Source organism: the organism of the source record quoted next, unplaced genomic scaffold, assembly GCF_019419815.1.
Source record: "Pyrus x bretschneideri cultivar Hongxiangsu unplaced genomic scaffold, Pyrus_bretschneideri_v1 Contig3, whole genome shotgun sequence".
In the NCBI taxonomy this organism is placed as follows: Eukaryota; Viridiplantae; Streptophyta; class Magnoliopsida; order Rosales; family Rosaceae; genus Pyrus; species Pyrus x bretschneideri.
The window spans coordinates 4,128,402-4,200,490 of NW_025999612.1; the positions used below are offsets into that span (position 1 = coordinate 4,128,402).

The 72,089-nt window shown below is 36.9% G+C and overlaps 2 protein-coding genes across 4 annotated transcripts; one reads left to right on the top strand and one right to left on the bottom strand.

The window, feature by feature from the left end:
- Positions 1-6,922: 6,922 nt before the first annotated feature.
- On the top strand, positions 6,923-30,571 carry LOC125467861. Of its 3 annotated transcripts, none has more exons than XR_007260158.1 (9): positions 6,923-7,472; positions 7,803-8,117; positions 9,445-9,600; positions 9,736-10,076; positions 10,413-10,935; positions 11,098-11,136; positions 11,678-12,242; positions 13,050-13,129; positions 30,184-30,571. XR_007260158.1 is itself a non-coding variant. In XM_048589326.1 (8 exons), exons 1-7 carry the CDS (start codon positions 7,292-7,294, stop codon positions 12,196-12,198), a joined length of 2,076 nt encoding a protein of 691 aa, XP_048445283.1. In that variant the 5' UTR covers positions 6,923-7,291; the 3' UTR covers positions 12,199-12,242; positions 14,629-15,150. The 3 variants fall into 3 exon arrangements, 1 of the variants encoding a protein (XP_048445283.1); XR_007260159.1 differs by lacking the exon at positions 30,184-30,571 and adding an exon at positions 14,629-15,150; XM_048589326.1 differs by lacking the exons at positions 13,050-13,129; positions 30,184-30,571 and adding an exon at positions 14,629-15,150.
- A 1,646-nt stretch (positions 30,572-32,217) lies between these two features.
- On the bottom strand, positions 32,218-33,591 carry LOC103935778 (protein LURP-one-related 17). Its single transcript, XM_009345585.3, has 2 exons — positions 33,091-33,591; positions 32,218-32,708 (listed from the first exon to the last, which is right to left on the bottom strand). Exons 1-2 carry the CDS (start codon positions 33,370-33,372, stop codon positions 32,313-32,315), a joined length of 678 nt encoding a protein of 225 aa, XP_009343860.2. The 5' UTR covers positions 33,373-33,591; the 3' UTR covers positions 32,218-32,312.
- Positions 33,592-72,089: the final 38,498 nt, after the last annotated feature.

Sequence of the window (72,089 nt, forward strand, 5' to 3'; positions counted from 1 at the left end):
CCAAACTTCAAATTGTGAAAGGCACTTTAAAATTTTCATGGCATACACCTGTGTAGTACGGACATAGATAATATAGAATTTCAATTGCCAGATTTTTCTTATGATTAACATTTTAGTATTTGGAGTAGTGTTTTGGTATGGGTGCAGCTTACAAGATTCCCTTGGATAAGGAAATTACATTTATGTTCCGTAATTCTAGACATTTTGGGTCTTTTCTCACATTGGACTAGCTATAACGAAGGTGAAATCTTGGGTGCTTTAAGACCATTATGTGACAAGTGGCTGAAGAGTGAACCTCTTATCATACAAGCAACTAACATCTTATCCAATGCTATTTTGTGTAATACAAGCAACCAAGTTGAACAATAATCTCACGGGTGCATCCAATAGAAAATTTCAAATTAAGGTTTGTTGAGAAACTGCTGGCAGAAATGAAGGATATAGAATTGGAGCCAATTGTCAAGTTCCACGCATTTCTTATCGATGCATATTGGGAGTAGAGAATGGGATCATGATTTTTCAAGGCTGGGATAAGGTGGATCCGAATACGACACCTCAAAAGACCGGTCATAGACTCAACAACTTCCATCACAGAGCTGCATAGACATATCAAGGATGTCACCATCATCTTATTCCAGAGTAATAGGAAGTATGTCAACTTCGCTAGATTGACCATGGTTGTTCCACAAGATATGGAAACTTGATTTAGTAGGAATTGGTGTGCCTCACAATTAGTCACACTTACATCTAGGATCAATGTGTGAAGATAAGGTGCAAGGGATGTGAGGAAATTCAAAACAAGAAACACTAACTAAAATTCTGAAATACAAGTATAATGGTGGGGTCTATGTCAAAATATACAGTTGTACAAGAAAACACAACCAACTCTCACTAGGGTGACACGCCCGTAGGCTCCCAAAAAAGTCTAAAATAAGTACAAGGAAAGATATAGGGGTAACCATACCACTCTAAGCTCTCTGACCTTTGTCTACTACACTAAGAGCTTATCGTATCAACTAAGCTCTGGCACTTGCACAATATCCCCTACATTGTGGGAATGGTGTACCGCGCAAGCAACAACCCAAATAAACAACGAAGCTCGTGTAAGTGACAATAATCCTACGTATGTGATAATCATAAAACAAATCCATTGATCACAATTTATAAACATCAATTATAATTTACTTTATAAAATCATAATCAAAACCACTAAAAACCCTAAAGAAGTCACATAGATATCCATTTACCTTTCTAAATCAACCACAAAGGTTCTCAAGTATATTGTTCATAAATGCACGGAAAACTAGGGCTAGAGTGACTCAGTTTGGCTAAAGCCTACATCTCCTAAGCTTTCACATTCTAGACCAATTTGAAGGAATCAACAAACCAATAAAGAGAAGGGATGAGATTTCGGATCACTCAACGAAATCCAATGGAAAATTGGTTTCTGATTACTCAGCAAAACCGAACAAGATACGTTTTTAGACCACTCAACAGAATCACAGAGTATGATGGATTTCAAACCACACAATGAAATCCGAACGGGATACGATTCTGGATCACTCAACAGAATTGCAGAGTATAAGGGATTATGGATTACTCAACGAAATCTGAATGAATAGAAAAAGGATTTCAGACCACTCAACGAAATTCATACGGAGCAGGGAACATACCATTTAACAGAACCCCAGCGGAACTCGGTTTCGAGACGAAATCGAGCAGAATTCAAAGAACTGAGTTACAATGGCTCAACAAAACAAGACATGAACCAAATTCAATGTGACAACTCCCCATGACAATGGATTAACGATCCTCTACTAGTCCTAATATTTCTTAAACATTTAAATTATGCATTTCAAGTTATATTTCATAGATAGATCGGAATATGCAAGTCAAATCACAATTTATAAAAGTAGATCAATGGTTAAATATAAATGCAATATCTAGTAGAAAACAAATTTATAAAGCCATATCATACCCAATAAGTATACTAGCATAGGTATTTCATGGGTAATCACCATATCATATATATTAAAGTCACTTACCTCGAGTTCGTGCTACTAGTCCTAGCATAAAGAACGAGGCGTTCACGTATAATAGTTGCCTAGAACAAAGAACAAGCCGTGTCTCAAAATTCTATTATAAAACACATAACTTTAGGTTGTACACGTCTTCTAGGACATTCTATAAGGATTCAAAAAACGTTGACCAAAAGTCAACCCTCAATCAATCATCAATGATAGGGTCAACAACCCTACATAACTCAATCCAGAAGATCCGCAAGTTGGATTTTTGATCCCTAACTTCCTAAAGGCCTCATTATACTTCACAACAACATCCTAAAATTTCAAAACGATTCGACGGTCTAATCTTTTCCAATCACAAGAGTAAGTGGCGGTCAACCACAAAACTACATTTAAATAGTGGAATTATGTTAAACAGATGCCAAAAATGGATTTAGGGCATCGAAATTAGCTAAGAAAGACATTTTGGATTTTCGGTCCTGGCCGCCACCACACGTCGTTGTCTATGACCTTGAACCTAATACACATCACCACACGCACCATTCGCGGGCTTGGGCTTGGTGGGAATATTACGTCTTAGGACGAAGTATTTCGTTAAGTTAAATGGAATATACCAGAATATACCTAACGTTGTTTAAGAAATATTTTGAATTGTAACGGAATATTCATTATCCTCCTTCTTTCCTTAAGTCGCGGCATTGGCACTGTTAATTGCCGGAATCTGGGGAATTCTTGTTGAAAAATTGGAAAAATTTTAAATCATCATATCTTCTTCATTTTTTAACCAAATTCGACTATCCAAATACCAAAATGAAGCTAGAGAAGAATAGAATATTCTCATATCTACTAGAATTTGAAAAGATGGTCAGAGATGGCTTGAATCTTGTCAGAAAAGTCTCATCTTTGTTTTAGGTTCTAGGATGTCAGTTTGTTGTCATTTTTTCACGATCTAAAGCTCATCCTTGAGCTCATGAAGAAAGAAGGCTTGTTGTGATGTTTGTTTGGTGATCGATTCGACAAGTTTTAGAGGTGGTGTTGTATGGTTTTCATGGGAAAGAAGAGAGCGTTCAAGAGTGATATCAGAGAGATAAGAGGCATGAGAGAAAAAAGGAAAAAGAGAGAGTTCCAGATTTTTTGGAAGGGGGCCTCATGTGGCTCACAAATTAAGGCCACACGTGTTCCAAATAATTATCAATTTACCAAAATACTATCGAAGTTTCAAGCTTCGTAGAATTTTCGTTTTAACTCCAAATTACGTTCTATTTGTACCTATGCGTTCGTATCGACATGTACTATCCAAATATGCCGAGAAATATAGCGAAACATAAAAGATTTAATACATTAATATAAAACTTTACGTAGGCCAACATGGGCATTTTCGTCCTTTAAAATGTTAAAAAAAAATAATCTACACAAAAAATATAAACACGTCGTAACACTACATCATACGAAATACGCTATTTTAAATAATGAAATTCTATCCTGGAATTTCATATAATTTCTACTCGTAAATATTATTCTGGGATTCTCATAGTTTAATACGAATCATATATCCTAAAATGACTCTTTCTCGACTGGAGGGTTCATCTCTGGTAACCAATCATTGTACATTTATTCTCTTGTCTATTTCTTGAGTCTCAATTATAGCTTACTAATTTAACCGTTGGAGAGCCTTCGGTCGGCACACCACCGATCCTTAGATTACTCGGTTATTTACAGATAAACGCGTTTGTGCATCTTAACCCTTCATGGCGGTACGTGAATCTGGTTACAATAATTGATGTTTTCATTGAGAGTGAACTCATATTCCTCCCAACCAAATTGCTGTACCACATACATGTCTGCAGGAGAAAGCTTAGTTAGTGCTTACATTAACACTAAGACGAGAAACAACCCATCTCCCAACACCTCTGTCATCTTTGATAGGAACAGCCCATTTTCTGATGTCTTTACTACTTTAGGTGTGAGCAATTAAGTCTTTGATGCTACAACCGTCCCAGAGAATGATGAAGCTCTCACTATTGGAACTTTTCTGTTAGCAGATTATAGAGGACCTACACAACTTCTCGGGTTGAGAACCACGCAAACTTTGTAGTCATCGAGAAGCAGACAAAGGCCTTGCAAAACTCTAGCGGACCTCTCCACGAACCCATATTGTTGCCTTCAAATATGGAAATCTAAGTACCATAACTGTGGAAGGGCAACCGATCGTGCCAACCTCTGTTCCAACCCCAACATAAGTTGTTATAGATTCAAATAAAGTTATTGAAAAAGGAACTGGAAAGCAAAAGTTTCAGATGAAAAGAAGACATGAGCTTTGGAAAATTGCTTGGCTAAAGTTTAAGGGTTGGAGACTTTGAAAAGTGAAGAAGACATAAAAGAAATATGAAGATATTGATATATTGATAGAAGATATTTCAGAATCATCTTACCATTGAATTCAGATTGTCTTGCCTCAAGATCAACGAATCTGATGGTCGGAATCAATTGGGAAAGTAAGGGATAGTTCCTTGTCCCCTGTGCACACGCAATTAAGACATTATCATATTTGCGACATTTATGGCATGACTTTCAAATCTACACGTCTAAATCTGGAACATCTTAACTACTTTGCGACGGTTACAAGGCTAGATTTCCACATGTCAGAAGAACTTGAAATCGTATGTATGATGATTTACTTCGAAACACATGGTTGTTGGATAACTATTTGTTCTCAAGGGAATAACTTTTTCAGATACATTGTTAAGGGCAATTGTGGGACCATGATTTTCCAGGCCGAAGTAAGACATATTAGAATACGAGTACCTTAGAAGTCCAGTCATGAACTCAATAACTTCCATCACATAGCTGCACAGATAGATCAACGATGCCACCATCATCTTATTCTAATTCAGTGGATGAAGTCCGTTGACTTTGTTAAGATTGACCATGCTTGTTTCACAAGATTTGAAAACCTAATATAGTATGGAATCAACTAGGTTTTCTATATTCTTGGAATTCCTACAATGTAGGGTTTTGTGTATGCTGCAAGTACTCACACTCCTAAGAGGATGCAATATCTACTCTTAAATATCCTTTGAGATTCTCATGGTTTAATATGGATTTCATATCCTAATAGGACTTTTTCTCGAAAATATAGCGTTGTAAGGTTCATCTCTAGTAACACAATTATCGTACACTAATCTCTTGCCTATTGATTGAGTCTCAAATATGGCTTAACAACTTGACCATGGAAAGCCTTTGGCTAGCACTGCACTGATGCTTAGGTTACTTATGGTTGTTTGTTGTTGGTTGTTTTACGGGTAAACGAGTTTGTGCATCTTCACCCTTCATGGCGTTTGGTGAAGCTTAGCCCACTCCCCTACCTCCTTAGTGTAGATAATATCGCATGTTCAAAAAACACTTGTTTGCTTTCACCCAAAAAAAAAAAAAACAAAAAAAAAAACAACTAATAAATAGGAATGATACATGGTTGTTCATGAATCATATTATTACTAGTTTATTTTGAACATGCAAGCATACCACTATAGTTGGTCATGTATTACAACGGTCCACATTATAACTTTCTTTTGGTTTATTATTATTATTATTATTATTATTTTAGTCAAGAGGTAAAATTCAATAAAAAAGTACAGGAGATACGAAAAAACTAAAAGAAGGATTTGGCACAGGCGCCCAAACCCGAGCCCAAAGCCTAAAGCATCGAGCAAGAAAACTATACCGTGGCAGATATAACTGACCCCATGTTAATATCATTAAATATTTTTTTTTGGATATAATTAATATTTGAAATTATTAAAAAAAAAAAAAGGAAAATAGAATGAAAAAAAAAAAACATAATACAAAGGAAAATATCAAACTATCCACGCACCCAACCTCCTTCTTCTCTCGACCAAATATATCAAGGGTGTTGCTGGTGTAGAAGCCAGATTTGTGGTCGGAGAAGGCTGAAATGCCTATGTGAGTCTTCCAGACCCCCAAAAGATGTGGATAATCGTGACTTGCTACTAGTTATCAAGAGTGTTGCTCTTTCCATGAAGAAGAAAGAGGTAGAAGAAGATGAAAAGTGAGTTTCGCGGGAGTGTTGGGTCACATTGGAGAGAAGCTGCCGAGAGTGATGGTTGGAATGATATTGAGCTTTTTTGTTCCTTCTATGTTAGTGAGGGAGGGACGGTTTCTGCGTGTAGCAGCCGTATCAGCAGTTAAAGTAGATTCGGCAATATAAGAATATTGAACATATTTAATGATGGAGATAATGAAAAAGAAAAATAAAAATTGAGTTTCAGGAGATAAAGTGACACAACTTAAAGGGAACGGATTCATGTCACCATTTTTTTTACACAACTTTTAATACAAACTTTTGTAGGGTTGACTCTACAATGTATTTTAATGATTCGAACCGTATATTTTTTAGAACATTATTCATAGATCATCCTTACAAAAAATTAGACAAATCTAAAATCATTAAAATATTTATTTATAGTGAAGAAAATAGATAAAAACAGTTCTACAAATAAACTTAACCCTTAATACAACCATTGTTTTTGGTACACATGATCTATAAATTATGTTCTAAAAGATAAACGATTCAGATCGTTAAAATACATTACAACGTGAATCCCATAAAAACTTGTAATATGACGCATCCGTTCCTAATTTAAGTATCATAGAAGAAAATGAGATTAAAATAGAATGTCAGGAAGCAGAGAAGAAAACAAGCCCTTCGCTTTTCTATTTTCACTGCACTTGACTTGACTTAATACCAACAGTACACATGCTTCTCTATCATTGGTGCTCCTTTAGAGAAGCCACCGCAAGCAATCCCCAATTTTGTCGTGTAAATTGGTGATTGGATAATGCCACGTCATAAAACAGGTATTTTGGATCCCCGTCGACGCTAACCCCACCGGAATATTCCCCTCTCACTGCCCGTTACCAAACACACCTCGCCCTTTCCCGAAAACTATAAATACTTCGCTTCTTCGCTTTCCTGTCCTTGCCCTAGAAACCCCATTTCGCCGCAACATGCTTTTCCCAGCAAAATCCCCAATTTTCTCACTCTTTCCCTCACTTTCTCGCACCAAATCCACGATTTCCCGCACATTTTCCCGAGAAAATTCGCCCAAATGGTCATCGCTAGCTCGCCTTTAGCTGATTCCGCCCCGTTATGGATCGAAAGGCGGTGTTCGGCGGCTACTGCTGTGAATTTATCGGCTGAGTATAGTAAATTTATCGGTTGAGTATTGTGTATTTATTGTGTTTTGGTGATGGAAGCGGTGGACGTGAGTTTTCCGGTGGATGTTGCCGCGGTGCCAAAGTTTCTGGGGGTGGAGGCGCTTGTGAGAGCTGGGGTTACAGTCAAGGAACTTGAGCCTTGTGATTCGGACCGCGTTTCCGTTCGTGTTAGCGCTTACGCTGAGGCTTGCAGCTCATCTTTGAGGGATAAAGGTGGTTTCTTGGCCTTTTTTTAGTGTTATTTGGCATTTGAATTGGGGTTTCTGTTTTTCTCCATGCTTAGATTTGTATTTTCATAAATTTTGAGGTTTTCTATGACTGTTAGTTTATGGTACTCGAAAGAATTGATTTTCCTCATTTATTAAGTACTTTTTGATGTAGTTTTACCTTTATTCTAGTTTCTTACCAGGATTTCTTCATTTGGTTGTGTATGTGGATACCTTCTTAATTTTCTAGTTTATGATATACTTGGTTGAAGTGCCTTGTTATGTTTCTGAAAAGATTCATACTTTTATGTACTGGGGAATTCGGTTATGTTCTCAGAGGTAACGAATGCGGTTAGTACTTCAGAGTATGAATCAACTAAGATCAGTGATCTGATGAGCCAGTGCAAGAATCAGGGTGAAGAATCGTCCAGGCACCTACATGGCAGGGGCAAAAGTGGTTTTTTGTTGGATACTGGTGTTGAAAGCATACAGTTAGAAAAACCAGGGAAGGTGTCAAAATTGGTTAGTTTGTCATCTAAGAGACCACGTGTTGATCGATTGGAAGATCCAACGAGCGTTGCTGCTGATGTTGATGGGATAAAGGATATGTCATTTAAGCTTGGACCGGTACTTACAAAGTGTGGTTCTTCAGGTAATATATGCTTGTTCTGGAACTTAGAATTAGTTTTGAACATAAATGCTTGTTTATTATCATCAGGATTCCAAATTCAACAAATTGACCCGGGGAAGTCTTTTAATGATGGTAGATGCCATCCGTGGTCTCTTCACATGTGAAATTTTAATTGGTCTGTATTTATTAGTCAGTTAAACGTTTGATTAGTAATTTTGTCTATTTTTCTCTGGAGTTGTTTAATGCAGCTAATGTAAAATTTTCTTCGCTGGAAAGTCCACTTTGTTGACACAGTTCTTGATGTTGGGGAAAATTAAGATTTCCCAAACAGCTCTTACTGCTGTTGGCCACATCAACATGCATCTAGCTATTGTCAGTCTGTTGCTTAACATCAGAGTAATATGGATTAGTTGCAGTTGATTGGAGTTAAATATTTTTCTTACTGAAGCATATGTGACGGAGAATCCAGAATAAAAACATTGCATGAGGATAAATATTCCAATACTGAAAACTCTGTCCACGTATGGAAACTCAAATTACTTACAGTCAACTATATATATGTTAAAACCAAACCCTTTGTCATTTTCCCATGCAAGCTTGCAGGTGTGTGATATTTTGATAACCAATTATATATAATCTCTATGGGCTTATAAGCAATTTTTTTCGTATTTAAAATTATTGTTAAACATTAGTGGTTATAGCACATGGATCATTTTGACGTTTGTTCAATAGCTGAACTGGAACATTTTTTATTTTATGGACCCCTCTGGAATGGAACTTTAATAGGTAATCAAAGGAGTTTCCCTCCAATGACTGAGGCGTCTTTCTGCAAATTCTTTTATTCCTTAAAGCTCAGTTTGATCTACTAGTTCTCATTCTTTGAAAATTGAAAAATTTATGCCCCGCTAGTTTCTTTAGGCCTCGGTTGGTCACTAGCAGTGGATTGCAATGGACAACCCACTATATTCATGGTATGTTGAAGGAACAAATGAAATAAGTGTCTTTACTGTCATATCTCCTTCTAATCCAAAAATCAGTCATCTATTCCTCCAATCCTTTAGACCCAAACGAGGCCTTCATGTGCTAGTTTCTATGTGTCCATCGTATCATGCAGGATTTTCTTCTTTTATAGCATTAGCAAGTTGAACCGTTAATTTTATTTGGTGGTTGGAAATTGGAAATATTAACCTGCAAGTGCTGTCTCCAAAATGTATGCTTTGACTTTCTAAGGCCATAACACGATACATAGCCCCACTGTCTGTCCCTTTAAATCTCTTGGATTTTGCTTTTCATGGATTTTAAGAGTTTGTGGTGAGAACTTTTCTGTGCCTTTCATTATACATTCCAGATAAGACTCAATTGGTGAAACCAAAGAATAACTTTACAAGCAAGCGAGGTGAAAAGAGAAATCTCAAACTTCCTGCAAAGACAAAACAAGATTCCTTCTCTATAAAGCCAGGTTTGGCAAGCTTCAGTTCAGCTGCTGGTGGAAACAACTTTTATGGTATGACATCTTACTGAAGCCAAATTCCTTTGATGTATCGTTGACCTCCTTAAAGGAGGATATTTGTTCCGTTATTACCAGACTTTCAATGTGCATACTGTGCAAAAATTAAATTGTAATTTAAATGAATGTCAGGAGTACATGGCCTTAAGTCAGATAATCATGATGTTACAAAGCTGGTAGATGATGTGCGACTAAATGAACTCCTTGATGGGACATACAAGTGTCCTAGTTTAAGCAGGGGAAAAGGGAAGAAACCAGCGAATGTAAACGATAGTTTTCTGCATGCAGTTAAAAAGGCTTGTTCTACCCTTCAGCAGGCGAGGTCTGTCCAGCCCCAACTTATTGCTGAGGTAGAAGGCAATTCTGACAAGGTAATGTCACCGTGGCCGTTAAGCACGACTTCTGTTGCAGCTTCTGGTGTCGGTGGTGATAAAGGAGAACCATTCATCACAGATTTGTCTTCATGTAATGAGGTCAGTGTTCAGTGGTAATATAAGATATATTAGCCCTGAAGAAAACTTTCAGTTTTTCATTTGACCTGTTTGATTAAACTGTAAGTTTGAGGCTTACATGGCAAATCATGCAAAAGGTATTCTTCAGAGTAATAATCCAGCATAGGCATGCTGCTGGACCAAACTAAAGTTTGGATTCCTTTTGTGAACATTTGCATATTTTAGTTATTAGTCTTAGGCTCCACTGACAAGGATTTTAGTTTTGTTGTCCAACTACTGGTGTCTTATTCATTTTTTTAATGATGAAATTTACTAATGATTGATGATGTATGTTTCTCTTTTGTCGTATATGTACAGGATTCTCATAGAAAGCCCGTAGCTCCTGTTAATCCCCTTGATTTGCCATTGTGTGAACCTAAGTATGTTTTGGAACGCTTGGCCCTTCCTCCACACAAGGATTTGGAATCTGTGCTTTTGGATGCTGCAAAACCTGCTTCATCTTCCAAAAATACTCCTGATCCATGTTCAGGCAAGCAAATATCTCGCCGAGCAAGCTTGCCTTCTTTTCCATGGTCACATACTTCTAATGGACACTGTAGATCCAGTTCCGATGCAGCCAAACAGTCCATAAGCAGGGGCACATGCCAAGGCCGATGGCTAAGAGTTGACAAAAATATTCTTAGTTCATTGGGGAATGCCACTGATAATTTGACAGACTTGGAGTCACTAACCTATGATCAGAGTCTAGTTCCTTCCGCAAGACTAAAAGTTTCTGGTTCCCAAAATAAAGTTTCCCCATCCATATCTGTTAGTTTTTCTCGATGTCAGCGAGATTCATTATCTAATACGACACCTTCGAATGATTCCTACATTCCACAAGGTAATTCATATATTTCTTGTTTCTTTGGGAATGCCATCGTGAGTTTGATTTACATACTAAAACTTGAATATGTTACATTTGTTGCTGGAAATATATACTTTTCCTGTCAGTCCCCCCACTTGGGACATCGCCTTTTATAATTTTGATTTTTTGGAAATGCAGAATCTGGAGGCAAGCTGAATCATTCAGGAGATTGTAATGGTACGGTTTGTACCTGTTGCTAGCCTCTCTTTATGCTTTTGTTTGTACGTGTAATGCATGTGTTTGTGGTTGGGGCTTGGGGCTTGGGGCTTGGGGAGTGGTGGGTGATGTATAAAGAAGGTATTGAGGAAGATGACAAAGAATGCCGATTCCATTTTGGCACTAAAACTTATTTCCAAGAGGCCTACTTTGTTATACCAAGTCACAGGATTGAACTAAATAGACATCTTGTCCTTATTACATGATCTAGCTGTAGCCAAGATTAGCTCTTTGACTGGTAGTTTCCCAATTGATCGGATCATGGGATGCACCAAAGAATGCATGATATCTGCTTTAGATGGAAAAGTAAATAGTTTTGATAGGTTATAGCCTTGTTAGGAAATAGGAAATGAATGTCGCTCATCAGTTGCACAATAATTTATTTTCTTGTTCTTGGCTTAAAAAGATTTTAGCCGTTACCCTGGATGCACTTGATTTCTATTTTCTGCCTCTCCAGCTGTGGTTTTGTGCGTTTCGTAATGAGATTTTTTTGCTTGTTCAGATGAGAATTGTCCAAAAGTATTAAGTGCTGCTCAAACACTCTGTGACATGGCAACTCTTACCTCTAGTAAAAATCCAGATGGAATCATAAGATGGCCAAAGAAGCCTTCACAAAAAGCCATGAAAGCTCGGAAGTTGAAATCAATTGAGAAACCTGAAGAAGCATATGGGACATCAGTTGCGGTATCTGGGTCCGACAATCCCAGGAGAAGCGTGGATCAGATGCTGCCCCCAAAGAAGCCCAAGCTCTCTTTGATTGATGATAAAAGGGATTTCACTAATTTTAGTTCTGTAAGGCAAGGAACAATAACTTGGTCTACGCCCAGATCAAGTAGGTCATCGCCTGGCAGGTCTGTTAAGGAGTCAGTTGCGGATATTAAACATTCAACTGCAGATGTCGTGAAGCATTCTTATATGATGCCACCACCAGCTTGGGTTCCGGAAAAGACATCAAACAAACGAGAGAAGCAAAGGAAGTTGTTGACAACGGAATGGAACAAAGGAAGGGATCGGCTAGATTGATGAATACTGTCTCAATATTGTTAAAGATATATCCTACCGACAAGGTTCGTCATTTTATCTGACATCTCTGGGGTCTATTGGAAATAATTGCTTTGTACATAGGGTTTAGTTTTAGGAGGAAGGATGAATAGGAATTTTATGTTATAACAAAGGGATAAACTACAGCAGCGATGGAATTTATCGCATTGGTAGATAATTCGATGTCTCTCACCTTCTGCTCCGACTCTCTTGTACATGTGCATATCGGCATATCAAAACTGCGTCCACAAGGTTTCAATTCGTTGATAGATGTGAGAATTAAAAGTCCTTTTGGTCAGGGGACCCCGTGAAACTAGAATCCTGCATGGTAGCATTTTGAGTTCCTTATCTGATGTGCAAAATTTCTCCAACAATGAACCAGTTGCTGTTCTAGAAGAATAGCAAGACTGAAAAACATAATGCCCAACACGAAAATTGTATTTCTCAAGCTACATTTGCATTTTGATTTAAAATTTATATTTTATCTTTGACAACGCCTATGATCAAGGATGACATGAAAAAGAAAAAAAAGACATTTTTGTTGTAGTCATATTTGGAATAGGAATGTGATTGTGTAAATCCTAGTGTATTTAGAGATGTCTTTTATATTCCCCTTAGTAGTCTGATTCCTTTTAAGAGTTGTAATCCTAAAGGGGTAAAGATTTTACCTATCCTACTACTATAAATAAAGGCACAATGGGGTGATACAACACATATCTCATAATTAAATCTCTCTTTTTCTCTTTTGTTGCCGCTGGCCTCCCTTCTCTCTATTCCCTTAGAATAGCTCAACTAAATAGGCCTATAACACGTTATCAGCACGCTTTTTCCAGAAGCTAAGGAACTAACGGATCGTAGGAGGATGCTCTCTCCCACAAAATTCAAAGGCTTTTATTTGTTTTCTGCCAATCAGGTACATCTAAAATAAAGGAAGATATTTGAAATGACCATGAAGCATGAAAACATTCTCCATGATGCATGAACCTTTTATGTTTATATTTTCCATCTGATATATATTGTATATGTTTCATATATTTGTCATATATATATATATATGTTTCATGCATTATGCAATTATATTGCTATGTGGAATTTGTGAGTCAAAGCATATAAATAAACTAGAACCATGTTAGGGTTTTTCAAACCCTAGAGAAGTCAAAAAAAAAAAAAAAAAAATTTGGGAATCGTGCGGCACAACGACTGCACCATCGCCGTGGCACTGCCGCTGTCCTCTGCGCTGGCCTATAGCCTAGCCACATCAAGCACACCACCAGGATGACATCGTTTCGACGTTAGGACCATAGTAGCAGCCCTCTGGGCTTTGCTGCGGCTACACAGACACACTAGGCCTTCGGCCTGGTTGACTTACACTGGCCCGAAGCCTAACCTATCTTCACAGAAAGCCTGCAACCTTTCTTGGACCTGTCCATGTATTCCTGGCCTAAGCTACCAGCAACCTTGAACTGCTAGGCTTTGTCTTGAGCCTTAGGCTCGCCTGCATTAAGCCCATGCCGCTTGTTGGACTTTGACCTCGCCTAGGCCTACTTGCCAGCAGCCTTTATGTTGCTGGGCTTGGCTTGCCCCAACCCGAACCCAGCTTCGGTTGGGGTTCCTAGACCAACACACGGTTAGCTTTTTGCTGGATTGCACCCGTGTCTAATTTAGCCCAATGCCAACAGCTATTGTTGTTGGGCTCACCCAGACTGGTCGGCCAGAGGCCTGCAGCCTTCATCGAGGCCCAATCAGACTGCATCCGTACTTGCAGGGCCCACCCTCGTGTCTTTTTTTTCAACCTGATGCCAATTTTTGGCATCCCTACGTTATAAATCATGCCCAAAATATTTTTGGGGTGCTTTGGTTTACACTAATTAATTCTAATTTAATTATCAAATGGTTTATCACTAACCGAAGCTAATATGACCCGTTTGTCATTTTTCTACTTCCACGATCTACCTCGTTTGCTCTCGATCTGTTGAATTAATTAAAAGTGACTTGCAGTCCATTAATCTGATAATTAATCCAAAATTATTGACCTGAAGATCACTTTGGGACATTAACGATTCAATAATTTATTTTTATACTTTGAACCATGCTTTCGAAGTCCCGAAGCACTCACACTTGAGTTCCCAAAGCAACTTAAATCCACTACACTTAAATCAACATATTGCATTCTTTGTTCTTCCAGGAACCTCTTCTTTATGAACTAATCGTTCATAAAACTAAATTGAACCTATAGTTTCATATTTAATGCCTTTAAAACTCGAAGTTTTCATTCAAAACTTACCACATGAAACCTATAGCTTTCATGCATAAATTAAACCAATACATGTCTATAGAACCTGAATGTTCTACAATGTATGTCTATGGATCATCATATGACTAACCATGTTTTTGTTGCACCTTCCGTTTTAGGGACATGTCGAACTTGAACAAGCTCGATTTCACCGCTCTGGAAGTATCTGGAAGAAACTACTTGAAGTGGATTCAAGATGTGAAGCTCCATCTTACTGCAAAGGGTATTAGTGCCACCATCGAGGTACCTACCGACAACAAACCTGTTGACGAATCTTAGAAAGCTAATGCAATGATCTTGATTTGAAGACACATCTATGATGCACTTCAGATTGAGCACGTCGCTAAGGAGGACCCACGCACCCTCTGGTTTGCTTTGGCCGATCATTTTGATCACCAGAAAGACATCTACTTGCCTGAAGCAAGACACAACTGGCAGCATCTTCACTTCTAAGACTTTAAGTCCGTGAATGAATACAACTCTGAAGTTTGTAGAATCCGATCACTACTGAAGTTCTGTAAAGTGGAATTAACCAAATTAGATCTCCTGGAGAAGATCTATTTAACCTTCCATACCACCAATATTGTCCTGCAACAACAATATAGGGCATAGAAGTTCACCAAAATTTCGGTTTTGATCTCTATTTTACTTCTCGTTGAAAAAACAAAACCAGCTTTTGATGAAGAATCATCAAGCTCGATCGGTTGGCTTGAACGCCGCACCTAAAGCGTATACAACAAATTCTAGCAGCCACAAACGACGCAAGAATCGTTGTGGCCGTGTCAATGGGCGGCAAGCCCAACCATAAGCCCAAGGTCAACAGAGTCAGGGCCCACCAAAGAGAGGAAATGTGTCCCAGAAGCGCCAACCCCTTGCCCCGAAGGCCCCAAACTTCAAGAACAAGGGAAAAGCTACCATTCAATCGGCTTCCATTAAAATGGAAATGTGCTACTACTGTGGATCAAGGGATCATTGGTCACGCGTATGCTGAGCCATCCCTGAGGCCATTGCCAAGTATCATTCCTGTCGTGAGTCTAACTTTGCACATGTGGATCATCCCGAAGATGCTACTACATCTATGGAGATAATAGATTTTCATGAGGCATCAGCTTCTATGGACGAATACATTTTAGACATAGTTTTAGGATGTTTTACCCTTAGTGGCCGAGCCTACTAGGTTTATGGTTTAATTTTGGACAATTTTTCTAAGTATTTGCAATAATTTGTTAGGTTTTGGTTTGTTTTAAATTATGGATTGTTATTTTATGGATATTATTTCTCCTCGAATTGATTAATTGAATGAATGGAATTATATTTAAGGAAAACTAATGAAAATGGCTTAAAAACTTTGAGTTTTAACAATAAGGACAAAATAAAGGGTAAAGTGAATAGTATTAGAATTGACTTTTTAATGTAAAAATGTGATTTTTCGTTAAGGTGAACAGTATTGGGAGCTTTTCTTTAAAGTTCCTTATATTTATGCATGTGATCAATTCAATTAATTTATTTCTAGGTATATGTCTAGTGGGGAAGTTAGTTGTCTGACTGATAGTGTTACCATGCACACCATATTGCATGAGCGACACTATTTTACTAACTTTGTACCTAAGAAAGCACCTCTGACAACTCTCTTAAGCCCATCCAACCTTATTGAAGGATATGGAAAGGCCCGTATCATGTTGTCCAATAGTACTGTCTTAACCATTAAAGAGGCCCTCTATTCTCCACGTTTCGGAAGAACATTTAAGTTTTAGAGATATTCGAGATAATCAATATCATATTGAAACCATTGAAGATAATGGTTCTGAATTTCTTTGTATCACTTCATATGAATATGGCCATAAATGTATTCATAAGAAGTTGGAACGTCTCCCGAGAAATTTGTACATAACAACCATTCACGACATAGAAGCCCACTATGTGGCCAGCCCTATGCCTGAGTTCCAGAGCACTTTGCTGCTTTGGCATGATCGTATGGGACATCCCAGACGTGACATGATGTGTCGTATCCTCAAATCATCACATAGGCATCAGTTACCTCCCTACGTTGGATTTCCACCATGCAAAGCGTGTTCTTTGGGGAAGTTTCTTCAGAGAATTCAAGGGGATATTTGTAAACCTATCTAACCAACATGCGGACCATTTAGATATTTTATGGTGTTGGTTGATGCATCGACACATAGTCACATGTTTGTTTGTTGTCCAAATGCAACGTTACATTTGCGAAACTCTTAATACAGATTATTAAGCAAAGGGCTCACCACCCTGATTATCCGATTAAGTCGATTCGACTGGATAATGTTGAAGAGTTTACGTCATAGAATTTTGACGATTATTGCATGTCAGTAGGGATTGAAGTGGAACATCTTGCACCCCATGTTCACACCCAAAATGGCCTGGCAAAAGTTTTAATAAAGCGCATTTAATTGATAACTTGGACTATGATTATGCGAACCAAACTGCCGGTATCTGCCTAGGGCTATGCAATATTGCATGCAGCTATGCTGGTCCGCCTGAGGCCCATCGCTACCCAACCTCATTCACTGTTATAGTTGGTTACTAGATATGAGCCTGATGTCTCACATTTACGTGTGTTTGGGTGCGCAGTCTATGTGCCAACCCCGCCACTACGAACCAAAATAGGTCCTCAGAGAAAAATGGGAATTTATGTTGGTTATGATTCACCATCAATTGTTCGTTATTTAGAACCCTTGACAGGAGATCTCTTTACCACACGTTTCGCGGATTATAACTTTGATGAGACAATCTTCCCGTCATTAGGGGGAGATAAGTATGCTAACGTTCTTGGAGAACACTGCGAATTGTCGTGGTATGCTTCCATTATGTCTCATCTAGATCCCCGCACTGCTTAGTCTGAAACTGAGGTGCAACGAATTATAGATGTTCAGAGTATTGCTTAGAGCATGCCAGATGCTTTTACTGATTTAGCAAAGGTGACAAGATCACATATACCAGTTGCAAATGCACCTGTAAGGATAAACGTAACCCATGTACGATGTAACACCACCTGGGAATGTTGGACCGTCCCCGAAGGTGGGGAGGCCATAACTTCCATGTGGCATGGTACATTGGCAGCTAGCCAATCATCAGCTTCGACCCTGAAACGTGGCAGACCCTTTGGTTTAAAGGATTCACAACCTCGGAAGAGGAAATCGACACCAACTAGTGACCTTAGTTTGAATCCGACCATGGCTCACTCATATGTTCCAACGCATGAGGTTATTCTAGATTACGGTGATGTCTTAGATAAGACAAACCGACCTCCCGAGAATCGCAAGATTTTGGTCCACTACGCAGTATTGAATATGGTTTGAAATCAGAATGAGATGATCGTTGACAATGTATTTACAAATACAGTAGCTACTGACATCGTGCTTAGCAATGACATTGAACCACGTTCCGTTGATGAATGCCGACGTAGAACAGATTGATCAAACTAGAAACAAGCCATCCAGGTCGAACTCGATTTGTTTGCGAAACGTACGGTGTTTAGGCCCATAACTCTTACTCCACCACATGTGAAACTCGTTGGCTATAAGTGGGTTTTTGTGAGGAAGCGTAATAAGAAGAATGAAATAGTGCTATACAAAGCACGCCTCGTAGCGCAAGACTTCTCTCAGCGCCCTGGGATTGATTATGAGGAAACGTATTCCCCCTAATGGATGTCATACCGTTCCGCTACCTAATCAGTTTGGTAGTTTACGAAAAACTGAATATGTAGCTTATGGACGTGGTAACCACGTATCTCTATGAGGATCTAGATATGGAAATATATATGAAAGTTCTAGAAGGACTTCAATTGACTGGTTCAAATAGTTCTAGACCACATAACACTTTCTCGGTTAGATTGAGAAGGTCACGTTACGGATTGAAATAATTTGGGCGGATGTGGTATAACCGTCTAAGTGAATATTTGACAACAAACCCACAAGAACAACGTGTGGTTTCACTCCGGTACCGTTGACCACATTCTTTGCATTCTCCGATGCCGACTGGGCTAGCTGCCTAGATAGCAGACGGTCTACTACGGGCTTCTGCGTCAGGGTTATGTGAACAACGAATTATGCCCATGCGTGATCATAAAGAAGTCACATTCTGGATTTGCGATCGTTGCAGTTTATGTCGATGATATGAACCTCATTGGAACTCCTGCAGAGCTTAAGGAAATTGCCGCATACCTGAAATCGAAATTTTAGATGAAAGATCTTGGGAAAACTTGATATTATCTCGGTCTGGAGATCGAGCATTGTTCGGATGAAATTCTAGTACATTAATCGAACTACATCCAAAAGGTGTTGCGACGTTTTAATAAGGATAAAGCGAAGCCTTTGAGTACACCTATGGTCATTCGGACTCTAGATGCTAAATAAGATCCCTTCCGTCTAAAAGGGGATGAGGAAGAGATTTTGGAACCCGAAGTTCCATACCTAAGTGCAATTGGAGCTTTATTGTACTTGGCTCAATGCATTAGACCTGCCATCTCATTCGCTATTAATTTATTGGCTAGATATAGCAATAAGCCCACACGCAGACACTGGAATGGTGTTAAAGATATTTTTCGCTACCTCAAGGGTACAACGGATTTGGGCTTGTTCTATACTTGTGAATCTTCGAAAGTTGCCGCCCCTCTCAGTTCTTGGATTGATTCTCGCCTTGTTGGTTACGCAGATGCTAGATATCTGTCTGACCCACATAAGACACGTTCTCAAACGGGCTATGTCTTTACCATTGGAGACACCACTATATCTTGGAGGTGTACTAAGCAAACGCTAGTTGAAACTTCTTTGAACCATGCTGAGATTCTCGCCCTGCATGAAGTATCGTGTGAGTGCTTTTGGTTGAGAGCAGTCATGGAACATGTTCGAAGCACAAACGGTCTAACTTCCGTTGTTGACCTTCCTATGACGATCTTTGAAGACAATGCAACATGTATTGAGCAGTTAAAGAAGGGATACATCAAGAAAGACAACACCAAGCACATGGCATTGAAGTTCTTTTATTCTCACCAGCAACAACAGCATCAAAACATTGAAGTTAAGCAAATCCATTCACAGGACAACCTGGCCGATCTCTTCACTAAGTCATTGCCCAAGTTTACTTTTCAGAAGCTTGTCCAAGGAATTGGTATGAGTAAATAATCTGAGTTGAATTGCTTGTAGTTCTTTTATTTAGAAGTTATGTCTAACTCAGGAGAAGTATCCTGAAGCATACTCACTTGATCTTAATGTACTCTTTTTCCTATGATTAGGAACATTTTTCCCACTGGGTTTTTGTTACCTAACGAGGTTTTAACGAGGCACCCATCCTGGGATGATCATACTCCGTTGAGTTCACTACTTTCGTCCTATTTGACGTTGGTTTTAGACATTATGCATACTTCTCACTTTTCTCCTTAGTTTATGGGTTTTCCTCGTGCCTTGGGTTTTACCATAGCGAGGTTTTGTGAGCTTTACTACCAATGCATACTTTCTTTTAAATTTCAGACTCACATTCACCTGTTGTGCTGCCGACTTCATCAACTGTCTACCTTATCTGCTGAAGATCTGATGTGATGTTTTGTTGAGTATTTACACACTCAAGGGGGAGTGTTGCAGTCATATTTGGAATATGAATGTGATTTTGTAAATCCTAGTGTATCTAGGGATATCTTTTATATTCCCTTTAGTAGTCTAATTCCTATTAAGAGTTGTAATCCTAAAAGGGTAAGGATTTTACCTATCCTACTACTATAAATAAAGACACAATAGGGTGATACAACACACTCCTCATAATTAAATCTCTCTCTTTCTCTCTTGTTGTCGCCGGCCTCCCTTCTCTCTATTCCCTTAGAATAACTTAGTTAAATAGGCCTACAACAATTTTGTTTTTTTGAACTAGTCTTTGAATTGGAGATTTTAGCTTTGTTTTTGTTAACTAGTTGTGGGCCCAATCAAACATTCTTCAATGATGAACTGTCTAATTTTTAAGTTTCCATTCATGGATCAATTTTGCAAAATATTAGCCAACTTGAAAATGATATAACTGTGATGAAAAAATTTGACAAACCTACTGTTCAAAGAAACATTAATGAAAAGTAAATGGGTGAATAGTTTGAATTGAAATGAGTTTTTGCAAGGATGAAATATTTAAAAATCATATTGTTCTGGTCATCGTAAAAGCTTATGGAGTGAGTTCCACAATTAATTCTTATTTTGTGTATAAAATGAGGACCCCTCTCCTTAAACAACCTAAATCTATATATTCGTGAGTAATTCTAGGTAGACCAAATTTTTAGACCACATTTACAAATCATGTGTTGTGTCACTAATAGAAAATAAGCGCATTATCGATAGTTAAGTAATAATTCAATTATCAACAACCACGTCGTATGATTTAAATTGATGGTTTCTCTAGCAGTACCCTATATTCTTCTATGCTAAAATTCAGTTGATGAGTCACTTAGTACTATGGTCTAGTGGTCTTTCCTCTTCACTTGTAAGTGAGAGGTCTTAAATTCGATTCTTGCCAAATGTGGATTTGAACCATATTATTGCTAACCCATTAATTGTGAGGCTTAACCCATTTCCCCACATCCTTAGTTTAGATTATATCGTTTATTGAACACTGTTCATTAACAGTGATTTGACCAAATTGCCCTTCATATGTTGTCCGTATCCCTCTTTTTTATTGTAGCACAGTAAATTTACAAGTTTGCCTTTATTGTGCACATCTCGGTCATCATAGAAAGGAAAGGGGGATGAAAAAGCTCTTCGTTTTTCACTTGCTTCTTAGAAATCTCTCGACTTCACTCTTCGTTTACCATCAACCACTTTTTTCCCTGCACCCATTTCCCTCTTTGCCTCATCTTCCAACCCCTCCTCAACCGCCTTTCCAACTCCACCCACACGTTCACTAAATTGCACTTTCCGACCTTGCCACTCTTCTCCGTAGCAGCCGTGCTAGAGGGATCTTTTCCTCTCCTTCCTCCATACGTAATACCTGATAATTTTTCTTTTTTACTCAAGTCAGAGCTTTCTTCCGCAAAATCATCGATTGGTAGCAATTTGCAAATTCCCTAATCGTTTGACGTAATTTTGTTTCCAGTTTTTTAGTTTTTCCTGTAATTTTTTAAAAGAGAAAAAGGGTTATTTTGTCACAAAAAGCACGACTATACTGCATTATATTTAAGTCTTGAAAATTTCTCTATTCGCAAGCTTTATATTCGAATTAAGGTATTTTATTATTGATTTGATTGTGTTGTATTTCTTGATCTATATGAAATGGATGCACAGGATCCTGCAATTAAACATAAATTCTATGGAGTCTCATAAACATAATCATAATTGAGAATTCTGGTTAATTTTTAAAGTTTTGATTGGTCAGGATTATTTCAATAATAGACCTATTGAAGGTGCTCTTGTTGCCTGATGTGATGTGGTTGAATGCTACTACAATGACTACAACAAAACACTCGAGTAATATTTTCAAATATGGACTTTGAAATACCCTAAAAAATTGTAGGTATATGAATAAGATATTCATATTATGAATATGTGGGCAAAACAAGGAAATGAATCACTAAATGGTTAAGAATATTTCAGTGGGGAAATGTGAAATCCCAATCCTAGGATTTGATTATTAAATTAAATATTTTGTAGTCGTATTAGTAGTTACGATGTATTTATATCTACGGTGATTGTACTTGGTAAATAGTACTCAGAATTGTTGAACTTGTTGGTAACTAATTGTGTGAATGGTTGAAAGGTTTGGTACTGGAAATTTCTAGGATGAAATTTTTTTAGGGGGGAAGAATGTGAAATCCCGTTCCTAGATTTCACTGTTATAATCTACGTATTTGTATTATTGAGATTTTTTATTATTTTTCCAGAATTTATATTAATTCATTTGAATTTAGATTTTAATTAAGCTAGTTACAAAGTTTGAAGTTTGGAAATTAATTATCTAAAATCCATAAACCTTTCAAGGTCACAATTTAGATTTTTGAATAGAGCTCAATCACACGAACATGTAGGTGCAAACCATTCATGAAATGGAGTTATAGCGAAAGAGTTATTAATGTTTAAAGTTAGGGACATTTGTGTAATTTTGGCTTTCAATTTTAGAAGGCTCCAGTTTTTCTGGAACAAGAATGGCTATGATGAAGCCATGTGTATGGCTGTGATGGGAAGCAAAGAAGAGAAATGAGAGATGGGAAAGGGATTGGACCAATTAGGAAAGGGGAAAAGGAGGGAAATGAGGGAACAGAGAAGGAGGGGAAAACCGGATCCCATTTTGACCTGTGACTCCACCCGACGGGTTCTATGCCTTCCGACAGTTTTCGGTCGGTTTTTTCAGCAAATCATGTCAAACAAATAGTTGGGAAACACTCCATACCTTCCCTCTACCAATTCCACCCCCAAATTCATAGATTTTTGGCCTTGAATTCGGGAAAAACCACACCGGTGGATGCGGGGCTCTTGTTGTCGGTCCTCCAAATTCTGAAGCAATTTCCTTTAACCACCACCACCAATGGACTCCCATCAACCTCAGGAACAAAGCCCATGCATTGGTTGGGAGCGTCAGAGCTGTTTTGGAGTTAAATCAAGAACACCCATTATCAAGGGTTTCTTATGATTCAAGGGCTTTTCCAGCCACTTTCTGGACAAATTAGGTTTTGGTCCAGTTATGAAAATTGTTCCTCTCATTGAACTCTACTTGCCTATAAAATTTGATAATTTTTAGAGTTAGTCGAAAAATTGGGTTTCTGTTCGCCGGAAGCCGCCAACTGCGACGGCGTGTGGCCAGTAGGCCAATGCTGCAATTTTATGCAAATTTTTATATTCTAAATATGAATTTGGTACCCATTTGGTGTGATTTAATTGTGAAAACTAATGTTAAATATTTCCGTTATTAGAGTATTTTTTCATTCAAGATACCAACCTAACACCCAAAATCAAGGAGAACAAACCTCTCCAACAGAATCTGATTTCGAAGCAAGTCAAGTCAATCCCCAATTACTATTCCTAAATAAACCATTCAAAATTCGATGGAAGAAACTCAATGCTGACATTGAAGCAATAGAAAACATTCCTAGAAGAAACATCTTTAGAGAAAATATACAAAAGAACAAAAATTGGACATTTACAATAAATGGACCAATTTAACGAAAAAATACATATTTGAAATATTTTTCTTCGATTTCGTTGAAAAACATTACGAGTCTGAAAAGAAATTAGAAGTCATCACCAAAGAAAATTGGGTTAAAGAAGAAAAAACCATAGTCTCTTCTAGTCACCCTCCACAAGAATTTTTTTTAATCACAACAGCAAACGCACAGGTACCAGCCACCTTTTCCAAACTCCACAAAGAAGATGCAGGAGTCTAGCCAATCAATGAACAAAACAATTGCACAAACCAGAGTCTACACACCATAGGAAAACAATTGAATAAAATAGAAATCAAAATAGATAGACTTTTACATTCCAAACCAAAAATTAAGGAAAAACCCTTAGTCAACTTCCTAGAAGCCTCATCTAGCACGACAGCCTTGAAAACAATCTCCACAAGTAAAAAAATAGATCAAATGTTACAAAAGTTAAAACAAGAAAAAACAGTCAATGTTTTACAACACCCAGATGAATCTCAACTAGAAATAACTTCTGCAATATGGGATTCAGAATGCGAGAGTGAAACAATTTCCATAGAAAAGTAGAAGAAGCTTTTCACAATCTTGAACTAAAACGAATCACAAACAAAAGAGTCAACCCAACAACTCTTACTGAAAATTGGTATCCAAGGCCAACACATCTGAATATTCAATTTGAGGAAAGAAACATCCAAAACCAATTCTCAGTCTCGGCTGATAAACTCTATGAATGGATATAGATGGATTATCAGAACAATAACTTTTGAACATATTACAACACATCTCCATGGTTTCTAATAGTTATATTACCAATCATAACCTTAGTCAAACTCAAGTTGTCGACCTTTTGGTCACTGGATTTACAGGAATGCTCCATTGTTGGTGGGAAAAAAATCTTACTGAACAATCCAGAAATGAAATAAAAAATGCAGTTAAAATAGATGAAGAATGAACACCTATTTTCGATGAACGTATCAGAAGAGGAGTCCCAGATACGGTCAACACATTACTTTTCACTACCATAGAACATTTCATAGGGACACCTAGTAATGTCACCTCCAAGATTCATGAACAACTCAATAACTTAAGATGTCCAACCCTAAGCGATTTTAAGTGGTACAAAGATGTTTTCATGTCCAGAGTCATGCTTAGGGAAGATAGTAATCAACCATTTTGGAAAGAAAAAATCATTAATGGATTACTAAATTTATTTGCCCATAAAATCAAAACATTTTAGTTAATGAAGAAGGTATCATACCATATCATACTCATACTCATGGAAATATTAGTAATATTATCCAGATAGAAGGATTGAAATGTGTATTGATATGAAAAATACAAAACAAGTCAACAAGGACAAGTCAATAGCCAAATACGAATTAGGAACATTTTATGAACAATACGGATTACCTCCTATTGCTTCATCCAACAAAAAGAAAAAAAATCAGAAGCCTACAATAGATACCTATACCCAAATAGGTACTTCAGTAGGAGACACCCCAAACATAACAAATTCAAAAATAAGAATTTTTAAACAAATAAATTTTACAAGAAACCCAAGTCTAGCAAGTGGAAGAGGAAACCCTCAGGAAAACTCCACTCCAAAAATCAAGAACAAAAAGGGAATTGCTAAAGTGTGGCAAATTTGGTCATTATGCAAATAAATGTAGAGTCAAGGAAACAATAAACCAGTTGAAAATCTCTAAAGAAGAGACCCAGTTAATCCAAGTCTTAGAACTCAAAGACACAAACCATAGTCAATCCGAAGATGATTTAGGTTCATCTTCTTCCAATCAATCCTCAAGTAGTCTCTCATCGCCTGACATGAAGATAGGATGCATAGATGCTTGTTGTAACAAAACTTCAATCCTCAATAAACAAGAAGATCTTCTTATCGAGTTAATCAGCAAAGTAGATGACCCTGAATTAAAATCATTTTATCTCAAGAAATTAAAGAAGCTAGTCTCTCAAGAAGAAGCCAGTACTAGTCAACCCCAAGTAACCTCAAAAATCAGTCTTAGTACAACTCTGGAAAGGTTTAGTAAAACTAAGAAGGAAATTACAGTCAAGGATTTACAAAGAGAAGTCAATAAAATAAAAGAAGAAATTAAGTTTCTAAAATCAGAAAACTCAGAAATTCGTTCACAGCTTAGTAGCATTCAAACACATGAGTTTCTTAGGAAAAATGACATCCAATCCCCATTAGATGAAGAACAAAATAATTCTTCATCCGATCAACAATCAGAACCAGAAGAAAATTCAACACATAACTTAGTGTTAGGATTATTACAAAAAATTAGGATCTAGAAATGGTATTCTAAAGTAAAAATAATAATTGAAGACTTTCGGTTAGAAACCATTGCTTTGATTGATTCAGGTGCGGACTTGAATTGTATTCAGGAAGGACTAATCCCCACAAAATATTTTTATAAATCAATAGAAATCCTTAGTGCGGCAAACCAGTCCCCAATGCAATTAAAATATGAAATCCCAAAAGCACATGTTTGCCAAGATAATGTTTGTTTTAAAACACCATTTGTTTTGATAAAAACAAAGACATTTTAGACCCAGTCATTTTAGGGCTCCCCTTCATAGCTCTCCGATATCCTTTTAGGGTTTATCATAACCGCATAACCACAACAATGTTAGGTCAAAAAATCACATTTGAATTCTGCATAGAAACAGATCTCAAAAAATTAAGACAATTACAAAAACATAGCATCTCAAAAACCATCAATCTAGTCACCAAAAAATCACAACAAATTAATTTCTTAAAAGAAGAAATTAATTACAAAAGAATTGAAGAACAATTAACAAACAAATCTTTGTTACAAAAACATTGACAACTTTCAAAAGAAACTTGTTAATGAAATTTGTTCTGACATTCCTAATGCTTTCTGGCACAGAAAGAAACATATTGTTAAACTTCCTTATAATAAGGAATTTGATGAAATGAAATACCAACAAAAGCCAGACTAATTCAAATGAGCCAATAATTCATGGAATTTTGCAAAACAGAAATTCAAGAACTTCGCAATAAAGGAATAATCATGAAAAGTAAATCACCCTGGTCTTGTCTTGCTTTTTATGTCCAAAAAAACGCTGAATTAGAAAGAGAAACTCCTCGATTAGTCATTAATTACAAACATCTTAATAAAGTCTTGGAATGGATATGGTATCCAATTCCTAAAAAAAGAGATTTAATTAAGAGAATTAGTCAAGCTGTAATCTTCTCAAAATTCGACATGAAGTCTGGATTTTGGAAGATTCAAATTCATGATGATGATAAAGACAAACTGCATTTGTCACTCATTTCGGTCATTATGAATGGAATCATGAACGAAATATTTAATCAAAATACAATCATTTCTCAATTGTTTTTATTGACGATGTTTTCATTTATTCCAAATCGATAGATGAGCATTGAAAACACTTAAATATGTTTGTTAGGATAATTAAGTCAAATGGATTAGTTGTCTCAACAACCAAAATTAAGTTATTCCAGACCAAAATTAGGTTTTTAGGATACAATATTCACTAGTCAACCATTCAGCTAATATATAGAGTAATTCAATTTGCAGATAAATTACCAGATGAAATTACTGACAAAACCCAATTACAGAGATTTCTAGGATCTTTAAATTATGTTGCAAAATTTTATCCACATCTTAAGCAACAATGCAAACCTTTGTTTGATCATCTAAAAGAAAATCCCTTGTCATGGTCTAATACTTATACTTCCATAGTCAAACAGATCAAGTCACATGTTAAGACCTTGTCCTGTCTTGGCATTCCATCTCCTAATTCATTCAAAATCATTGAAACTGATGCCTCTAAAATTGGTTACGGGGGTATTCTCAAACAGTCAATTTCTTCTTGATCTCCTGAACAAATTGTTTGTTTCCATTCAGGAGTATGAAATCCAGCACAAAGTAATTATAGTACTATTAAGAAATAAATGTCATTTGTAGTATTATGTATTAGTAAATTTCAAGATGATTTATTAAATCAAAAGTTTTTAGTCAGAGTCGATTGCAAATATGCAAAACATGTTTTTACAAAAACATGTTCAAAACATTGCATCAAAACAGATTTTTGCATGATGGCAAGGTATATTAAATATTTTTTTTTTATTTTGAAATCGAATACATCAAAGGAAGTCAAAATTGCATCCATGATTTCCTAATCAGAGAATTTCTGCAAGGGAAGAATGACAGTGAGAAGACCTGACCAGATGAGTCTTCCAGCCACTTTACCACCACCACCAGTAAAACAAGAATCAAGCCCAAATTCTTCGTCGGCCTTAGCCATTACCAACTGTTTCACTCCCTTATGTTCCACAATAGGAAACCTTAGGCCAAATTACCAGTCACCACGTCCCAATTACTAAATGACATTAGTCAGTCAATATGATCTTTATTCAACCCCTACATTCCAATCATCATCATCCCAACCAGTCAGTTATACTAAAACATCACCGTATATCAAGAAAAATCCCAGTGAATACCTTTTTAGCATCCTTTTCAATCTCAATCAGGAACAAGCACCAGAAAAATTAGCAAAAACCATCTTTCCACCTAATTTCCATTATCACCCTACAGCACCACACAAAACACTGAAATATTTTCAAGCCATTCTCAGCGAAACATAGTCCATCTCTATCAAACAACTTTACAGTAAAACCCATGAAAACAAAATTCTTTACCATTCTCTTTATATTTGCTAGTTTTTAACTGAAACAGATTGGGGAATCCCCCTTTACAAAAGCAAACCTCTTCATACTCAATATGTCTAAATACCCAATAACCATTATAATTATTTTGATTACATCGATGCTTGGACTAACATCTTTCTTCATCAGACAGAAGATTTAAGTCATTCATGGTTCATTAATTTTGACAAAAGTTTCAACTTAAATTTTATAGCATGGTTCCGAAAATGGTGGTCAATTCATAGGTCAACAGCCAAACAAGCTTATGCAGGTTCTCTTTACCAGTTTTCAACAAAAATTTGACAGAAGCAGGTTCAATTATAGAATTACACTTCTCCCATTATTCATGGCCAAATACAAAGTCCCGTGGATCTTGAAGTGGAATTATGAAGTTGAAACCGGTTAAATCAAAAGAGTTAGATCAGTCAAGTGATGGGATACATTCAACCATCAGAGGGTCATTAGTCTGGTTCTCTCTAAATTTCCCATCACGCATTCTCTAGTCATCCCAGCGCAGCCAATAGTGCCAGCCATTCCAGCTCAATCATTATCGAATGTTAGTGCATCCTCATCCCTTAAAGGAACAGTCAAGTCTCCCAAATGGTCAGGCTCAAAGAAGAATAATGCCACTCAGCTCCAAGATTTAGCCCAACAATTACTTGTAGAAGCAGCGATGCTTCACACTAAAGAAGAAGAAGCTTCAGACTACGAATCTCCAGATGTGTCCTTACAGCAACCAGCCAATTCGATAAGTCAACAAACACAATTAGTCAAGTGGGTCGACTGCCAGAATTCGCAAAACCCTTTTGTGTAAAACCATGTGAACACACTTAATTACCATGTGAAAACTCAATCATCATGTGAACATTATGACAATTGCCATGTGAATATTCAATCATCTTTCCAAAACACCATATGAAGCGTTTAGACAATATTTGCATCAATAATTCCAACAAAGCATGAAATCATTCAATCATCAGCACATTCCACAGCAAAAGCAACAATAATTCCAACAAGTTCACTATTCATCAACAGTAAAAGCAATCAATCATCTAAGTCTCTTTTCCAAGTTTATAAGAAGAGGACTCAGAGGAAGGAGACATCAAGTTAATTTCTACATCTTTTCTTATTCAAAATTTCTTTGGGTTCACACTGTATTCAAGAAAACCAAATTGTAAACAATTTAAATTCTCAAATGTCAAGGATGCCTGCGTGCACCAATATCTTTTTCACCAATCAATTTTTTATTTGCTGACTCAATCGTTAGTAAATTAATTGTAAGTCCCAGTGTATGTTTTGCAATAAAAACTTATTTTCAAATTATAATTGCATCATTATTTGAATTCATTATTTTCATAACTACTAATTTTGAATGGCATAAAATTCTTACTCACAGTCAATTCATAGAATATCTCAAATTCATGGTAAACACAGATGAATTCTTCATTCGGTTTTTCTTATTCATTTATAATAGTTGATTTCATGATTTATTTAATCCTGGCTATCCACCACATCAAATATCTAGTTCATCCAATTCACATGATTTGCATCATTATTGCCCTCATCATTACCATTAGTTCCACTTAGTTCCGCCTCATCATTTGGTGTGTGTGTGTGTGTGTGTAGATGTCTCACATGCATCTTTAATTGTATAACTATTTCACATTTACGATGAAATTTATGAATGTAACATCACTAAGTACGCATGAGAGGCTTTCAGCATTCTATAGTCTTTGTTCATGTTATCGCAGGGAATCACTTGAAGAACCCAACAATGCTGGCTTTTTTACATAGTTAAAATCAATTTTGTTCATGTAGCATTGAAGGCCAGCATTAATTGTATCTATGTTCTACACACGAAGAAACGGTCACTCGCACATAAACACATGCAAGCTATTGGGAACAAAAGTGTAATAAATAGTATAATTTATTACCAAAATTATTAATCATAAGCCCTAAAAGAGATGGTTGGGCAAAGTGTACTTCTTTGTCATATCTCTGATTGTGACCTGTCCTTCTTATTTATCACTTTATTTTTTATGATTTTCAATTCCTAAATGAAGTTTGAGATGTATGGTTTGGCCAAAGCTTCATAACGCACATGAGCACCTATTTTATTCCTTATTGTAAATAGGGTTGTAAAATAGATTTGCATTTGTATGTAAATTGTATTGCCTATGCTATATATTTAGAAACTTTCTACAAATTTTATACGGTTTTGAAACCCGCAACATCACACAAGCACCCTTACTAGTAAAGACTAATGAGTAGTAGATTTTTTCTAGGGTTTTTATCACAAATGGTCCCTCAATTTGACCCAACCAATCAAGATGGTTCTTAAAATTGAAAATCGATCAATGTTGTCCCTAAAAATGGGTAGTGTAAATCAATGTTGTCCTTCCATTTGAATGCCGTTAAAAATCTGTTAGTGTGCTAATGTGGCACTTCATTAGATGATGACAGTGCAGAAACATGGCATTGAGACCTACATATTTGATGATGTGGGAAATAAAAATAGTTAAATATTAAATATCAATTTAAAAAAAAAAAATTCGACTCCGCCCACCTTCTCCAGGGACCTAAACACGAAGTTAGGCAACGGCTGTTTCTGGGGTTAGGGTTCAGAGAACGACAATTTTTGGGTTTGGGGTCTCTTCCACTTTCCCAAATTTTTCTGGATTTTAAATTTTGGGTTTCCAAATTTTTATCGGGGGTTTCTTGTTTCCTTTGAAGAATGGAATCGGATATCATTGAAAGTCTTGTGTCTTTGGATTTGATTGATGATGATGAGATCCATGGTTGTCCGATTCACCAGTTTGTTTCATTTCCCTCGGAGGCTATGACGAAATTGTTAAAGACCCAAACGTTTAAAGCATCCCCAATCTTAAAATCATCATTTTTTAATGGATTTATGTGTTTTTCCAAGCCTTATACTCTTCCACCACTCACAGATTAGGAAGCAGGAAGGAAAGGGGTGAGATGGACGGAGTGGGAAAGAAGGGTAAGGATCGATGGGTTAGTAAGGGTGGGGCTCACAATATATATATATATTTTTTTTTTACCAACAAAACATTTAAATTTTTAAATATTTGGTAAGGATGGGATCCTAATGTCCCACGTCAGCATACTAATAGATTTTTAATGGAATTCAAACAGAATGATGATATTGATTTGCATCATCCATTTTCAGCGATGACATTGATTGATTTTCAATTTTAGGGACTATCTTGATTGAGTGGATCAATTTCAGGAATAATTTGTGATAAAACCTTTTTTTTATAATACTAGTGATATTACTATTTTAATCTACCCTAGAGAAATGAGATGTTTTGAACTCAAAACTTAATGAGCTAAAAAAGAAAATCCTAACCAATAGGAAAAAAAAAACACTTACCTAATGAGTAATAGATTCAGTTTAATTCTATGTTTACATATATAAAGATTCTAGTAATATATTCTAAGAACTTTAATGAAAAGCTCTCGGTACTGTTTACTTTAACGAAAAACTATATTTTTACACTAAAAAGTCAATCCTGTTACTATTCATTTTACCCTTTATTTTGTTGTTATCGTTAAAACTCAAAAAATTTTTAGTCATTTTCATTAGTTTTCCTTATATTCTATACGTAATTTGATATATTGCGTAACTACATATATTCAGACTTGAGTTGACGAACAACCATTACAACAATACCAATATTCGTAATTTGACAACATAAAACTTTAAGTATGCATGGGATATGGATAATAGGCATCCACATAATGTTTATCATGCCAAATAGTAGTATTGTCGGTCGTTGATTCTTTTTCAATGGTTGGTCTCATTTGACAACATATATACCAGCTCAGATGTAAGAGATAATTCTGTGATTAAACTATAATTTGTTGAGATTTGCTGACATATAACTCATCAGTAGTAATTACACGGAGCCTGTATGAAAATTAACCTAAGAAAACAACTGATCTAATACTAATACAAGAGCCATTGCAAATCCAGAATCAAAGCCATGATGCACAATCAAATGAAAAACATCTACCCCATAAGAAACACCTCCAATATTTGCTTCTTTTTTCTTGATCTCAGCTACCACATTCCTCGACTCATCTGATACCTTGCATGATCTGTGCGTGTAAGAACCTTCAATCACATATGCATGTCTTTTGTGACCACATGTCTCGCGATACACATAGGCAAGTAGACTACTGGGATTGGTATTTAGCATGTTCATGTTCTTCCTCACGTAAAACGTTGGCCTACTTTTTGATGCTGCAGTTGCTCTTTTTGTGCAACAATCGCCAGTTTCCCCTTCGTGCACAAACCAACCATCAACGAGACTCAGCTTCTGACAAACAAAAGTTATTAAACAGTCAAGATAAAACAAAGTTGGTTTTTATTTTTTATTTTTTTATTTTTTTCTTTTATTATAAACTACATATTTGTTACTTTATGAGTTTATATAAGCTTGAAAAATATTCTCTGTTTTTTTGCCAGACAGTCTAGCAACATAAAATTCTGCATCTTATGTTGCAAGGCTCAATCTGAGTAATTGATCAAGTTGATTTAAGACTTAGATTTAATATATACACACTCATCATTAGATTTGATATCAAAGGTGAAAAATAACCAAAATGTGTTTTTAATGTTTTAATCTTAACTCTTGATGTCAAAACGCATTGTAAGTGTATACATATGATTATGATATACAAAATTGGTAACATATTTACCTTTCGGCGACGCATTGTGAGGACAGATTTTCCAGAGCCATCCATCAGAATGACTTCCTCAGGATGTCCGACGTAGTTGTCCACCCGATAAACGAGATCTCCATTGGAATCGATGACCGTGAACCCTTTACAGCTAATTAGAAGGGATTTTCTCCACACTGTTAATGATGCGCAGGCCCCGGAAGTACAACTATCAGTGGCCTTGTATTCTTGGTGATCATGTTTTTCTTGATGATTATGGACGGACCTAGACAAAGATTTCAACAAAGGAACAATCTTCATGATTTCTCTCTCTCTCTCTCTCTCTCTCAGAGCTAATGGTAAACCTTTAGCAGGTTAAGGAAGCAGATATTTATATATAGCCTGAGAATGTTTGAGATATCGGTCTTACTAGTATTACAAAAATTCTTTGTTTCGTATAGAAGAGCTGTGTGTATATATGGTTAATCACGCAATATTATATTATACATTTTGGGGCGGGGAATTTTAAATGTATAATTGTATTGTATACATCTATTGCATGAAACTTAAAACTTTGTCATATCATATTGGTCGTCATAAGCATGACACGAGTGAGAATCTGGGTATTCCAATGTATAAAATATATTGTGAAAGAGACAACTTGCCAGAAAAGTCATTGCTGGTTTCCTAGAGACACTTTGATGGGATTAAATCATATACTAATTGGTAATCAGCATAAACGATGTGTCTTGATTAGCATAAAAAAGGTAACACGTATATGTTTTCTTAAGTGGTCTCCGATCTTCCAACTTTTCTCTTCTTTTGATTGAAGAATTAGGTTTGTGTTTATTTAATCGGACAATCATAAACACGAGACAAGTAGGGGAACCACAAAAGTTATGGAGGAAGCAGCAGCATGCAGGGAGGGGTGAAATCGTGAAACCCAAGAACATTGCTCAAGTTATCTCCGTGACCATTCATTCAAATTAGGTATGTTGTCTACACACATTTTATTTTTATTTTTTACGCACCTTTAGTTGTCAGATCAAATAATTTCAAGAAAATCAAATGATATAAATTAAAAAAGAACGTGTGGAAGATAAAAAGGAAAGTATATGGATAGCATCACCCTCAAAAACTATATACCCAACAACATGAAAATAATTTTCACAAACTCTTTTTTTCCTCAACACAATTCTATATATTTTTTACTTTTAGGTTGAGGAAATCAAATGAGAGAAATACATGACAAAAATAAACAGAGCATGTAAAGGAAAATATAAGCGTCCAAAAATCTTTTCATTGTATTAAAATTTCATTTCAGCGTATCCACCACTCGATGTGTCAAGTATATCACTTAGGTAGCCTTTTTTTTTCAAAGTAAATTTTGTAGAAAAAAATTAAGTGAGATTAGCTTTTTATCAACAGTGTCATAATAACAATACTTCCAAGTGCTCGTATTCAAAATGCATTGTAGAAATAACCATAGTTTACTGCTTATCTGATGAATTTTGATCCAATTTACATTTTACTAATTGGGCCATGATAAGTTTTTTTATTTTTTTATTTTTTATTTTTATTTTTTGGGGCACACTTGATAAGAAAAATGTATTGTAGAAATATTGTAGTTTATTGTTTAAGGCTCGTTTGATAATCATTTGTTTTGGTTTTTGGTTTTTGACTTTAACATTTTGTGTTAGTGACAAAGCAGAAATACATTGGTCAAAAAAGGGATGAAGAAGAATGGATGAATGTGGTGGGATAGATGCAGAAGAAATGTACAAAGAAAAGAAACACAAAATAAAAACTAGAAACCAAAAACTATTTTAAGTTATTTTCACTTTCAAAATTTTATTTTCATTTATTCTTCTTTATTTTCTCCCTTAACCCTTCCTCAACGTTCATTTCCCCATATATACTTTCCTTCTATCTCAACTCTCAAGCACATAAACTAACAACCAAAACCTAAAAACAAAAAGGTTATCATACGGGTCCTTAGTGCATTACAAGTTTTGCCATGTTTTTTTTATTATTGACTTATATTGACCAAGTATCTATATCATGAATCACATGGAAAAGTCACAACATATGTATGTAAGAATTGCGTACACTCAGTTCCACAGCAATTTTTTAATTTTTTTTAAAGATTTGAAAACCAAATAATTTGCACATGCCATTAACGAACAAAATCTGTTCATTTTGTGCATGAGTAATGTGGTTCACTGTTTATTTAACTCACAAAAAGTTAGAATAAGGTGCAGAAAGTTCATGCTATAACCTCTTATAAGAAAAGTAATTCAGAATGGATAATGCTATTCTCACGTCCATTTCTATCTCTCACATTTTTGTTAATTTTTGTTCATTGATTTTCTTGAATTCATTTACTACGACGATCGAAAATTAAGAAGGGTGTGTTAAACGTAAAATGGGTATGTGAATAGCACTATCCCTTAGCATATACTAGCCGGTACCAATTCGTAGATTATATATATGTAAAAGAGCATCTTCAATGGTGTAGACAATTGAGCAAAGTAAACCCATTTCAGTTAGTCACATAGGCAAAAACTAGCTCTAATGGTATAGGCAATTGAGTTTGCAAATTTTGCCTACTCTCACAAAGTAGGCAATGTTGCCTACAATACTATGAGTAAGCAAATGAAGTTCACACATCTTTTTATAATAAAATATTCTATGTAAAGGAAGATGACAAAACTAAAAAGTAAAAATAGATGTTGCAGATGAAATAAAATAATAAATATAATTTTGTCTACATGGTTTGCCGAATCTATTGGAGTGACAAATTTTTTCATGAGAAAATTAGATGTGCAACATATTATATCAGTGTTTATAATACAATTTTTTCCTATTCTAATTGCTTGTGCCATTAGATATGCACTAATTTATAGCAAGAACAAAAAGAGAGCTGGAAGGTTGGAAACAGTTAAGAGCAAGGATCTTCTCTGTTCAGCTTTAGGTGAGAAACCGTGTTAAAGTGAAAAGAACGTGATTCAAAGTACAAAGTTATGGGGTGAAAAGTGGATCAATAATTCACCACCCCATCTCATAAAACAAATTAAAAGAAACAATAAGCGTAGTGCGCTTTGCCAGTCAGTCTGTTGAGTTTCATCAGAATCTGTAAAATATTGTAATATCGTATAATGTGTTTGAATAAGGAAGAGGATCCTCTCCGGATCCTTCCCCTCTAACATATTACAATATTGTAATATTGTAATATCGTAGACTGTGTTTGAATAATGATTTTGGTGATCATCACGCCTATAACTACTGCAGCTGTACCATCGGTCATGTCAAAGTCAAACACGTCCTCATGGAAGTTATATACAAAGACAGAAAAGGAAAGACGGACAGAAAGTTTTTTTATTTTTTTTATACGGAAACGATAGTTGTTATAAATAGGAAAATCGTTTTTTTTATTTTTTTTAATACAGAAACGATAGTTGTTATAAATAGGAAAATCGTTACATAGGTTGCTCAAGGGAAAGAGGACATCCAATTAAATCCCCGGGCCGCGCGGGGACGGGGGAGGGAGGGGGTGGGTGGATGGGGTTTACCAAATCAAGCAAGCATATGCGCAGATTGATTTGCGTGAAGGCGAGTATGGGTAAAGCAGGCTTCAGTGATTTAGGAACAGAGGGCCTTGATGTCTTTAATTATCTGTCCAACAAGAGAAAGATTAACTGAAGGGTCCCTAATAGCTTTTACAATTTGAAGCGAATCAGTCTCGAAGATAATATTTTGAAGTCCCCTAGATATTGCCCAAATCACCGCCAATCAAGCCGTTAGAGATTCAGCCATAAGAGGGGATGACGTGTCCTTGAAATTTGCAGCCTTGGTAGCTAGGAAAGCACCATTGTCATTCCTAACAATGAGCCCGACACCATCTAACCAACTTGAAGAGGTCCAAGCACCATCAATGTTCATTTTTAGGAAACCTAGTGGGGGTGGAGACCATTTAGAAGAGTCAGAGTGTTGTGGGGCTCTGCAGTGCCATGTCGGTCTTGCATTTGCAAACTCCATCAACCAAGCAAGACATTGAGCCACCACCACGTTTGGAAGGTTACATTCTCTTGTCCATAACTTCTAGTTCGTGCCCCCCCCCCCCCCCCCATAGACCCTAAAGAATCATCATAACCATCTCAAAGCAGTCAAGAAGGCCTCTTGATTTGATCGCCACGAACTAATCGGTTAAGGAAGGCGGATAGGTGTTCCTTAGTGGCAAGCCCATAAAAGATGACATCCAGGAGCATTTTGCAAAGGGGAAGAAGCGCATTAGATGTATTACCGACTCCTCTGTTTCGTTGCATAGTACGCAAGTTGAGTCCAAGGATATGTGGTGACGAGCCAAGTTAGCTTTGGTCGGAGATAAGTCAGAATAGAGGTGCCATGCACACACTTTGACCTTAGGGGGAACTTGAGCCTTCCTGAGATTATCCCAAAATTTGGCCATACCCGTGGGAGTTGAGGACAAAGCCCCTCTCCCCCCCCCCCCCCCCCCCAAATCGCCAGTTGAATGGCAGTTCTAGCGAGGTGGTAGGCGCTATGAATCGAGAAAATATTATTTTTCTCGTAATGCCAAGCTAGGACTTCAGGCGGTCTGCGAACACTGATGGGTATGGATAAGATTGATTTCACCTCTTCTGGAGAGAAGAGTGAGTGGGGGAGTTCTTTTTTCCAACAGGATTTTCTGGTGTTGATAAGCTCACTGACCAAGTTCGGGTAAGGGTCTCCGGTGTTGATGGAAAAGGGATCCATGACTCCTAATGGTTGAGCCCAAACCCACCTGCCAACGAAGCCCCGATGCAATTACGCTACGGGTTGGACATATGCTTTTCTAGCAGTACGAAGCATGAGTACTAGCATGTGCCTTCATAAAGGAAGAATTAGGATGATGTTTCGCCTTCAGGATAGTGGCCACCAGAGAGTTCGGTTTATGTTTAATTAGCAAATTAATTGAATAATTAATCAATTAATTAGCTAATTAATATAATAAAAAAGGAATGATTTAGGGGTTACCTTGTGGAGAAGATATGATAAGGGATGGATGAAATAGGTTATAAATAAATACCTATTTGGGCATTTTTGACTTGATTGAGGGATAATTGTCCATTGCTCGCGCATAGGAATTCCGGTGTGCCTCGAGGATAATTTTATCCTTTTTACCCAAAAATCCACGTGTCGCCTCTTGATTATTTTGACTCCACAAATGCCCCTACACCTGTTGGGCTACTTGTAGAAAAGGGCAACATGTGTAAAGATTTTCTTGCTTTGGGAAACATTGGATTGTTTCTTATTTTGATGCAGATTCCCTTTTTAATAAGAAATTAGATCCTTCTAGGAAAGGAAATAAATTTCTCTCAAAGCCTATTTAAGTCCACCTTATGTGAGTTGTTAAATCAACTTTGTAGAGCAATTTATTCTACCATACAAGAGAGAGAAAGCTTAGAGGATATTTGTTCCCCCTCCTCTAGCAATCTTTTTCATCTTGCCTGTGCAAATGATCGTCTTCCGTTGATTTCTTTGTCTTCTTCGTGCTATATCGATGTAAGAAAAACTTAATTTTCCTTGTCTTCTTCTTGGGTGGTGCTGCCACGAGGTAGTCGTCGGGGTGGTGCGGCACGTTGGTAGGCAAGGGCCGAAGTTGGCTTGGCATGGGCTAAGGAGGTGGTGTGGCAGAGGCCATTGCTTGTGCTACTCGACTTGACTGAAGCCAATGATTGGCTCGGCATGGGCCGAAGAGGTGGCGTGGTATAGGCCACGGTTTGGTCTACTTGCCAAAAATGAGGAAATTGCTTGAGTTTGATTTCTTAGCTGTTGTAGATGGAGCAGTTAAGGATGAAGCTACCAAGATCGGAGCTACTGAAGATGAAGTGTTAAATGAGCAAACTATTGAGTGCAAAGTGGCTGCTGCCCCTTGACCATTCTCTGCCTAGTTAGTCTTCAAGCATTTAATCTTTTGAGCTATGTGGCCTTCCCACACTGGAGAGCTTTCATAGATGGGTGTCGAGGAATTAATTTACCCTCTCACACTGGAGAACAATTAGTTTACCCTCTCGCACTGGAGAGCAATTAGTTTACCCTCTTACACTAGAGAGCAATTAGTTTACCCTCTCGTACTGGAAAGCTATTAGTTTACCCTCTCGCATTGGAGAGCTTACCCATATGGGTGTCGGGGAATTGGTTTACCCTATTGCACTACAGAGTAATTAATTTAACCTCTCACACTAGAGAGTAAACCCATATGGGTGTTGGGAAATTGGTTTACCCTCTCGCACTGGAGAGCAATTAGTTTATCCTCTCGCACTGGAGAGCTTACCTAGATGGGTGTCGGGGGATTGGTTTATCGTCTCACACTGAAGAGTAATTAGTTTACCCTTTTGCACTGGAGAACAGACCTGGATGAGGGTTTGAGCAGTTGTTGTAGACAGCAGTTGAGCCTAGCTTATGAATAACTTCTTGAATCTTTATTGAGAATATAGAAACGGATCAACTGTGTTGGAAGATAAAAAGTGCATAGTAAACTAAATAATCCTTAACTTGCAAGGTCTTGTTCGTCGAGTTGTTTGAGACTTCGAACTTATTTAGAAATGCCTTGATATGGTTTAGGGGGTGATGGAGATTTCCCCTACTTGTGTAGGCCATGTCGTTGACCTGTCAACATACTCATCACATCGGCCTTTATTTGTCAGCTTCTTAAGGTACTACTTCCACTTCTGGCAACCATTGGTAGTGTGGCCTGGTCCTTCATAGAATGTGCAATACTTTGTCTGATCCAGCCTGGTAAGATCACCCTTCATGGGTGGCGGTAGCTCGAACCAAGGTTCCTTCTTGAGCTTACAAAGAATTTGGCTGATTAGAATTAAGAACTTGGTGAATGTTTCAGATGTTGAGTCTTCTCTGGTCGGGGAACATTCCATGCGCTTCTTTTCCGACACATTTTTGTTCGACTGCTTGGCCTCGTCCCATAGTGCCTACTTTTCCGCCAAAGTATACGAAGCTGCTAGGGTCAATTCTTCTCTCATGATCAATTTTTCGAATAAAGATTGTTCGGTGGGAAGCCCATTTCTGAATGCTGCCATTGTTATATCTTCGTTTCAGCCAACAATCTTAGCCTTCCCTGCTTTTAACCTCTTGACATAGTCACGAATTGTCTCCTAATGGTCTTTTACGATGTTGAAGAAATGGTCAGATGTCCTTTTGATTGAGCGGTTAGACGAATACTCCTTAGTGAAAACTAAGGAAAGTTCGTTCAAACTTCGGATTGACTACGGCGATAGGGTGTGAAACCAATCTTACACCTCGCCTTGTAGAGTTGTGGCAAAAATTTTGCACATAAACGCGTCATCGTTCCTAAAAAGGATTATGGTACTGCGGTAATGCTTGAGATGTCGATCCAGATCTTCGTGTCCCTTGTACGGAGTAAAGTGAGGCATAATGAACCCACGAGGGGGATTTGTCTGCTCGATCTCATTCATGAATAGTGACATGCTTATGTTGGTTATGTCTCATCGAAACGCATCGTCAGTAGTCTCGTTAGGTTGGAAATTACGTACTCGTTCAATCAGGAGCCTGTCAACTTCTTCTTGAATTTGCATCTACTAGGGCAATGAAACTTTTAGTTGCCTCCGATTGTGACATATTGGTCTAGGCCACTCTTTCTTATGCTCGACTCATCTGTATCGTGGCTGCATGCATGTGGCACGTTTTTGGAAAGCGAAAGGGCTGTTTGCAGGCTTCCGGTTGAACTTGAGTCGGATTAAGTGACTGCTTCCCTCTATCCGCCGTGTTGCCTACACTGATATGAGGTAAAGAATGCTCCTTGCGAGCCTGGTTATGAATGAACACTTCACCAGGAAGGTTGTCCATATTGATAATCAAACTGTGGCCTCAACCGTGAACGTATGCTCGTCCGTGGGCTTGATCAGGAGTGCACGTTTCTCTGCGCATTAAGATGAGAGTATACGCTATCCCGAGGACCCAAGCGGGAGCGTAAGCTACTAGAATGCTCGAATCGTGGTTGGTTGATGGGCTATTTGCCAGGATGTTGTTGGAGAGGTTATTTGTTTGCCCTTGTCCTACTTCGGGGCACCTCGTCAAGGGCACGTTGCATCTTAGTGCGCTGCAAGAGCTGATTCACCAAGGTCGTCTGTTTTGCAAAGGCGTTTGTTAACTCTTTAACTTGTCGAGACAAGTGTTGCTCTCCATTTGGTATAGAAGAGATTAGTCGGAATGTGTTTCCTTGAGTAGTGGAAGTGTAGTGGACTCCGAGTACGAGATTTGAGTTAGTATATGTTAAATCTGCAGAGAAATAGGGTGAAAATGCCCCCGATTCAATCATCGGCCCATATATTTGAAGCCGGGAGGGTTGAACTAATCTTGAAATGACCTGGGCTGCTTGGAAGACCACAGGAATAGGCTGTGCCATAGGAGTAGGCTGGGCCGCAAGAGCAGACTGGACCGCCGGAATAGGTTGGGCCGCGGGAGCAGGCTGGGCCAAGGGAACAAGCTGGGCCATGAGAGCAAACTGAGTCGCAAGAACAGACTGAGCCACGAGAGCAGGCTGGGCCGTGAGAGCAGGTTGGGCCACTAGAGCAGACTTGGCAACAAGAGCAGGTTGGATCGAGGGAGCAGGCTGGGCCGCAAGAGTAGGCTAGGCCATGAAAGTGGGTTGCTCGATGTGTGGCGCACTTAGGTACGAGGCTAGGGCTCGGCTTGGCAATGCGTTAGGTTCGCGTCGGGCTTGAGTGGCTCAGGCCATCTCACATTGGGCTTGGGCCTGTGTGGGATTGAGTGGCACGCCTTGGGCCGTGGTTATAGCGCAGTGGGCCTTGCCGAGGGTGGCCGCCGTAGTGGTTGCCACGATGGTGCCCCTTAGGGGTGGTGCTGCTCCACTCATCGTTGTGTTAAGCCTTGTAGATCGTCGCAGTCCTAATCCTTAAACGTGGGAATTTCCGTTCGTCAAGGTTTCCGAATCTATTGCCATTGTACTTTTCTTTTACATTGTATCAAAGAATTTTTAGAAATAAAAATTCTTAGAATAAGAACGTACAAAAAATCTACAAAGAAGCAAGGAAACAAAAAACCTTAGATGTGAGAGTCTTCTATGAACGTGTGACTCAACTCTCAATGAAAGCACCAATTTGTGGATGCAAATTTCTTCCTCCTTGTTCTTGGACAAAATTGCACCTACAAAACAAATAACACCTTAGGTCAAGGCCAAGAGCCCCACACGCCTACGATGAATTTGTGGGGGGTGGGGGGGGCTTTCGGCAAAGAACCTCCGATGCCAAAGTTAGAATTTTAAGAAAAAAATGTTTGGAGAATTTTGAGAATTTAGCAAGAGAATTGGACTTGAGTTTTGGAAAGAATGAAGGGGTTTATATAAGGGTGTGGCCGACCACCTTGGTAAGAGATGGACAGGCCACTTGGGTGGTTTTTTGGGTGAAGTTCATGATTTGTGTTTAATTAGCAAATTAATTGAATAATTAATCAATTAATTAGCTAATTAATATAATAAAAAACGAATGATTTAGGGGTTACCTTGTGGAGAAGATATGATGAGGGATGGATGAAATAAGTTATAAATAAATACCTATTTGGGCTTTTTTGACTTTATTGAGGGATGATTGTCCACTGTTCGCGCGTAGGAATTCCGGTATGCCTCGAGGATAATTTTATCCTTTTAACCCAAAAATCCACGTGTCGCCTCTTGATTATTTTTGGCTCCACATCTCCAACCCTATTTAGCCAGTAATGCTAGGTTAAAGGCATATAAATTGGGAAACCCAAGGCCACCATCCGACTTGGCTATGCACAACTTTTCCCAGGAACACCAGTGGATCTGTTTTTCCCCTCATCGCCATTCCACCAATAGGATGCAATAGTTTGTTCAAATCATCACATAAAAACTTTGGGAGAAGAAAACATTCCATGGTATAGATGGGAATTGCATGAGCAATGGTTTTCACTAGGATGACTTCTTTACCCGCATCACTTAGTAGCTTTCCTTTCCAACTTTGGAGATGTTTCCAAAGCCGTTCCTTGATGAATCTGAAACATCTGCTACGACTTTGACTTGTAATGGTGGGCATCCCAAGGTATTTCTCATGGCGACTAACACTGTTAACACTCAGCAGCTGCGTAAGTGAAAACCAAGTTGAAGCACCCACATTTCTGCTAAAACACACCTCACTTTTAATAAGGTTGACTTTTTGACCAGACGCTAGTTCGTAAGACCTGAGGGAGTTGAGAACATGCTGGCACTCTTCAAATTTGGCATGGAAAAAGATGAGACCATCACCAGGGAAAAATAGATGGCTTACTGATAATGCACCATTGCATAGGGAAATGCCCCGGATTAACACCTCCCGCTCTAGGGAAGCTATTTGGGAAGACAGGCCTTCAGCGCATAGTAGAAAGAAATAAGGTGTTGAGTGCATAAAGTTATACTTATATGCCATCTTTTACTTAGGTTTTTGACTTAAAATCTCTATGTATCACAAGGTATTTTGTTGTTTGTATTGTATTTCAGGATGAAAATAAGGGCATGAAGAAATCATCTTATTTTGAATATTGTAAAAAGTGGCCCAAGATCCGCCAGAAAGGCCTTTGCAGAATAGCCAACTTGTGAGCTTTGCCCCGAAATGCTCAAAACGAATTTGAAAATGGGCCATATATGGTTGGAAAGCCCTGGAAGTCTTCTTTCTGATGGTCTTTACAACCTATGATTTGGAGGTTTTGACAAGAAGTTATGACAAAATAAAGAGGAGTTGTTCAGTTACAAATTCTGATAACAGCTAGTTTTCAGTTACTCCAATACTAAAAGCTAGTTGTTATGAGTTATAAATGAGAGTCAATTCAAGGATGTAAATGTGTCAGATGTTAGAAAACTCCAAAGCCTTTTAATAGGAGAAAAATACACAGAATCAGAGGAAAAATAAAAGGAGGAGAATCTGGAGAGAGAACATGGGTCTTCGGGCTTGAGCAGTTTCTAGGTTCTAGCTTTCGTAACTTTTTATGTATTTTGTTTTTATGGATACTTAGGGCTGCTTTGAAGCCCTAGACATGATTGAATTAATGTTATGATGCAATTTTAGTTTATCAATTTCATTTGCAAGCTAAAATTAGTTTTCTGTCTCAATTATTTCAAGCACATATTTTCAAGCTTACCTACCTTGTTTATGTTTGCTTTTTGTTGAGAATGATAAGGATGACTGCCATATCTTCTTTCATTCATTAGCAACATGTGGATAGGTTCAGAACTAATCATGTAAATTGATTCCATGAAGTTTTGGGATAAATGCCATGTTCTAGGGTTCATGTGATGTTCATAATCCTCTTCATTCTTAATAAGTTTCTAGGTGCTAAATCTGAGTATATGCCATGCTAGGTTGCACTTGTAAATATAAGTTTTATGTATATGTCATGCATCTAACATGCAAAGTAAGACAGGATTCATACAATCTAGTTATATGTCATGCTAGATATGTGAACATCTTAGTTGTGCATTTGAAAGGGATAAGTTAAAAGATCATATCATTAATTCAAGAACGTTTAGGGGAAGGCTTTTGTTTATTTGAAGTCAAATTTATGTCCTAAAAACGTTTCTAACCTATTCCATGTCTTATGTTTGTTTTTAGATAGTTCTAATTTTTTTCCTTTTCTTTTTGTTTTTATTTCTTTTCCAAAATTACTCAAACCCCCCATTTTAAGTCATAAGAGTCTTCAACTAATGCTAATTTTGTAAGAGTCAAAGGTTTTGCTAAGTTGTTTCTCAGTCCCTGTGGTTCGACACCCTTACTTGTGCTGCTATACTATCCTTATCTTTGCACTCGAAAGGAACTTCAACATAAAGGGATAGGGGTCCCCTTGGCCAAGTCCCCGTGAAGGGTGAAGATAACCCCGAGCTCATCCGTTAACAATGAATGAATATGATAGGGTTGAGACACAGGTCATAATTAGTTTCGTTTATTTGTTGGATGAAGCGCAATTTCGATAAGACTCCCCTCAGATAGGGTTATTCAATTCAATCATAAGCTTTGCTGATATCCAACTTGAGAGACAGAAGACCGTTTGAACCTCATCATTGCTTGAATATTAAGTTAGATAGTTTGGAAGCCAGGATAACATTGTCCGTGATGTTCCTAACAGGCACGAAGGTGTTTTGGGCTGGTGAGATTATCTCTGGTAGGATGACGATAATTTGAAACCCAGACACTAGCCTCATTGGTCACCAGGCACGAATGCGCTTTTGGAATGGATGACAATAGTCCGACACCCAGGCAACAGGAATCAGTCTCATTAGTGACCAATGACATGGGGTTCTATGGTGTTAAGAATCTGATCGCATAGGTTTTTAAAGTAACCCAAAACCATGGATTCAATTCCAATATCATCTGACACCCAAACACCAGCCTCATTGGTCAGGCCCTTAATTTTATTTTTTGTTCTCCTGTCAGACGCCCTTCGGTGAAAGAACTTTATGTTGTGGTCACCCTTTCAAACCCACAGCACACGAGACTTAAGTCACCAGTGAGATTCTTCTAAGCCAAGCAGTTCATCGAGCCGTGACATGAGGTTGTTTTGTTCGTCGATAGCCTCTAGTGTGAGAGGTTGAGCTATTATGCACCCCAACTTGGCTCTGACTTTAACCATTTCCTTATGACGTCCCCTGAAAAAGGTTTAGCTCCATTTGAGGATGGCAAACTGTATGACTTTGATTTTTTGGAAAACGCTAAACATAGGAACCCCTATAAATTGGTTCGACCAAGCCTCGTAGATCACTGATTCACACTCATCATAGTTAGCCCAAAATTCCTCAAACATAAAGGTATTCCTCCATCTCTGTTGCTGGGGCCAAGCCCTAGGCAATTGTAAAGGGAGCGGAATGTGATCTAACTTGGATAGGTCAAGATGAGACACCACGGCACCCCCGAATAAATCATTCCAAGTGGCAGAAGCCGAGAAGCGGTCCAATTTCTCTTTGATTCCTCCTGATCTTATTGTAATCCAAGTGAAAGGTTGCCCGAAGAAGCCAAGGTCGTGCAGGTTGCAGTCATTAATAACCTCTATGAATTTGAGGATTTGGTTAGTCGACTTTGGTGGACCTCCCTCATTTTTGTCAGGGTGTAAGAGTTTGTTGAAGTCACCACTAATAACCTATGGCAGTGAGCTTGACTGAGCCAGAGAACTGAGTGTGCTCTAGGAGAGGTGGCGCTCCCCAGTGGTTGGGTGGTCGTAGAATCCAGTGAATCGCCAATGGTTTGGCTCGCCAATAGCCCTAATTTCCAAATCAATGAAGTGATCAAAAGATCCAATAACTCGAGCATTTAGAGCCGATGACCAAAAGATGCAAAGCCTTCCTGATTAGCCCTGGGAGGGTACACCGAAACATCTATCGAATCCCAATTTTAGTTTTAGACAAAGAATAGAAGCTATATTTGCCTTAGTTTCACAGAGAAAAACCAAGGTGGGATCTTGTTGTTGGATAAGATCCTGTAAGGCTTGAACTTTCTAGAGGTTCCCAAGCCCCCAGTAGGTTCAAGCTAAAAGATTCATAGCTGGCGGTAGGGCTGAGATCATTCAACTGCCGCTGATCCTAAGTATCTTGCACCTCGCTTTCTGCCTAGCATCCTCTGTCTTTCAACCTTAACCAGCTCCTTAGAAGGGCTGATGACCACATCACATAAACTCGACTCCTCACCGATGTCCTGAGGAACCAGATTGGAGTTGAGAGCGCTTCTTGGTCACCTACCGTCGTCGTGACCGCCTGGCCAAGATTTGGAGCCCTTCATTTTTATTTTGGGAAGATAGAGAGGCAGACCACACTGGGAATTGAGGGTAACTCAAGCCCTTTTTGTAAGAGGTGACGGAAGAGAGTTGTTGAGGGACTTACCACCATTGGATTCCCTAACCCACTACATCGCTGTGTTGTAGGCCTCCTCATCTAAGTCTTAGACCTTGGCCCTTGGTGGGAAGCAATCCAAAATCTTAAAGTTAGTTGGGATGAGCCAAGTTTCTGTTGAGGCCTTGAGGAGGTCCTTGATGTTCTGAAGGGCTTATAGGGGAAGTTGGGCCAGGGCATACCAGTCTTTTTCAAGGGAAAGATCGTTAATCGTAATTGTTAGGGTACCATTGGAAAATTGGGTACCAAAATTATCTGGGTGCCATATGTGGCCCAAATTAGGAGTGGGTTTGGCTCGCACGATAGAGGATTGGCCTAGTTGGTTGGTACAAGAGCTAGGCGACTTTGCCACAAGGGAGGAAACTAATGTGTCAGATGGTACAACACACTCAGAAGGAGCAGCAGGATGTTTGTCGTGGTTAGTACCTCTGGTAACACAATCGGCTAATTCCTTGTCCTTTTGCATCCATAGGAAACGGTTCGCTAGAATATCCGAGTCGTCGTCCGGAAGCCCGTAAAATCCACCTTCCCAGCATTCCCATTTTCTCCTTCAGTGGCCTTTGTCAGCGCTGCTTCTTGGGGCAGGTTGTCGTTTGAAGAGAAGCGAGTTCGTTCTGGAGGATGGGTTCGCTATGAGGGATTTAGAGTGTCTACTTTTGCCGAAGGGCAGCAGCGGTGACGGACTAGGGCAGCCACTGGAATGGCCTAATCGGCCGCACTGGTAGTAGAAGATTCGGAGGCCTTCGTATTTCAACCTAATGGTGTAAGATCCTTGAGCAGGGCATGGTATTGAGAAGCTGGTAAGTAAGGGTTTCCTAGCGTCGAAATCGACAAGAAGGTGGAGGAAGCCATGAAAATTTGAGTCCAGAGGGTCTTCAACTTCCAGAACATACCCAATCTTGGAGCCCAGGTTCCTAGCATTTTTACCGGTGCAATACTAACGTGGGATTCCATGCGCTTGGATCCAATATATCTCCCTATCGGCCTCAATATCGTTAAGGGAGTGAAAGGATGGCCAGAATTTCACTGTAAATGTGTGGTCTTTGATGAACCCGGGGTTACCCTCCATGAGTCTTTTGGCCATCGCTTCCTTATCCACCGTGATGGCATAGACGTTCTCCTTTGCCCTAATAATCCGGATCCCCCTATCTTGTTCTAGGTCGAGCAGAGGATTTCTTTAACGACGCTTTGGGAGGGTTCATGGTCGGCGATAAGTCATCCCGCAAGGTGGATGGAGTTATCTAACCGTTCATCCAAATAGAGGCTATTTCCTAAAGTGATGTTGAGCCCATCGATGATTTCATCTTCAGGACCCATGGTTATAAAACCCAACAAAACTGGACAATAATCCACTGAGGATACAAGAGGAACCTCACATGGGAGGAAGGCAAGGCAACACTTTGTGTAGATCAGACAAGGCCCGCTGATTGGCCCTAAGCAGCTACCAGCAAGTAGTGGAATCTTGACAATGGCAAGACGGACATAAAGTTTAAAGAAAGATAAGGTTTAATTGGAAAACTATTTGATAATTTAGAGCTAGTTCAATTACATATACTTTTAAGACACCATCTCATGTGTGGCAAATTTTTAAGCCTAACACGTTCATAACACAAATTGGGTGACATAAAACACGTGTGGCAATTATGCCTCACACATGGAACAACTTGTTTTGATGCTATGGAAAAATTTGAAATTCCACCATAAAATCAATTAACAATATAAAAATAACTTAACTAATTATTTATAAGCACATGCACAATTTGTTGGATTCATCTCTCAACACTCTTAGTCTTACAGTCGACTATTTGTAATGCCTGATCACAACAAATGTGTGGGACGAAATGCAGAACCCATCAATTGTCCAATTCCATATTTACATCCTTGCACATCTATTGACAACAAAAGCGCCCCCTATTTTGTTCCAAGCAATGAGCTTGAAACCTAGTCATTCGTTTGATAGTAATCAATATTAAAATTAATTGGATATGCCGTAGTCTTGAAAAGAAGATTAATATAAGAAAATTTTATTACTGCAATTAGAGATATATTTTATTGTGTCTACAACGTGAATATATCTTTGGTCACAAATTTTTTGACCAGTTGGGCTCAATCTTATTACTATATATGTGCTTATAATTGATGCGGTGACAACCATAACCATGCACATACATTTTCGCAAGAGTAAATTTTGTTCGGAGTTACACTGTAATTAGCGTAATTTATATCTTCAGTAATCTTTTTGTAGTCGTATTGTAAGTAGATTTCTTATTCTTTTTCGTATTACTTTTATAGCACTACATATAATTTCCAATATATATTTTCCCTCCACCATGGAGAAGAATACATGATAGTTCATTACTACATTTTCTTCTTCACCAATTAACAAATTAATGACCCCATAGACATGCAAAAATTCACATTGGAGCAACTCCACACGCTATAGATTAAAAGTATTGTTACTTAGATCACACTTAATTACCTTATTGTACTAGCTAGAGATGAAATATGCATAATGCTACCACTTCTACAAGAAAGTGATAAGTGAAAAGGTTTATACATGCCATACAAATATATAGCATGGAACTACTATTGCCACTCCAAAAATTTAATTGCTCATATGAGTATTTTTCTTTCTAAATATAGAAAGTTTGAAGTTCACGATGTGTTTTTTTTTTTTTTTTTTTTGAGAGAGAGAGAGAAGTTCAAAATGTTAGATATAATTAATAATCAATGATAAATATATCTATATAGAAATAAATTCGAATATGTTAATAAACAATAAAATACAATTGAGAATATTGATAGAGTACGAATAAACAAAAATAATTAAACAAATAAACTCAAGATTGAGACTTAAATACCGCAATGTCCTTGAAACAGAAATTCACCCCTACTCTGCGCTTGTAGTTATGTAGGCGTTTACTTCACCAGGATTGAACGATCTAAACTAAGATTTCAGCACTAGAAAACTTAGTTTCAGGCGAATTCTTTGTGGTTCTCTCAATATGTTTTGTATTGAAAGGAAGAATGATTTTATCGATTTAATTGATATGCTGATGCATATATTTATAATAGTCATATACTTGTTTGCAACAAGTTTGAGTTTAGGAGACGACTATTCAACAAAAAAGATGTGTGGCTTCATCTTTTCCTCAGACCTTCTTAGACTTTGACAGAAAGAAAAGACGTATTTTCAACATAAAAATTATGCATGTTGAATTAAAAAAATAAAAATTAAATCCGAAATTAAAATATTACTTAATGGATATCACACCCCAAAGTCGAATCCTAAGATCTAAGGGCGTGTTTACATATAGGGAATGGATATGGCGGAATTGGAGTCATTCCCTATTCCTGATTATTCCTCCGTTTACCAACTTAAGCGGAATGAACAGTTCTGTGGGCCCCACGTAAAATCAGGAATTCAATTCCTGATATTGTCAGAATTGGATTACCTAGTATTTGGATTCCAGAGAAAAGGCTCCATCCAGAATCAAATTTTCCTTCCCAAAATACCCTGCATCTTCAGTATTCATTTCCCTCTTCTCATTGTCCTCCGCCATTCGATCTCTAGCAGCTCTTTGCTCCTCCGCCACCTCCTCTCGCTCCACCACCTCAAAATCCTCCACACATTTCGTTCTTCCCACATTTTCTCAGCAACCAAACAGCAGAAATCTAAACCAATTCATGAAATGCCAACAGCCAATTCAAACACCGAATAGTTTCACGATTCAGAGCTCGGATTACTACCCAAACTACATTATTCAGTAATCCAAACAGAGCCTAAGAAGAAAATCCAGAAGCAATTAAAGTTATAGATTGCAGATTACCTCTCCTTCCATTCTGAATGTTATTCATCTGAGCTCTGTAGTGGTTCTCTATGAACTGATTGGTCTCCGCCACCTTCTCCATCGTCAACCTCAACCCCAGCACCTGCTCCTCCTAATCCTCCATTCTTTCTCTCTCTTCACTCTCATGGTATCGTCTCCTTCAATTTGGGGCTCGGCTGCTATTCAACCTAACAAACCCATCGCTCCCTACGCTTCACCTTCATCTTTGCGCCACACCTTCCACCTCCCTGTGTTGCCATGCCTTACTCCCCTGCCACTGCCTCACAAAACCCAACCATATATCCCCCAAATCGGAGGTCAAGAATTTATCAACCAAACCCCAGATAATAAACCCACATATCCGTTGAAGAAATCACTCAAAACCCATAAAAGCTTGAAATTGAAATACTTGGCAGGGAGGAGGGGTGGTGATTATGGGGTAGGGTGAGTGGGAAAGATGAAAGCGAGGGGGAAAAAGGGAGGGAGGAGTTCTTATTTTCTGCTGGGCGAGTCTGACACATGAAGGTTTACAATAATGACATTTTGTGAAAATGTTATTAAAAGAATATGGGAAAGAAATAAAACAAAAAGAATAAGAGCATTTTAGTAATCATATTGATTTCTATTCCGATTCAGATGAATTAGTAAACAACTTATATGAATTTCGTTTCATTTTTTCTCTGATTCCAAACGGTTACGTAAATGAGCCCTAAGCTCAATTTTGCTCTCCATGGTTCATCTCTCGAATCATTTTGTAAGAGGGATTTGATGTTATAAGGTGTGAAAATGATATTATAGAAAATTTCCTCTCAAAACTCCAACGCACAGTTAGCTGTTATGTTGGAGTAAATATGTTTTTATTTAAATATTTTAAATGCTATGTTTTTTGTCCGTTGTGGATTTTATATTTGGGTTTATTACAATCATTAAATTTATATATATATATATATAACCTAAATTGTCTTTAATCTTACTTTTTGATGAGCAGTAATCTCCTCCACTACTTTTGAAACGTGAAAAAGCTTTCTAACATTAATTGATGGGATCCCTTCTCTAAACAGAGAAGAAGATTAGGTCAGATTATGTCCTTATACATTTTTTTTGTTCCGTTTGAATATTTATAGTTTTGATATGATCGTTTTGGTTTTCTTCAATTTTAATTCTTTAAGATTTTCAAGCCCTTGAATCTCAAAATTTGCAACATATATTTTATTGTCTTGCATATATATATGTTCCCTATTTAGAAGAAAACATGCAGAAGAAAAAGAAACAACATCTTATTACTTTTTTTTAAATTGAGTTCTGAAAGCAACATATAGAAAAGGTGTGAGTTCGAAGGTTCTTTCATTGTGCAAAAAAGAACCTATCAGAAGAAGAAGGTTCTGCACTGTTTTTTCTTGGGGACGACGTGGTGTTTGTAAACCGCGACTCATCCCAAGAATCATTCACCACTCAAGGCTTCTACATTTTTTGGGTAATTTCGTTCCTTTCTATTTCAGAATTCAACATGTTTTCTCTATATTCTTAATATTGTTATAGGATGATGGATGTATGGGCATGTGTTTTCCATCTACTAGCTAATGGCTGTAAGAAGACAGCTTTGGTGTTCTGTAGCTATTAGTCTTAGCAGCCGACTGACTCTAATTATAGTCATTAAACCACCTCCATCTTACTTGATTTCCATTGGATACTTTTCAACTTATTTAAGCTTTTGGTACTTCAATGTGACTATATATAGTAGCTTAGCTATATTCTACATGCCCAGAGAAATATGGGTTAACTGCAAACCCAACCAAAATTTTACACGACTAAAACTCGCATTGGCCTTAACTCGGAGTGATGATCACCCTCCTACGCCACTACCTCGCGTTTTAGACTACCACACTTCACTGATTATGCATGAAAGCAATCTTCCCACAAGCTTTCCCGTGTGAAAATGGTAATTTAGTCTTATTAAAAAAAACAATTAGCTGTCTCATGGATGAATTAATTGTTTACTAACTTGTGATTAACGCAAAAGAAATTACTAGAAATCTATAAAAAATAAATCAAAAAAATAAATCCCAAAAGTGAGAGAGAGGGGCGTTTCCTCTCCTATTGCATGATACATTTGTGTGTGTGTGTATGTGTATATATTATTTTGTGTTTATTTAGAATTTTTTCAAATGAAGATGAATAATTCTCGGAGAGGAAGTGAATTAACCGGCTAAACACTGATTAAGGTTCCTAAAACCGACCAAACATGGATCCTATCAAGCATAGACAATCGGTTAGATGTGCCCAAGGGCTCACTCTAGTTTTAGATCTCATGAGTGTTATCTTTTTTTGTTAATACGAGTTATTCTAGGTGATTGATGAATTGTATTGTATTTTTAATGAGTTTGTAATTGTAATTGTCTAGTGTTTTTTGTATGTGCGTTGATTACGTTAACATGTTTGTCCTATGTATGTTGGTTTTTCGATAAGTTTTTATAAATCTAAAATATATAAAGGTGCTAAATTATAATTTTCAAATGAAGGGGAATAACTTCTTTGGAGAGGAAGTGAATGATATGGTTAAGACTGATCGAGATTACTAAAACCGACCAAACTTCCCATCAAGCATAGATAATCAGTAGTTAGATGTGCCCAAGTGATTTCTTCCAATTTTGTTTAACATTGTTGTTTGGAAGGAAGTGAAGGGAGAACCCGCCAGATGAGTGACTCAGATCATGAGATATGCATGCTTGCACTTCAACTCAACTGCGTAGGGGACCGGATCACATAACAGTGTTTAGAATCCGACTACATCCGGCTGTAGGGCCTCTGCTGAGATATTAGTCACTACTAATTTTAGAAAAAATGCAATACTAATATAAATGGAGTCTACCACGTGCGTTTTACTGGTTGAAATCCTGTCACTTGCCATCCTTTTAGGTACCTTTATGCATGTGGTAAATCTTTGACCTAATCTTGATTAGTAAACTAAGCAAATCTAAATACTAATAAACTAATGGAAACATGGTGTGAGTAGTATTACTAGTATTATTGTGCTTCTAGGAGTTTGCCTAATAAAATTATTCTGTGTGTTTTTCTAATGAAGCCCTTGTTTTCAGAAAGATTGAAATAGATTATTATTCAACTGAAGAAAAGTGATGTGCAGAAGGGAATCTAAAGAGTCAATTTACAAAGACAGATGGTACAATATAATTTGCTTATGGCAGATGATGAGGATGTTCAGGTTTTCTTGTCCAAGTTTTCCTAAAAAAAAAAAAAAAAAACAAAACAAAACAAAAAACAAAAACGTGCCACCTTCATGCTCCTCCCCCCCCCCGGGGGGGCCAAGGGCAGCGGTTAGACCGTGTTCATGATTTCATATCGGAAAAAGTTAATTAGTTAATTTATTTGATTAAGTATCTAAAACTCAGTATCATTTTAAATTAGTCTCAATCTTTTTAAACATTCCAAATAAGTACCAAACCTACTTAAGCTCCAGTTAATTTTCAAACATAGATTATATTCAAACTCTACCAGTTGGACATATAATAGACAATATTAATATTAGTTACCTCAAAATCTAAATTTCAAACATAGATTATATAATATAACTCAATGATCAAACAAGTATTGAATTGAATCGAAAAGAGATTCAAATTGAAATTACATCAGGAGGGCAATCTTTTAACAAAGTTTAAGAATTCAGGGATGGGATTCCAAAGAGTTTGTTTCTACTCATTCGTCGATTCTCGACTCGTAAACCTTCTGATTCTTCTTTGTGGTGATGAAGATGGTGGCGGCTGTATCATGGTAGTCCATAACCATTTTAGCAACATTCATGAACTGCTTCTCGATGTTGACGGCTCGAGTTGTAGGATGGAGTTGGTGGTTTTGCGTTAGGTTTGGAGGTGATGGCATCATTAAGATGGTGATAACCGTTAGTTGGTGAAGGCTATACTTCCATGTCCTTCTAATGATTTTGGAGACAAAGTAAGGCTAGTTAGTTTAACAGATTTTTAACTGGGGCTTAACGGATGTAATATTTTCAAATAGGTAGGGTACTTGTTTGGAATGTTTAAAAAAGTTGAGACCAATGTGAAATGACACTAATAGGTTTGGGGGTTTTGGGTACTTAATCCTAATTTTTTTTAGTTTATTATTATGTGGTATTCGTTAATTTGCATCCCGAAATTTTAAGGATTGGTCAATCTTCTCCCTCAACTTTAATTTTGGCCAATTTTCTTCCTCAACTCTCATAATTAGTCAAATCTCCACCCAGCTGTTGGATTTTCGAATTTTTCATCTATTCTTCCATTAAGTATGTCATGTGCTATACACATAATCACCTTTAAAGGGAAAAAAAATGTTATTTTCTCCAAATCTTCTATCTTTTTTTTTTGTTGGTAAAAGCGGTAGATGTATTACCAAAAACACACTAAAGTTTACAAAGAACGAGGTGCAAATACAAGAAAAGCCCAAAAGAAAGTAGGGACCCTCAAAGCAAAACCCATAATAAAGGTTTGAGCTCAAAAATAGCAAAGGAAACAGGGAACCCTAAATTCCCTAACACCGCTGCCAATGCATCACCGAAAAGCATTCGCCTAATAGACGCCAAAAATCCAGCCAAACAATTCCGCAAAAATGATGGAAGGACGACTCCAACAACCTTTACAAAGCAAACCTTCTATCTTCTTCCTTTTCTCTACCAATGTTTTATACTCCCGAGATCTTTTCTTGTGACCTTTCAAACCCAACATTTCTTTCTGTTTTTCCCTCCAATCTCCAAACCCAACATTTAATTCCAGGTTAAAATGTAAGCAATGGATTGGGTCGATGATGTGACGCTCCAGTCGCCCCCGGATCCAGCATGGAGAGAAGAACAAGCTTGTCACCGGATTCCTCCTCCTTGATAGTGAACAACACCCTCGATGACACGTCGTACAATCTTGGTTGCCATTTGAACACCTCGCTGACATCAAAGTTGATGTTACGGTGTAGGGAGCTAGGTGAGTGGTTGTTGTGATGAGCTTCGTGGGGGCTCCACGCAGGCTAGAAACTAGGACTTTCTTCTGTTAGAAACTGAAAAACCTAAACGTAAAGGATGCTTTGAACAATTAAATTGCATAGTTATTGAATGCTGAAGACTTTCATTAAACTAAATGAAACAAGTTTACAAATAAAATGGAAATAGGCAAGGTCCACGATAATGACTAACATGACTTGTGCATATTTTGTGGAGTTAACAACCCTAAGCAACAAAAACAAATTTGAACATGGTTATCCCCTACATAGTAGGATTATAGCTTGACTTAGTCTCTACGTTACTACATCAACTTTATTTAATTAAAACTTAATTAAACATGATAAATAATTGTTAACACTCTCCTTTAAACTGATTTCTACTGAAAATAGTTTAGGGTTTCTCTACCATCACATAATCTTCTTCATCAGCATCTTGCTTCTCTACCATCACATAAACTTCTTCATGATCAAATGCTTCCTAGTGATATATACTACACACACCTTTGATGGAGGAGTTATTTCAGGTAAGCTTGTGACCATCTCCTTTTGGTGAAGTGTTCTCAAACCATTGAAGTTCAAATGGCCATATTTGTTATGCCATCTCCAATGCCTATCTTCCTTCGCAAGCAAGCAAGCCTTTACAATTTTGATCTTCAAAGGAATCAACTTGTTGGAGGACATCTTTACTACAACAATGGAGCCTTCCTTTGGATCATAAAATTTTTCTTCAAATCAGGAACATAAAAAAAAATTGAAATAGTTTCAACAACCTTATTTTTGGTCCTGATGTGAGTATCTCCCATTTCCATCACATTCACAGTTGATTATCCCCAAAACTCACCACTGAATGGAAAACTTTCATCTAAATTAACAAAGAAAAACTTACATCCAGTGTCCACGTACCATGTCTCTTGATCAATTTCTGTTAGTGCATGAAAGACCATTACATTTTTAACTCCTTTTTTTTTCTCAACGAAGTTGCATTTTTCTCCTTTCTCTTTTGATAGCTTTGTGTAGCACTCATGCTTCTAGTGACCAAATTTTCCATATCTATAACACTTAACCTTGGACTTGTCATAATGGTTTCCTCTGTTTTCTTGAATTCAACCGCCTCTATTGCCTTGACCACCTTTTCCTCGATCTTGTCCACCTCTTCTATGACCTCCTCCTCCTCGATAACTTGATGACTCAGAAAAAGTGGAAAGATTCAGCACTGTTTGTTCCTCACGGGCTGTCGCGCCCTGATCTAGATAACACTAGAGATCTACACATGGCAGCTGAAAGTAGGGGTACAGTAATACATAGAATTAGCTGAGACTCATACATACTATACATCAGATATTTAGTGGAAACGAAATTACAATAAAGGAAACAAACCCTACTCTTGAGTGCATTGCACATGCCAACTACAACCCTTGAAAACATCCTTTATAAGTTCTACCTGTAACTCTGCAAAATAACCCTATGTCGTGGGAATGGGTCATAAGGCAAAGCAAAATCCGAATACGTTGCATGATTAATTTGTGTGAGTGACAATAATACAACATATGTGATTTAAAAACCACATTTCACAATTCATTGTACGTACAAAATAATCGTTACTTATAATCTTGATTAAATCCACACAAACATCAAATCATCAATTTCATAATAATAAAATCATACGGCTAGACAACATCATCAAGTTCCGCGTTTTAGAACTTTTCATGGAACCAGACAATAAGGATACACAAAGTAGGGTTCCAAAATCTCTCATGGAATTGGATAGAAACTATGCACGTGGTTCTTGAACTTTTCAAGGAACTAGAGTAGGATACTAGAATCTCTCATATAATCCAAAATAATGTAGGGTTCCAAAACCACTCATGGAACCAAATAGATGTAGCGTTCCAAAACCACTCATGGAACCTACCGAAAAAGAAAGTAGGATTCTAGAACCACTCATGGAATAAAAAAGAACAATAATAAACCAGGGATTTAGTATCCACACATGAAATGAGAAAGAAAGTATACAAGGTATTGGTCCTTTACTAACCCCTTCAGTTCGCAAACATTTCAAATATATATACATATACATATACATTTCATAAAGCATATCGTTAACTAGGCAAAATGAGGTACAGTGCTACTTGCATGTAAATTGACACAAAACATTTCAAATATATAGACATGTACATTCAAATATTATCAAGACTGACACAAAATGAGGCACAATGCTACTTGCATGTAAATTGAGATGCACGTCAATAGGGAACAACATGCCATCGTGATGAGCCAACAAAGCTCCACCAAGCATCAATAATACTCTATTGCAATTTCACACGATTCAACTGTCAGATTGTCATTAATTACGAAAATCGTACAACGGTACAATTATCCTAAAAGTCGAATAATCGAACCATCATAGTGAATTTCAACAAAAATAACTTGGATATTGGCTCATGATGTTAAGAACGTCTCGCTGTCCAAAATCAACATGTTAGAATTTTCCATGCCCCGCCAAGCACAGTGATTTCCAATGAGCGGAAATCAGAATTTTTGAATAACTCCAAATGACACCAAATTTTACAAGCATGTAGAGCTCAACAACTGGAACAACTTTTGTACCTGCAACGAAGTCCAATAGTGAACGGAAGGCGGTCAATTTTGCCGACAAAGCTGGTGGGTGCTTAAAACTTTTGGGCGTCGATTCATCGCCTATAGTGGTCGTCGAGGTTGGTCGGATTTTACTCCTGGGATGAAAGGTTACAAAGATCATGTGGTTACATTGGCCTCCACTTTTTGGTTTTGCCAGAATAATAAAAAGAGCCGCCGAAACTCGTTGGTGTTCTTTGGCTTCGTGGCCTCTCACCGCCATGTGTCAAACGGGGTGATCCTTGGGTGGATTTTGTAGAGGTAAGTACGAGCTTCAAGATGGTGGTAGTGGCACAGGGTAACTCTTTTTGAGTTGTCCAAAATTCACGTCAGAAAACATCACGTTGAAATGGGTCGGTGGACTCGGTGGGTTCGTGGTTTTCTGGGTTCAGTTTCCATTTCTAGAATCTTACTGTTTCTGTTAGGATTTCAAAATTTTCATAACTGGAAATTTCTATTTATAGGAAGTGAGGAGGGATGAAAACGCTCCTTACTTGAAACACTTCTAACTTATTTGTTTCCAATTCGATTTGCTAACGGCTTTTGCCTAAGCATCGAGCTCCATCCATCTATTCTAAAGCCACCTCCGAATACCAAAGTAAACTTTAAAATGAACAAAATGCCTTTGAAATTGTTTTGGCAAAATTGTAAATTAAATAAATAATAAATTCCCTGATGAGATACCACACTAGCAATGGTGCAGTTAAGCTTTTGTTCATGCACTAACAAGAAGCTTTGTAGTTTAAACTCAGCAACATTCTTTGATTCCTCAACTGAGCAGACAATATAGTCAAGTTTTAGAGTCAGTAATCTCAAATCTTATCCACGACCTTAACTTCTTCCATGGTGCCACCATTAGAGCTCATCTTGCTTGCTATTCCCAAGGTTTCAGTAAAGAAATCAATAATGGACTCACCTAATTTCATTTGTGGCACGTTTACTAATCCGTAATCAAATTGAGAGGAATTGAATTGAGGAGGAATTTGAATAAGGTGGAATCAGAATCAGATTCATGTTGAAGTTGTTTACTAAAACTGTATGGAATTGGAGTGCAAATGATGCATATTCTACATTTGCTGTTTACCAATTCACATGAATCGGAATAAAAACCAGTTTGATTACTAAAATACCTTTGGTCCTGATTACCAGTTTTGGTAGACATACTCAATATTGTTGCACTGTTTACAAGTTTGTTTGCCAATTACCAATTCAACGGTTCAAATGGTATTAGAATATCAATGGAATGCACAAAACCCAGAAATAAAAAATGCAAAATATTGTAATCGGAGAAAGATAAATAACAAATCAGGGATGGCGGAGCCTACAAGATTGGAGGTAAGAGTTGAAAATTCATCTAAAGGGAGAAAACCCATTTGCCGGAGCTGTGATTGGAGGGATATGGAGTGAGAGTTGGCGTTTTTTACGTAGCAAAGTAGCTCAGAGAAGAAAGGCGAATAGTGCCCAAAAATTGAACCATTTACCAAATGCCTACTGGGAATCTATAAACAAATTGGAAAGTTTCCTTTGAACTATTACTCCTTTCTCTTTGGCTTTACTAAAAAATTCTTGTGATGGTGGGTGATAAGAATTAATCCAATGGTTTAACGGGTGTTGACGTTGATGTTTCGACTAGAATCTGAAACTTAAAGGCGTTGGGTGCTATGTTACCGAAGACAGAGAAGAAGATAAGGGTATATTGGGCACTATGTGTTGTGTTACCGGAGATGAGGGAATGAGATAAGGGTATATTGGGTAGAAAAAACTGATTCCGGATTGAGGCTTTCCTCCGGAATCCAAATACCACCTATTGGTTGGTAATCCGACTCCAGGCAAATCAAGGATCTGATTCCCTATTTTTAGTGCGCCCCACGTACAATTTCATTCCCCTAATGTTAGTAAACATGTGAATTATTTGGAATGAATGCAATTTCCATTCCTCTTACTACATTCCCTTTACGTAAACACGTCATTAGAGTGTTTCAAAGTCTCTCGTTAGAGTTTGAAGCAGTGGACGCTTCACTATCTCTGACTGTTATATTTCTTTTTCAAAAAGTCCCATATTTGTTGGGAGGTCTCATTCTCGAGTATGGTGTCCAAAATTGATCGATCGAGTGCCAAATGGATAATTTCTCACCTTCAAGTCCTTCAACTTCTATTCATCAATCCTTTCCCGTTGTTGCTTTGTTAACACGACTCTATCTGATGCGGTGTTGGTCCCTGATTCGACAAGGTGACGATGCTTTTTTGGTCTTAGGAAGTTTTCCATCAACAAGCTCCAATGGTCGTAGTTACCATTAAACCGTGGAATTTCGGGTTGAAAAACTCTATGTGGCTTTCTCAGTAACCATTGTTTCTTGAAGCTACAAGACACATTCTTTCACTTTGTTCTCGAGTCTTTCCAGGCCCCAACAGTGGATCTGAAGCCAGATGTTGGAAACTGAAAAACCTAAACATAACGAATGCTCTGAACAATTGAATTGCACACTGATTGAATGCTGAAGATTCTCATTAAACTGAATGAAAAAAGTTTACAACTTAAAAGAAATAGGCAAGCTCCACGATAACTAATAACACGACTTGTGAAAATTTTGTGGAGTTAACAACCCTAAGCAACGAAAGAAAATTTGTATGCGTTGAACAGACTTAACCACATCCCCAACATACTAGGACTCTAGCTTGACTTGGTCTTTACGTTTCCACCTCATCTTTATTTAATTGAACTTAATGAAACATGACTAAATAACTCTTAACATCTCCACCGCCAGAGGAGCTGTGGTACGAGGTGGTGGATGTTCAGTTGACGACCACGACGTCGTAAATGTGACCATAGCTCAATTTAGGAAGGATTTGTATTTGTTTTAGAGATGGGTAGAGTCGAGGTTCGAGACCCATTAACATTCGTATTTGGGGTCGAAAGAGTGGAGGAGATTGGAGGCGAGCCTTACGACTACGGAGGTGGTCATATCAATGTGGTAAGCTCCCATAGTGATATAAATGCAGCGTTTGCGTATGGTTTACCCTTGACGATAACACGTTACACATTAAACGGAATATTGGATGGAATAATGAAAATTTAAATGGTAGGGTGGAATGTGGCTAATTATGGGAGTTCATGGGGGAAATCAGCTAATATCAAAGTTTAGGGGGTAAATTGGCAATGTCTTACAAGTTCAGGAGGCAAATTGATGAAAACTTCTATCATTATATGAGTGTATTATGGTATTTGTGTCTTTGGGGTTTTCTTGTAGGTTAAGAATTTGGATTTTTTTATTATTAGAATTTCAGTTAGTACTTTAGAAATATGTTGTTCTGTAATTTTGTTCAATAACTCTGGTAAGATGTAGTCTCTGTAAGTTATGTAGCCTTCTTGAAAATCTTGCAATATTTATTTATTTTCAATTAATAAAGTATTATTCGTAGTTTTATACTTCATTTGTTCGTCGAGTACCTTGATTTTCAACTTACGGAAAATTCTAACTTGAAGTGAAGTAATGGAAAAGTCACAACATACTTGGATGAAGATCATAAAAGTTGTAACGTGTGTTATGTTGATGCAAGAAAGATCAAGGGCCTCGAGGAAACGGGAGATAGGTAACTTGGGATTCACTCAACCAAGGGCAATGAAGCTCTCTCAACATTGCTAATCGTATATTCACTTGACATGACCAAGCCAAAAGGTTTCTTTAGAAGGGGGAAACCTCACTCACTTGAATTGCATCAAGAAAATATAATTTACATTTAATCAAATCTATCATTCAAGGCTTTCTAGTACAATATCTATAACCGTTTGTAAATTAATAGACCCCAAATTTTCTAGGACACCCTTACAACTTCCAAAATAACTTTGACAAATTCCTACGTGACAATATTTCAAACTTAATTAAGCTTTAAACTTTTAACATGCATGGGGTGCCAATTAATAGACTATGAATGCTGAACAGATGTGTCAGGCTAGCATGCATAATTATTTCCTATTATTGCAATCAATAGTTCTAAGAGAATCTCAGGAGAGATATATCAAGATGTAAGACACATACACTTCATTTGTTGTTGAAGTGTCATATAGGCAATTTTAGGGGGCGTTTGTTTGCCCTCACTAAGTTGGACTGGACTGGACTGGACTAGCTATTAGTCCAATACTGTGTTTGTTACATGCTGGGACTAACTTTAATGAGACTAAAGGGGACTAGCATGGACAAAACCCTTTACTAAGAGGTCTTAGCGAGACCCCCCAATAACCATGGGACTAGCTAAGACTATCCTCTCTTTCTCGTCCTCGTCATGCTCAACGACCACTCCCGACAGACTCCTCGTCATCTCCGGTCACCTAGATCAATCATTAACTTTCCGACTCCCTTTCAAATCCATTTCACAACCAACTTTCATATAAAATATACCAAATTGAAGCTGGGAGTGACAAGATTACGATTTTACCTGAATAGAGGCCAAAATGTGGTCGAATGTGGCCGGAAAATGGCTTGGAAGTCTCGGCCTGTTTGGGCTTCTTCAAATCCATGACAGATTCGAGCATTCAAAGCTAAGATCTCGGTCTAGGGATGGTGATGAATTTTTTGGCGGTGCTAACTTCATCCAATTTAACGAGGGTTGGCCGGAAAACACATCGGGAAACCTGCAACTCATCGGGAAAATTGGAGCCGTGAGGTTCCATTCGAACAACACATAACTAGAGAGGGAGGGAGGACAGAGAAATAGACACTGGAATCAATAAGGAGTTTGACCAGGAATGAGAAAGAGACATGAATTGAGAGGTCTAAGAGGAAAAAAAGAGGGAGAGGGTGGGACGATGAGAGAAGAGGAAAAGAGTCGGACGGAAATGGTAGGAAAAGATGAAGAAAAAGATAAGATAATAATAAAATATTAATAATTTATATATTAAATAATATAATATTAGAATTTGTTATTATCCAGCTTCTTAGTCCAATACTGCACCAAACGCTTCACTAAGTTAGTCCAGTTTAGTCTAGTCTAAGGCAGTCCAGCTTAGTCCTTGAAGCTAATCCAGTCTGAGATAGTCCTGCGCAACAAACGCCCCCTTAGTGGGATATGTTTTTTTTTTTTTTTTTTTAACACCAAAAGGAGACATGCCAAGTGAAAATGAGATAAGAAAGCTATCACTTAAAATCTAACTTTACATTTATTCCATTGGAAAAAAAATTGAGTGCTTTAATGAAAAGGGCTTGGACCAAAAGTATTTTAACCAAAAACCACCCTATAGTTTTCTTTAACCAAAAGTATCTCAAAAATATAAGGACAGAGCCCCCAAATTCTACATGGGCTAGGTTATTAAGCCCAACACAAACAAAAATAAGTTTCCAAAAATGCCCCTAACAGAAAGAAAACCTAGCCACGCACAAAACCTAGCAAGAACAAATGAGGCGTTGTTGAGCAAATAGCATTCTCATCGCCCCGCGCAAAACCATTGAATACGCATACCATATCTGTAAGGGATATCATGGAATAGGGACAGGTAGAGAGATATCATTAGATTGTTGTCTCTCAACAAATACGCAGCTGAGAACAAATTAGATTATTATTTTGCAATAAGAAACCATCTGACCAGTTCTATGGTTTCCTCTGAGCCTTTTTTCTTATAAATTTCTGATTTTTGTTGTTTTTGAGCTTATTTGATTGAATATATCAGTGAAAATTTGAATTATGAGAATTGGGTATTGGATATTTTGTTGTTTTCTGAGATGGATATTGATTGAAATTTGAAATCTTTAATTGTTGGCTTTTGGATTAATGATTTCGTATTTTCTTTATGCATTGTGATTTGGAAGACAGTAGGCAACGTTTGATTCGTAATTTCGGTAGAGGCTACCAGAAAGATTGAATATAATCTGTCAAGATTTGACGATACCTTGATTTTATGGTCTGTCTAAGCATACCATCTGTTCTTCCATTTTCATGCATGATTTTGGTTTCTCTGTTATTGTTTCTTAATTACCAAATCTACTTCAACAATGCATAAATATTATTTATATATATATATATATATATATATCTCACAGTATTACATTATTCTTTAGTTCTTAATGTCTTTTATTGCAATTATAAAATTTGTTATATGCAAATTTACAAGTTGTATCACATTTCTGTAATGATTTAATTCTTATTTGTGCCCTGCAAACATTTACAATATTTTCTCCTCATGTTTTGTAGGAATTTGTGTATAAGATTTTGTATGAATTAATTAGTGAAAATTAATTTGTGCTAATTATTTCTCTTTTTATATTCCAAAAACAAAAATAATAATAAAAACAGAATTGCTCCTGCTCCAGTTGTGGGTTGGCCTCCAATTCGATCATTTGGGAAGAATCTTGCAAGCAACAAATGCTCTTCCGAAAATGTCCAAAACAAAGCTCATAATGGTAAACCAGTTGAAACTAGATGAAAGGGTCTGTTTGTGAAAATTAACATGGATGGAGTCCACGTTACCTCTTCAAGTTTTCTGTCATCTAAAGAATTCGCTGCCTTGGAAAATCTTCTAAGAGCCAAAGCTGACGGCACCTTACAATCACAAAGACATAAATCTATTGTATAATTATAGTAAATAGTAAACACAATCATGCATGAATTATAACTTTTACCGTATCTTTTTTTCTTTCTTCTACTATAGATACTGAGAGACGAGCTTGAGATTCCGAGAGTAAATGTGAATGCTTTTAACCAATTCAGTTACAAGTTTTTTTTATTTTAGCCATATTTAAAAGAATGAATTAAGTAAAATCCGGGATATATGTATACTATGCTTATGTTGTCAAGTTGTCAAATGGTACTATTATTGATCGTATATTTTTTTTATCAGAGTATGTCATTCTAATCCTCCTTAAATTAAGGAAACAATATTTATGAAACTCGACCAATAAATTGACACTATTTATGAAACCAAATAAAAAAATGAGACAATATTTCTAAAACTAAACCAATAGGTGGAAGCTATTTATAAAACTAGACCAAGAAAGAGACACTACTTATGAAACTAGACCAAGAAAGAGACACTATTTATGAAACTGTACCAGTTGCTATACACTATTTATGAATGTGAACCAAGAACTAGGCATTATTTATGAAACTGAACTAAGAATTAAGCCACTATTTGTGAAAGTGGACCAAGAACTAGGCACTATTTATAAAACTGGACCAATAAGGAGACACTATTTATGAAACTGGACCAATAAGTAGACAATATTTATAAAACCAAATAAAAAATGAGACACTATTTCTCAAAACAAAACCAATAGGTGCAAACTATTTATGAAACTAGACTAAGAAAGAAACACTATTTATGAAACTGAACTAAGAACTAAGCATTATTTATGAACTGGGCCAAGAACTTGGCACTAGTTATGAAATTGGACCAATAGGTAAACACTATTTATGAAACTGGACCAACAAGTAGATATTATTTATGAAACCAAACAAAAAATAAGGCATTATTTCTAAAACTGAACAAATAGGCGAATACTATTTATGAAACTGGACCAATAAAGAGATACTATTTATGAAACTTTACCAATTATTGTACACTGTTTATGAAATTGGATCAAGAACTAGACACTATTTATGAAACTGTACTATTTTCTATATACTATTTATGAAACTAAACTAATAAGTACACGTTATTTATGAAACTAAATCAATAATTTTATGAGCTAAAGCATTGGCAGATTAAAAATATTTTATGAGCTAAAGGATTGGTAGATTAAAAATATTTTCATTTTCAATGCTAGAGAACAGGTGTCCATCACATGCATGCCTATGCATGTGACTTAATCTTACACAAGTACACTTGCAGGCTCAAGAGGTGTATACAAATATATGCAAGAGAGACATTGAATGTAATAAACAACTGAATGTATACAAATTTTTCTCAACTTTACACTGAGATATATATAAAGCCTTTAAGGAAGGAATCCTTATTTTTTTTTTTTTTTTATAAAAATGGGTATTGGTTGTAGGGTCCATATCATATTGAACTTTAACGATCTAAATCGTCTATTTTTTAAGTTGTATCTCATAAATCATCTTTGCAAAATATTAGCCGAATCGGAAATATTTAAGACATCTAATTGGGGTCAAAGAAATGAACGAATACTTTGTTATATAAGAAACAATGAAATTTAATCTTGATAATTAAATAGACAAATAATTTCGGATTAAATTAAATTTTGTAAGAATGATATATGAATTGAAACTTAGAAAATAGACGTTTGGATCATTAAAAATATCAAATCCCGAAACTCCTTTTGCCTCTCTATCTCCCCCTCTCAAAGGTCCTTTTTGTATGTGTTTTTTGTGGGATTTTCCTGCATATATTTCGGTCCCCCTTGTTCTCTTCTAGGTCTGTCTCGATTTTAATGAGACTGGCTGAGATCGCAATTTTGTTGCTCTTGGTTTTTTTTCTTGTATTAGATCAAACAATGCAGCTTCAAAGTCCACCTTCTTACTCAATCCCTTTGGTCATGAACATCATCACAATGTTGGAATGGAAAGAAGGTGAAGGGCACATCAGCAAATGGAAGAGTGTTCAGAGGGGCAGCAGCTAATTTCAGAGAGTTTTGCAAGTCCAAGGGGCAAACCAAAATACACAAAAATTTATACGCACCAGCCCCTAAATAGAAGACCAAATCTCAATTGTTACTGGTCAGGAGGTGTCCGAAGATCAACTCCGGGACGTAGACCCTCTCCTACTGGTGAATCTCAACAGGAACTCCGGCGCCGTTGTTGCATACGCTGATGCACCTCTGTGGTAGCAGCGGACCCAAAGATTGGAAGATTGAATTGAGGTCAGTTGACCTAAGGTCCTAAGCTTTTTGTCGGTCGGAATTTTGGGTCGGGGCAGGTCTGAGGTAGCAGTGGCGGCGGTACCCGAATGTTCGTCAAAAACACAACGATCTCTCCTCTCCTCTCCTCATCTTCTTCGTGAGGAGATCGTCGTCGTTCTGTCATGGAGAGAAGGGGGAGACAGCATAGCAGGGACAACCGGAAGATTAGACGGACAAAAGACTTGCCCTTAGGGGCAAAATCGGAAACTCATTGTTTGGGCCATTTTAATTGGACTAGTTTAGTGTAAGACTTTGTCCTAACTATTAAATAAAGTTGGTTCATGGTTTTTTGTTAACGTTCAAAGTTTTCAAATCTTTTTCATTAGTTTTTCTGAAAAAATTACATATATATCTATAAAAATAAAGGAATTGCTATTAACATTCCACAAATCTTATTGTACTCTTCTCACAAGTATATTTTTCTTTTTAATTATAGAAAGTTTGGAGTACGAAATGAGATTTTTTGAGTGCCAATAACAATTCTCAAAAATAAATATTGAATGTAAATACGAGTTATACATTTCAAATTGCATCTCTCAATAAAATAAAAGGAAAACTAATGAAAATAGTTTGAAAACTTTGAGTTTTAACGATAAGGACAAAATAAAAGGTGAAGTGAATAGTACCAAGTTTGACTTTTTAATGTAAAAATGTGGTTTTTCGTTAGAGTGAACAGTATCACGGGCTTTTCGTTAAAAGTCTATAAAATAAACTCCTCTAATGGCTTAGACGGTGAGAATACTTGGCTAGCATCCTATAATCCTATTATTGATGCAAGTAGAAGGAGGACATCAATATTTTTATCTTTCCTCTCATATCTTTTTGTCAAGTAATATCTCCCAACAAACATTCACTTATTTAGAAGAGCTATTTTTTTTTTTTTTTTTTTTTTTTTTTTTTTTTTACAAATAATAGGATAATCTATATTAAATTCATTTAACTTACAGAAAGAGAAATTTAAGCATAGAACTTCAAGTTATAGACGAATACTTTTAACCAATTGAGTTACAAACCATTTGCTTTAGTGACCAAATTGGTGTTTTCAATATCAATTTCTACTTTTAAGCTTATTGCATGATTTAAAGAATAATTCCCAATTAAAAAAATATTTATGAGTACAATTCCGAGAAATATATTTCCTCTTGAAAAGATCAAAACATGATCAAGGGGCCAAACGGCTGCTCAAGGTTAAAAGCCCAAAACTCAACTTCAATGGAGTAATGGCTCAACAATCTTTTCGATAAGGAGTTGGAAGTAACGCAAGGTAACTCCTATCATCATCACATAACTTTTAACATCAGTGCAATGCATATTTCGTTTGATTTGGACTCTCCTCAGCCATAATGTTTATATTCGTATTGTTCATACATATAAGATATTGAATTTGTCATTTATTGAAACGAAACTTGAGATCTCTTACTTTTACATAGACATGAATATTACTAGAATGTAAACTTAGACGAAGCCAAGTCTAGTATTTAGGCCTTTTCGCTATTTGGAAAGATGATCAAACTCACTCGTCTGTTGGCATTCTACAATGGGTGCCGACTGCCACCCTAAACCTTACGTTCGGCCCAAAAACGATTGGAGTCATCAATTGACAATAAAAACCAAAATGTACAAGTCATCAATTTTACCAGCAATCAGAAAGGCTACGGTTACGGTTTTCAACTATCTAAACTTCCTTTATCAGTAATGGCAAGTTAAGATTACTTTAGCTTAACTTCCAACGACTTAAAAAAAAAAAAAATCTAAAGTTTGTCGGTCAAGAATAAAGAGAGTAGTGAGATCAATACCATGCATTCAAATTAGCCTTTGATAGATATATGTTTAACAATTGTAGAGTCGTGTACATTGTATATGATATATGAGTTTCTGATTTACTTTACAAAACTAACGCAACGAGAAACAGGATAGGTAGGATCAATCATCCTCAAATCCTAGAACATAAGCTGAAGTCCATCAGCAATATGGAATCCACAAGAAAATAGAGAAAACTCTAAAGCCAAGATCAGTAGCGGAGCAACATGGATGTCATGTAAGCCTTATAACTAGCCTTCTGTTTTACCATATAAGCCTGTTGATGCCAACGACTTTTTGAATTTTTAAAGGGAATTGTTATTGGCACTCCAAAAATCTCATTCTACACTCCAAACTTTCTATATTTGGAAAGAAAAATACATGTGTGAGGAGTCTAGAATAAGATTTTTGAAGTGCCAATAACACTTCCCTTTTTAAAAACCAATTCCTTTTTTTTTTTTTTGTCCGTTCATATAAAACAAGATTTGTACAATTTAAGGTAGTTCCAATTATGTTGAAAGAAAAATCTCATAGTAATAGTTTTGAGCTAGCTATGACCTTCAATTTTAATTTGTTCGAATCTAACATGTTAATAATTTTTTTTTTTTTTTTATCAAAACTCGTAAACGAACTTTGTTTTTATGATATATATATATAATCATCAGAATACTAAATTTTTCATAACAATTTGAAGCTTCATCAGTCTTGATTGATTAAAAATTTTCATGACAATACAAAAAAAAAAAAAAAAATAATAAAATAAAATAAAAACAACTTTAATTGTTCTCCAATTAATTATATTGCTATTTTTCTTCTTCTAATTTCTTTTATTTGGCTTAAAGGTCCTCCTATGAAAGATTTCTGGTTTCTTTATTGGCTAAGATGGTCTATTTATAATGTATAGTAACCCTTAAACCCCTAGGAGTCCAAATAGGAAATAGTAAAATCCTAAAATCTTCCTAAAATATAAAAATAACACAATATAAAGGTTTATGCCGAAATTGTTTCAAGACTTGTAATACAGAACTAGAACTTAAATTTTTGGAAAACAAGTCGTGAGAATAATAAGGCCGAACTTCTTAAAAGATATTGATTCTTCTTTTTTGTCTGTCGAGCTACTTGAAATGTTCATAACATTATCTTTTGGAGTATTGCAATAACAAATAATACCCACCCTTGAATTTTCAATTCTATAATCACTTTTATTCGTTGAACATCGCTTCTTCATTTTAATTTTATTAAATCTCAAATAATCCAAATTTTTTAGCTACATCAAATGTATATGATTTTTCTTCATAGTACTTAGTATATTGAGTGGTACAAAAAATGAGTGGTTAAAAGTGAAATAATAATATCTAATAGTTGTGAAATATAATCTAATAACTAAAACACCCGTAACACTAAGTAGTATGTAGCATTGAAACCACATCCAATTTTTATCGAACAATGTGATTATTATAAAGGTTCTGAATCTTCCGATGCAAATTAGATTTGTGTGGTACAATGAACAATGTTTATTGTTTCCTTATTATATATATTGCGTGGTGCAATGAACAGCGACATACAAGATATTGGTGGACTTGACAACAGACTAGTGCTTTTGGAAAGTCTATACCTGCTGAGGCATCCCATTTACCAGTAGAAAGCAGCTAAAAAGAAATTAAGAAAGGGACTTCACTTTTAGTGGAGGTAATGGAGATGTGGTCTATTTACGTATGGCATCAAGCAAACTAATAAGCCTGGTCAAGATGATGAGCATCTTCTAAGTTTGTAACCCTACCAACCCCCAAAATGAAAAAAGACAAGCTGTAACTGGTGAGACAGTGACTAGAGGGTTCACATAGACCGCCAATGACTGTTCATTTTGTAAGGACTATCAATAGTAGTTGTTCCATCATGCTCTAAAAATTTCATTTCTTGCGACCAAGAAGTCTTAGACATTGCTTAAATTTTCTTTTGAAATGGTATTTTAGTTTTCACTATCACTAGGACTTCAGTGCTTTCCTAAATCAAAATAAAGTATTCTATTTCATTATTAGTCATTTTTCAACTTGATGCATTACTAGTATGACCACGTTATGTTAGGCGAAGAGTATTATTTGGTGTAACAATAGAATTGACACTTTACATGTCTCAATTTACAGTTGACGTGAATGAATCAAACTTGTCAATTTTTATGACCACGTAATTAAAAATTCTGATATATTTTTTTAGAAGTTTAAAAATTCTGATATATTTTTTTAGAAGCTTAAAAATTTTGATATCAAGAGTTGTTGAGCAATTAACTCTTAATGTAGTCTCAATCGCCTTTAGGGTTTAGTCTTGCGGATATTGTACGTAAAGATGTTCTAGAAACCCACCTATTCATTACGACCAAATTCTTGCCAAGTTATCATCTCATTTACATTACATGCATATTATTTTTGTATTTTCTTTGACCAAACCTAAAACTTAGGTATTTTAATTACCAGCATAACTAAAAGTCGTCTGAACTATCATGGTGATTTAGGAAAATAGGCCCTTAATTAAGTAAGACTTTCTTTTAATCAACAATATAATTTTTGACATTAGATTAATTATGATAGTTTTTTTTCTCTCTTTGATTTTTTCTTTGTTGCCAGTTTTTAATAAGAACGGTGCATGGCCTCTTTCGTGGAATACCTATTTATCTTTTTGCGCATGCACTTGATCAATTCAGAGTCCTATTCCCACCACAAATTCTGTCGAAACATATATGGGAGTAGCTGTAAAGAATTTCAAGTGTGCTGTCATCATCATCCTAAATTCCTCACCAACGGCAATCTTAAATAAATCTGGCCTTTTGTGACATTCATATGCAACAGGAGAAACTACAGTGGTCAACATGGACTGCAAAATTATGTACGTAATTAATTTGTCCATCGAAGATATTCAAACCTGAGAGCATCATTTGCATGTTCTAGCTAAATCTTTAATTTATTTTATTATGAATTGGACCTAACTCACCCAAATTATTGTCTGATTATA

Excerpts from the sequence above, each read along its gene's own strand:
- LOC103935778 (XM_009345585.3), bottom strand. The coding sequence starts at position 33,372 with ATGAAGATTGTTCCTTTGTTGAAATCTTTGTCTAGGTCCGTCCATAAT. Across the intron at positions 32,709-33,090 it reads TCACAATGCGTCGCCGAAAG|AAGCTGAGTCTCGTTGATGG; the intron begins GTAAATATGTTA and ends TTTGTTTGTCAG.
- LOC125467861 (XM_048589326.1), top strand. The coding sequence starts at position 7,292 with ATGGAAGCGGTGGACGTGAGTTTTCCGGTGGATGTTGCCGCGGTGCCA. Across the intron at positions 9,601-9,735 it reads TGGTGGAAACAACTTTTATG|GAGTACATGGCCTTAAGTCA; the intron begins GTATGACATCTT and ends AATGAATGTCAG. Across the intron at positions 11,137-11,677 it reads TCATTCAGGAGATTGTAATG|ATGAGAATTGTCCAAAAGTA; the intron begins GTACGGTTTGTA and ends TTGCTTGTTCAG.